The sequence below is a fragment of the Coloeus monedula genome (genome assembly GCF_965178545.1).
Source record: "Coloeus monedula genome assembly, chromosome: 17".
NCBI classification, from domain to species: Eukaryota; Metazoa; Chordata; class Aves; order Passeriformes; family Corvidae; genus Coloeus; species Coloeus monedula.
The window spans coordinates 13,730,461-13,802,549 of record NC_138797.1 but is presented as its reverse complement, the minus strand read 5'-3'; the positions used below and the strand labels follow the sequence as shown (position 1 = coordinate 13,802,549).

The 72,089-nt window shown below is 45.8% G+C and overlaps 1 protein-coding gene across 1 annotated transcript; it reads right to left on the bottom strand.

Annotated features, from left to right (window-relative positions):
• Positions 1-28,324: 28,324 nt before the first annotated feature.
• BMP7 (bone morphogenetic protein 7) lies at positions 28,325-71,185 on the bottom strand (the record flags this gene model as incomplete). The annotated part of the gene is made up of 7 exons (XM_082292936.1): positions 28,325-30,963; positions 31,492-31,602; positions 32,246-32,322; positions 33,544-33,741; positions 36,912-37,060; positions 47,170-47,362; positions 70,672-71,185. The coding sequence occupies 7 exons, from the start codon at positions 71,183-71,185 to the stop codon at positions 30,814-30,816; spliced, it is 1,392 nt and encodes a 463-aa protein (XP_082149062.1). The 3' UTR covers positions 28,325-30,813.
• Between the last annotated feature and the right edge of the window lie 904 nt (positions 71,186-72,089).

The window sequence follows — 72,089 nt, the reverse complement described above, 5'->3', positions numbered from 1 at the left end:
TCTATAAAGTGAAAAATTTGACAATTTTTGATGTGCTGAATGGGATGGGGAGAAGGACTGATCCAGAGGAAAAGCCAGCCCTGCACACGAACCTGCCTCACTGATGGTTTTGGTGCAGTCAATAATTTCCCTCGGATGCGCTGCAGAAGTTGAGTCAATACTGATTTGTTCAGGCCAGATGCACAAGGCAGTGGTGCTGCTGCAGCATCCAGCTGGCAGAGCTCCTGACTGCTCTGTGCTGCTGAGCACAGAAGTGCACACATCCCTGACTGTCAGAGGTGAAGGTTTAACCATCACACAGCTCAACTTCAGCTTTGCTGGGATGGTTTGGTTCTCCCTCGTGCCCAGGGAAAAGATCACACTAATGTGGATTTTCGTTTTGCTTTTTTTCTCTCTTCTAAATTAATAGAATGTTTAAATGTGCTGTCAGGTTTGATTTCAGTTGCTGTGAAAGTTGAAGTCATTTCTTGTCTTGTCCCAAATGGTGCATCCTGTCTCTGCCTTATTGCACAAAGAGCCTCTTTTGGATGTGTCAGACCGAGCCCCCGAACTCGTGAGTGACTTTTGTTAAAACTGGGCAGCACAAACACCCTGTGCCTCATTCCAGCAACCTCCCTCTGCTTTCCCATCTTCTCTCCCCATCCTTCAAGCACAGAAGATGCCAGAGAGCAGCAGCAAAAAGCAGGGAAGAATTTCCCATGAAAAAAACACCACTGCAAGAGGTGTGCAGACCAACCCATCCCAGAATGTTGGATGAAATAATCTGTTCTTCTTTCAGGTTTATCAGACAGATAAACCATTACTTCCTGGATCTCAGGGATGTAAGGACAAGTTCAACTTGCATCATCCTTCTCAATTTCATTAGCTGGCGTTTAACTTCCAGTTGGATGCATCATGTAAGTAGACAAAAAACTGTGCAAGAGACTTCCTACAAAGTCCTTATGAATTCCTGTGGGCATTCTAACATATAAGGAACTATTGCTTCAGTTTTATAATGTTTTATTCAGGTTACAAGCAGCAATTAAAATCTGTGGGAGAACAAGGGAGAAAGAAGGGTTTTTCAGATAAAACCAGGGTAAACACATTTATTTTCTCACTGGAACCAGGAATTTGATATTTCTGTTCTTGCTGAAATTTGTTAGCACTTTGAGACAAGATTTTTCATGCAGAATCTTATAATAAGAAAAGAAATGTAAGCCCAGCATCAGGAATCGCTAACCCACAGCTGGAGGTGTCAATGTGTTCTTGTCTGCTCCAAAATTCAGGGTAAGAGAGATGTTGGAAAGCTGCAATCAGCTCTATCTCTGCTGTTCTCTTCTGAAAACAAATTAATGAGAAAACAAAATGCTGGACCTCTGAAATCACCTCTATCATCAGATTATTTCTGTCTTTTCCAGGAGTCCCAACAGCTCCTGTTGGAACTCTTCCACTAAATCACTTCCTTAAATGGTCACTGAATCAGGGGGAGACAATAAAAGATGGGTTTCAACATCCCCCCCAGCACTCCGAGGCTGGATCTGCCCCCTGCCTTGTGCCTGCTCCAACCACTGACCTCCAGGAAAAGGGAATCATCTCCCTGGGTGGGGGACACACATCTTGGAAAGACTTCTTCTGTTTGAAATTGCAGAAATGGCATTTTTAGTGAAAAAAGGGGGGGTTTGCCTGGATCTAGTTCTTAGCACATCAAATCAGCTGCCGGGTTTGGTGTCAGGGTTGAAGAAAAGTCCAGACCACAGCTCTTGCACTGCAGACAGACTCCCACACTGAGAGGTCTCCCATCACCACCAGTAACGGATGGTGAGGGTGGGATGTGTTTTGCCCACCTTGTCTCTCTCAGGACATGGTTCCGGGTTGAATTTTCTGTCTTTGCCCTTCGTGCTGGTCCATTTGTGGCTGGAGAAGTTCACAGTGTGGCTGTGCTGCCACACTCACGCCGTCATTTCAACTCCTCTGGCTGTCAGGGAGGCTGATGAGGTTTGTTGGGCTCTGTTAACTCCATTATCTCTTAGCCTGGGCAGGGAGCACTGCAGGCCACGCACTGAGGGGCTTCCAAAACTAAGCCTCAAATCAAACACAGCAAATTAAGCCACGGCATATGCAACACATCATTTCAGTATTTATGTTTGCAGCCTCCAGCTCCGGTATCGGAAAGCCTAGGAGATGAGTGCAATAAATAGCCCGTTCACAGAGGAGCTGGCAAGCTTTATTATGTTTATGGTTCTGCACAAATAGTGTTGACAGAGTTCTTTTGGTACAGAGATAGCTTGTGTGCTCAGATCACTGAGGAGAGCTGCACTTGGGAGGATTTGTCCCCAGCTGAGTCTGGATCTTTAGGTGCCTCTAACTCCTTGTGTGCTGTGTTTTAAACCCTGCCCTGTGGAGGGGCTTTATATAAATCAGTTTATAGTGATTTTGTGCTGCTCCTCTGATATGGCAAACCCAGCCATACCTCTTTGCCTGGCATTAAATCACTACAGTTAAGTGATAATCATTGCTGACTATTCTGAATCCTAAATGTGCCCGGTGTGCTGCAGGAAGTAAAACACGAGGAAAGCGTCCCATGGAATCTCCGATCTGAGGCTTTGGTACAAGAGCCATGGAATCAATGGGAATTTTTTCCTTAATTTCAGTAGGAGCTGGATCTTGCCCAAATCGCACAAAGCAGCCTCCCACGCTCCAGAACAAATCCAGAGGCATATGGTTACTGTCAGGAGGACAGGTGGATGTTCATATGGTTTGTAAAGGAGCTGGAGACTGCTTGTTGCATTCTGATAAGAAGGTTATTCCAGGCAACTGGAATAGAGTAAAAACAGGGAGAAGTGCAGCATGGGCAGCAGAGGCAGCAGCAGCAGGCACAGATGAGACTGGGATATGAGGGAGAGGAGAAGCCTGGCATGAAGTTATGCAGAGCTTTGTAAACAAGGAGGAAAAGCTCAGCTAAATATGAGCAAGATTTGGAGGGAAAACTCAGCACCTTTGAGAGCAAAGGGGTTTGTGGTGCTATTTTGACAGGGATGGAAGTATTTGTGGGGGATGGAGAGACCAGGATGGTCCACAGCTGAGGGCATGTTGTCATGCACTAGATAAGAGATCTATCCAAAGGCTCTCCCAAAATATTCAGTGCAGCAAACTCCAGTGCATAACTTCATAATGGGAGCCATTGTCTTCTTGCCATTTGCAAAATGAAGGCAATAAAATACAATTTTAAAAAATGAAGAATCCTGTGAGTATGAGATAATTTTTTAACTGGAACTCATTGTTTATGCATGCTCAGCAATTAAGGTTCTGTGCTGCTAAAATAGAAATGGTAATAATTTGGGAATGCTAAATCAGCACCACAGCAGTTACTCTCCGAAAGGATGTGTTTGGGAAGGTATCAGGAGAGATAACCGAGTCTTGTTGCTGTTATTTTATTAACTCAGCAGTAGTTTGAAGAGTCCTCTGAAGTATTTATCTGATAGAATTGCCAACCCCAAGGAATGATTTCTGCGTGAGCAAGGCCGTGTTTCTCCCACAGAAGGTGCTAACCAGCCACTCTTGTTAAAAACTCAGAGAGAAAACCCAGCAAAGAATCCTTTCACAGTGGTGCTGAGATGGCTCAGACGTCACTGTGTGGATATTCTTCTGTGCCCCAAGAAAAGTCTGGGATGCTTGTCTTTGAAACTAAATTTTCATTTCATTCCGGAACTGAAAGCTGCGAGCGAAGTGCAAAAGCGGATCAGCCACGGGACTTCTCGCTGGAAGGGAACCCTGGGCTGGGCTGTCGGGGTTTGCGGGTCCCGTTCTCTCGGGGTTTGCGGGTCCCGTTCTCTCGGGGTTTGCGGGTCCCGTTCTCTCGGGGTTTGTGCATCCCGTTCTCTCGGGGTGTGCGGGTCCCGTTCTCTCGGGGTTTGTGCATCCCGTTCTCTCGGGGTTTGCACATCCCGTTCTCTCGGGTTTGTGCATCCCGTTCTCTCGGGGTTTGTGCATCCCGTTCTCTCGGGGTTTGTGCATCCCGTTCTCTCGGGGTTTGCGGGTCCCGTTCTCTCGGGGTTTGCGGGTCCCGTTCTCTCGGGGTTTGCGCATCCCGTTCTCTCGGGGTTTGCGGGTCCCGTTCTCTCGGGGTTTGTGCATCCCGTTCTCTCGGGCTTTGCGGGTGTCGCGGGTGGCGGGGCAGCGGCGCTGGGGACCGGGATCCGCATCCCAGCGCCATTCCCGGCTCCCGGCGCGGCGCCAGCGCCCCCTCCCGGCATCCCGCGGCACCCCCTGCCCGCCCCCGGGGAGCCTCGGGAAAACCCCGGGTGTTGGAGCCTTTCTTAGGTCCAGCGAGCGCAGATCGCTCCGAGGAGGGGACAGGTGGGGGAGGACAATCCTTTCCGAGTGCCCACAGCACAGCGGTGCCTCCCGAAGCCACTTCTGCCCCTCGCTCCCTCGCCAGCAATGACGCCATCAGAAAGAGAGCTGGGCAGCTGGAGCATCTTGCATGATAGACACAGAAAACACACACCCATGGACGGCATTTCAGTGAGGGGAAAGGTTTATGGGTTCCCACGGGAAAGGGGCTGAGGACAAAGCCACAGCTCAGGAGTGGCTCGGGGATCCTCTTGCGGGGACGTGAGGAGGGGGCTGACAGCATATTCTCAACAGAAAAATCGTATCTATAAATATTGAGATGTATATATATATAGGTACATGGAAACGTAATGTACCTGGAATGACAAGCAGCCTAAAGGAAAGGACCTATGGACCAGAGTGGTGTCCTGAGCGATGTGAAATACTGTGTTGGATGGCAAGGTGAAAGAAATTCAGCACCCACATAAAACATGACTAAATATGTATTTTTAAATTAAAGCACGACCATTTATGGTGAGGATAGCTAAGTTTTTGGCTCTGTAATTCTTTCAGGCCATCCTCTGTCAGTGCAGGAGCATTTCCATGGGGTACAACCGGCAAGTGCTGCTCCCATCCAGTTTAGGAGCACAGCCATAGTTTGCACTCCAGTGTTGTGTGCAATACAGAAATGTCACAGAACTGAACTCGGGCTGACAAAGTGGAGTAGTTGGGAAATGTTCTTGTAAGGAAAGTAATAAACACACCTGGCTCAAAGCTGCCAGTGTGGCAGCGCTGGTGCAGGTTCCCCCCCCCGGCAATTCTGGGCATTGCTTTGTGTGCACCGAAGCAGAGAGCAGCGATCCCACGCTCAGGCCCGGTGCAGAGGGTGTGCAAAGGCCATTTTCAGTGCCTGCACCTTGTGTGTTCACAGAGATTTGTCTTCTAGGAGCGGGGCTGATCCTGCACAGCTGATCCATGCTCACCCACACAGCGCTGGGGTCTGTACCCACCCAAGATTCATCTCCTTGAGTGGCCTCAGTCCACACCAGACACAGCATGTTTTGGGGTGACTTTATACTTGTAGGGTGACTTACAGAGACCTGCTGGTGCACACAGACCCAGCCTGATGCCACAGAGGAGCTCGGTGAGCACTTGTTACAGGAATCCAGACCTTTGCTTTTTCACAAAGCCTTTCCGAGAGCAGCGTGAGACGGCTGAGCCGGGTGGGACGGAGGAGTCCGGAGCCCGGCAGTGCCGCAGGAGAGGTCGGTGTGGCAGGCACCGGAGAGGTGCCTCGATTTGCCGGTGCTTCTGAGCCCTGCGTTTGTCACACCTCCTGTTAACACCTATTCCTGCCACCTTGCTTGTTCTCCCTAAGATCTGTCGGCTTTGCAGCTGCTCCCGCAGAGCAGGAACAAGGAGCCGAGCAGCCCCACCTCGATGTGGTCCCTTTCGGAGCCGTTTCCCACTGTCCGTCTCACCGGCTCTCGGGAACGGCATTTTCCACCCCGGGAATGCGGCGGTGCTGCTGTTCCGCTGCTCTGCCGCCAGAGGGCGGGCGGGGACTTCCAGCGCCGCCGGGGCCCCCGTGACATCCCGGTACCGTCCGGGACATCCCGGTACCGTCCGTGACATCCCGGTACCGTCCTGGACATCCCGGTACCGTCCGTGACATCCCGGTACCGTCCGTGACATTTCGGTACCGTCCGTGACATCCCGGTACCTTGTGGGACATCCCGGTACCGTCCGTGACATCCCGGTACCGTCCGTGACATCCCGGTACCTTGTGGGACATCCCGGTACCGTCCGTGACATCCCGGTACCGTCCGTGACATCCCGGTACCTTGTGGGACATCCCGGTACCGTCCGTGACATCCCGGTACCGTCCGTGACATCCCGGTACCTTGTGGGACATCCCGGTACCGTCCGTGACATCCCGGTACCGTCCGTGACATCCCGGTACCTTGTGGAACATCCCGGTACCGTCCGTGACATCCCGGTACCTTGTGGAACATCCCGGTACCTTGTGGGACATCCCGGTACCGTCCGTGACATCCCGGTACCTTGTGGAACATCCCGGTACCTTGTGGAACATCCCGGTACCTTGTGGGACATCCCGGTACCGTCCGTGACATCCCGGTACCTTGTGGGACATCCCGGTACCGTCCGTGACATCCCGGTACCGTCCGTGACATCCCGGTACCTTGTGGGACATCCCGGTACCTTGTGGGACATCCCGGTACCGTCCGTGACATCCCGGCACCTTGTGGAACATCCCGGTACCTTGTGGGACATCCCGGTACCGTCCGTGACATCCCGGTACCGTCCGTGACATCCCGGTACCTTGTGGGACATCCCGGTACCGTCCGTGACATCCCGGCACCTTGTGGGACATCCCGGTACCTTGTGGGACATCCCGGTACCGTCCGTGACATCCCGGTACCTTGTGGAACATCCCGGTACCGTCCGTGACATCCCGGTACCTTGTGGGACATCCCGGTACCGTCCGTGACATGCCGGTACCGTCCTGGACATCCCGGTACCGTCCGTGACATCCCGGTACCTTGTGGGACATCCCGGTACCGTCCGGGACATCCCGGTACCTTCTGTGACATCCCGGTACCTTGTGGGACATCCCGGTACCTTGTGGGACATCCCAGTACCTTGTGGGACATCCCCATACCGCCGGGACCCCCGAGGACCCCTCTTGGCACATCCCCGGAACTACCGGGAACCCCCCGGTACCGTTCCTTCTAGAGCATATGTAATGTCCTCTTCCTCTTGCTCTACATTTAATTTATTGTTTTTACCCGACATAAAATTCTCATCCGTTCCAGAGGAGTTTATTCCTGTCCATAGGAGACAAATTCTTCTCATCAGGACTTCAATTGTTTATCAATATAGATAATTTTAAAGTTACTTAAAATTCGATTAATATTATGTATCTTTAATTCCTGCAGCCTCACTCTGTGAGCAATGTGAAATGATTCCACTGCAGTCACATGTCCAGGCAGTAAGAACACTTCGGCTCAATTCAATTTGTTAAGACAATCTGTAAAAACCTGCTTAGCCTAATGGGTGAGATGATTTTACCTCAGCAGAACAACGACTTCTGGCATTACCCAGTGAGATGGTGCATGCGAGTGGCAGAAAGAGCAGATTTTCCCTCCTTTCACCCACAATGATTCCTTAGTGAAGAGAGGAATGCTCATGCTGATGCCCCAAGTTTGCTCCGTCTCTAATTTAGGTCTAACCCTGGCAATCAGAATAAGCAATTTTGGTTTGGAAATGTTCAACAGAGATAAAGACTTTTACTACGGGGAAGAAATTTATATCACAAAAACAAGGGGGTCTGAACACTTACTCCTCCTTGATTTCTGAAATGAAAGGTGACATAAGGAGGAGCAGGAGTGGGAGCTGTGTGAGGTTCTCCTCAGCCCTCTGGGACGCTGCTCACCAGCCACTCCCTTTGGAATAACAAATAACAGCATCCCTTGATTCTCCTCCAAGAGTTTTGGACTGATTGCAGCGGGATTACCCATCATCCCTGGGTTACAAGCATCCCCACAGAAAAACAGGATTATGTGGTACTCTCACTTTAACCCATGGGGAAGGACTGGCCCATAAGATGAAAGAGACTTTTATTCCTGGAAATCAGGATTTCCCCAGGCCAGGGCTTAGCAGAGCTCTTGCAGTGGCGCTGGTGTAAGCTGTCCCCGGCCTGCCCCCCTGGCACAGGGCTGTGCTGGCCACGAGGGCATTCCACAGCCTGTTCCCTGCTCCCAGCCATAAAGAATATCCACGGGAGTCCTTCCCTCATGTGCAGTGGGGTGCAGGTGTGGTGGGCTTTGCACCAGACCCCAGCTGGTCCCACAGCTCCTGCCCGGACAGGGCTGTGTATGAGGGGCACGAGGCTGTGTGTTGGCACCTGTATGGAGGCAAGGCTGATGCCTTCAGAGAAATTGAAGCCACATTTACAAATTAATGATTTTCTCTTCTCAAGCCACGTGTGCTGCTGCGTCTCTCCTGGCCCCAGGGCAGGAACAGGCATTGCCCATCTCCAGGCAAAGTGAGGAAACACCATGTGATGGATAAATCACAAAAGCAGCACTGAGCATCTTTTCCGGTTTCCTCCCTGTCCTGTAACATTGGCCAAGTGTTTCAATCAATGCTCATTCTCAAGGGATATGAGCCCAGCTCAGCTGCCTCCTGGGTAAGGTATTTATTTCCTGGGAATCTGGTACTGTGTCTTAGGTCCTTTTTTTTAGCAGGGGATACAATTACTTTTTGTGGAAGGATATTGAAATGTATTATTTTTGTTACTAATTTAATATTATCCAATTATAAGATACTATAAAATTTGCAGATTCTGCCTTAAAGGTTTTAATCTCAGATTTGTGTATTACTTTGATACATTTAGATAAATATTGTAACAAAACACTCATTTACTCTCTTAGAAATGCTTTTATAATGGCTGTAGCTCTGTGTCGCGTGTTAGTATTTTAAATTCTGTGTTAAAGAGTTTGTCATAACTAGAGTAGGGAATATATTTTTCATTTGTAACTTAGGTTCTTTGCATTGCAAGCGACCAATTAGACTCAGCATACCAAAAATAGCACGGGCAAAGACAGTTGGGCTACTTAAAAATGCCGTGAGAGATTAACAAAGTATACCTAGACACAAACCATATGCAGACAAGAAAGAACCAGGACAAATCAAAACAGTTTCAGCAGGTAAGCAGCCACACAGCAGCTTGTGTCATATATCAAAGAGGCACAGACAGTAAAACAGCATCCTGCAGCTGGCAGCGGGTAGAAAGCCCCCCAATAAAAGCTGGATCGTCCCTCTTTGGTTTCACAAGCTGTCCTGGGTAGTGACTGCAAAATTGAGTTGTAAGCATCAAAAGGAGACTGGAGTCATCCTAAACCACGTCTGTGAGGGTCCCTGGGATCCAGGAGGCTGGGAGTGAGGAGTGCTTGGCAAAGGAGGGATTCCTGCTCTCCTGGGAAGTCTCGCTGTGCTTCCCATCCAGAGCTCATATACACACTGCAAGGTAAAGCCAGACAGCACCAGGGCAGTTCTGCTTTCTTCTCAGCATCCATAACATGGGAGACACTCCTAATTCCCTAAATAATACTAATTCCCAAAATAATACCAAAAAAATAAGCCAATTGCTAACTGATTAACCCCCGAGAGGGAAAAAACTGTAAACCCCATTTTTGTTTATGTACACACACTGTAGTAAGATAACAGGAAAGAAAAACGCTATTTATTGTTGATGTATTTATCTAGCTTTCAGTTGTTTTGACTTGTTTTCAGGATCCTGCACAGTTTAATTCCTGATGTAGGTGAGCAGCAATGCTGGGAGACAATTCCATACAGGCAGGAAGAACATGCAGTGTGTCTGTTATGGAGACATCCCTTGCTTGGTGGATTTCCCAAACTGGAATGGAGGTCTCTGACTGTCCATGTGCAGGATGGTCTCCGTTTAGGGAGGGCAGGGTTTTCGTTACTGTGTGAAATTCAGTGGAGGTTACAGAGTTATTTTTTAAGGTCAAATTTATTCCTCTGCCTCCCAGTATCTGTGGGAATCCATGGGTGCCTGAGGGCAGCATTTCTGTGTTTAGGAAAGGCAGAGCAGGAAAAAGTCAGGTGACTTTCAAGGTACTTGGAGTAACTCTGCTGACCCTGGTGGAAAGACCAGGGCCAAAAGGTGGAAGAACCTGATGCACCTCAGGCTACTCTGACAAAGAGCTGGATCACAGCCTGCATAAATTAAGGTCAGCACAGCTGGAAATTCTGCAAAGGGTTGAGCAGCTTGGGCTGATGTTGCTCCAGCTCCGAGAGAGGAGCAGGTCCCCAGTGCCTGTGGAGATGGGGGACAGCCAGGACCGCTCAGCTTCCCAAGGAATATCCAAACCCAGCACCTCCCTGGAGACAAGAAGAGCTCCTTAAATGCAATTAGGACTTGGGTTAGAGGCTGGCTTTGCTGTGTAATTATCAGCATTACCTCAGCATTATCAGTCCAGGATTTCACTGCTGATCCCGTGGATAATCCTTACCTGTGTGCAAGCAAAGGCTGCTGCTCCTCCCCGACCCCAGCCATCCCCTCCCACCCCTGCAGAGCACAGCACCTCCCACCCCACTGGTGCTGGCACTATCTGCTGTTTGCTGAATTATCTGCTCTGGTGAGCACAGGGTGTGAGAATGGGCAAAGGAGGAGCCTCTTAGTTCAGCCCCAAACCAGGGTAGAAGAATACCAGCAAAAATTAGCCAAAAATGTTTGTCTTCCCTGCCAATCCCTCTCAGTGATTTATTTCTTTTCCCTTCTTTTTTTCCCTCCAAGTTTCACACAAAGCTCTGTCTTTAGGATTAGCTGTCTACAGGCAGCTCTTTGTATTCAGCTGAATTTAAGATTATGGCTGAGCCATAAAAGGGGAGAAAGGTGACACTGGAGAGTTTCTGCAGCTGTAAATCCTGAAATATTCAGGCCCATGACATTTTTGTAGCTGGCAAACGCTGAGTGAGGCATATCTGGTCAACACTGGGGCCCAAAGCTGGTTGGATTTCACAGAAGAACCTGCTGTGAGTCTCAGGTTTGGGTGGCATCTGATGCATTTAAAGAGATCTTTCAGGTCAGATGCTGAAACGCTGTTTTTATGTGCTGCTGTCTGCAGTGATTGCCAAGAGGTTTCATACTGGTCTCCAGTCCTGAGCTGGTGATGGCTCTGGAGTACTCGGGTGTGCTTTGACCGAGCTGTGAGGACGTGTGTGGTGAGTTAAATCTGTCTGAAAAGGTCAGTGGGTCAGGGCTATGCAAACCCAAGCAGCCTGATTCAAGTTCCAGTTCACCACTGGATTGGTATTAAATCAAACATGTCTGTCTATTTACAGACACATGTCCAAGTCACTGAGTTGTGGTTAACAGACCTTGAGGTGAAGGGGATCTTAGGGATTATTACCCTACCACAGGCTTCCCCCCTGGAATTTTGCACTGGAAATCATATTCATGCATGTGAGTCTCATACAGGCGATGAATTTTAACTCCAAAGTTCGTGTCTTTAGTGTTCAGAGACAGGAAGGCAACTTGAGGTGTGGTTTCTCCCCATATCTAATGAGTGTTATTACGAGGAAATCTTCTACTGGATCAGATGCTTCCAATGAGTCTTTAAAAGGCTTTGAAAGTATTTAACAGGGTACCAGAGCTCACCACAAACGGGAAGAGGAAAAAATTTATGAAGTCTGAGGCTTTGTCACCATGGTGACATCTATTTGAGTTTGGAAGTTGCATTAGTTTGAGCTCACAGATTTTTCTTTTCCTGTCATTAAAGGCACGCCTCTTATCCTCTCTCAGTTCCCTCCTCCTTCTCTTCTTACCCCACAATGACTGCATTTAAAAACTAAATTTCCTTTCAGGGGAAAAAAACCACACAGGATAAATTAGCTCCATCCATTACTGCCTCCAGCAAGCTGCAGCTGCTGAGGTCCATTTCCAAGTGGACCTTATGTATAAAATGAGAGAAAAAAACCCTCTTTTCTGTGACATGCAGTTGAACAGCTGTGATCAGATATGTCCAAGTGGGAGAGGCCTTTAATGATCACAAGGATGACCACATTCACCCCTCCAGTCACTCCCCAGGCTTAGGTGGAGTTCACAGCAGAGATGGATTTGACCCAGTGAAGAACATCAGTGGTCTTCTGGGTTTGCTTTGCAGAGCACGCAAAGAAGCTCTTCAAAGCTTTGTGGTACAACATAACCTTGACTTCAACTCTGGTATTAATGGCTACTTGGAAGATGACAAAGACCACACTCTTTGGGAATCTGTCATGGGGTGAGAAGCCTCAAAACCTCAGGGCCAAATCTAAGCAGAGATGAAATCTCTGCAGCCCACACAACTGCAGTGGCAGCTGTCAGAAGGATGCCAGAGCAAGCCCTGCTCCTGGGCTGACAACTGCAGGACAGAGAGGCTGAAGCACAACTTAAAGGAGAAATGCTCCTTTGATGGATATCCAGAACGGGTGACTGCTTCCCTTCAGGATGAGCAAGCTGTGCCTGGGAGATGCTGATCAGCTCTCACAACAGCCCTGCCATGGATGGATGGCATGGCAGGAGCCCTGATCCACAGGCAATGGCACTTAGAGAACTTGGAATAGATGAATTTGGGCATTTGTTTGACTTGTCAGAGGGAGAAGCCAAGCTGTGGTTGATGGGTAGAGCAGGACTGGGCTTATTCATAGTCATGGGCTAATGGTTTTCTGGCCACTGGGAATCTTGGTCTTAAACAGCAGGAATTCTGTCCTAGCACTTAGTTTTAGGAGGAGTTTTCTCCCCTGCACTGACCAGCATCACACATCATCCCTCCCCGCCTCCATCTGTGCTCACAGTCTAGTTCACTCTCAGTAACACATATTTTATTAAATTTGGCTGAGAGAATGTCACCAATTATGACGGGGAAAGCAAGAGTGAAGGTTAGGGGGGAAAGGTGAAGGTTAAATTCAGACATTCATGAGTTTATGGGGCAGTTTGTCCTCAAATCAAAGCCAGGCATTCATGTTGAGCTACGTAAACAGGAACAAACACTCATGTGAAAGTCACTTAAGAAGCAAAAACCCATAAGAATGTTTGCTGCAAAATATGTGCTTTCTTCTGCCTCCCTTCCCCTCCTCTTGGCCCCACTGAAGGAGATTGCTCAGAGTGTGTTTCCAGCCTGGACAATGTGATGCCTCCAAAGATAAAGACAAAACCATCCCTGCCCACAGACACATTTCATGCTCTGAAGGCTGAGCCACTGCTGCCAGCACAGCCTCAAAAAACAGCACAGGATTCCAGAGCCCTGGGGTTAGGACACATCCCAGTCCTTCTTGAGGTGCCCAGTGGTGTTTTTCCTCAATGCCACACTCTGTTAAGGTTTAGCTCAAAGTATAATTTTGGGAAGAAACAAGAAAACTGGTGAGAACATTTTTTTAAAAAGCAAATTAACCTCAGATCCTCAGTTACCTTTTATTTACCAAACAGAAGAAGTTTCTCTGTGTGATACATTTCTTAAATTATAGGTTTCCCATTTCCTGGCATCCTAATAAAGTCTAGATGAATGATGAGAGAGTCTGCTGGGAGAATGAGTAAACATCTCCTACTGTCTGGAATGCAAGACGACTACTGTCTTATCCTTTGTTACAGGTTGTTAAGATAAAATTGCCCTATATATCAACAGCACAGTCAATGAAATTAGAAAGGGCATTCTACCTCCACACTGCCCCCGAGGGTTTGAGGAGGGAAGGCATTGTTTCTTTGTTTATTTGGGGTTTTCTTTTGCCATGAAAGAAAAGAAGAAAATGGGTTTGTTTTGGGTTGGGGGAGAAGCTTTGTTTTGTTTCTTTTTAATGCAAATGAAAAAGAGGAGAAAAGCCAAGGAGGATGTTCGAGGCAGGTTTGGATATTTCACCAGCTGTGCAAGCAGGAGAGGCAAAAAATTATGGCTTGATGAGAATCCCAGGAAAGGCTGAACTGCAGCGGCAGCAAAGCTTGAGTGCAAGGAGACCCTGAAGCTGTAGATGTTGGCTCCAAGCAGGGCAGAGGCTGAGTCCCTGAGCTAAGGGCACCCCATGGCTTTTGTCCCCCATCAAGTGTGTGCTCTGAGCAAGGGCTGCCCTTTATCTGCTGCTGCAAACTTGTCAGCTGCAGTTTGGGGAGAGCCCTCTTGTACACCCCTGTAATCTGCTAAAGTATCTCTGGTGTGTCTTTTATCAAATCTTGATGCTGTTGCAGTTTTCCTGGTCTTTAGAGAGAAGAGCTACTTCTCCTGGAAAGTATTTTCTGGAAATGTGAGTCTCATGAGTGTGCCCTTGATTGCCAAAACACTAGGAAGCAGTCCATATGATCTGCCTGTGCTCAGAAGAAACCCAGTGCTGACCTGTTTTCCTTGCAATTAGGCTGTATCACCAAAGTAATTGCCTGGATTAGATTTGTTATGTTAATTGAGTCTTCAGCTGTCACTGCCCTTGAACCCCAGAGCCATGACAGCAGGATCCAAAACTTAAATCCCATTGCCTCTTTCCCACAAAAAAATTGATTCTCTGTTCTAGACACATCTCCCAGATGATCCCTAAGCTGCAGGACATGCTGGGCTGTGGTGGAGCTCAAGGGTTTCTTGTGGAGGGACAGGGCTCTAGCACAAGTCAAAGCCTCATCACTTCCATGTCCTCTCTTGTATCCATGTCAGCTTCTGTTACAGTCTCATTCCTTTGCCTTTTCATTTGTTTTTCCTGAGCATTTTGGTTTGCTTCTTTTTTTTTATTTTTAAACAAAGTTGTTTATTCATTTTTGAAACTCAAACATTTCACACTTAAAATATTTTTGTTTTGAAATCAGAAGAAAACTTAACTGAAAACAATGCTGGAGAAAAGCTGGCCATAAAGTGCCGAACTTGGGTGAGAAATGCTCTTGGATTCACAGAGCATTCCTGAGTTCCCCAGCCCATCTGGTAGCATGTCAGAAACTTTACATGTCACTCTCCTGCACTTACGTGTGTGTGTGCACACACATACACAGGAGAATTTTCTCTGACAAGCTGTAGGGCTTTACTACAGATTTTCCATCCCTTACCATGTCAAGAAGAAAATATCTTAATGCTCTATTCACAAAACACTTTTGGCCTGTTTCCATTTGAATGCTATGCTTGTTTGCATAGGCAATTCAGAGGGGAGTTCATAAAACCTTGTTTTGCCTGAATTTGTGAATGTCTGCCCACTGCATGGTCTTAAAATGAAATTATGTTGGAAAAGGGGCTGTTTTGGGATGCATACGTTTTGCACGTATCCTTTAAATAACTCAGATATGTTTTCTAAGGAGGATGTTTTTCCTACGGGCTGAAGGACACGTTTGTACCACCTACGAATTTCTTCAGCTCCAAAACAGCACTGAGTAAACAGCTGAGGGTTTTGCCAACTCAGTGTTTCCAGCACTTGGATGTGCCCATTGGAGGGATCCCTCAGCAAAGGACAACCTCTTGCTCTAATTCTTGCTGCTTAGCTCCAGCAGAAAATCTTTCTCCTGCCTCCGTTCCCAGCCTAAATCTGCGATAATGGGGACAAAGCCTCTTCTCTGCCCAGCCCTGCCAGGAGCAGCCAGCCCAAAACGGATGTTTGTCTGTATTAATCAAACACACAGAATCTGCAACCTGAACTGTGTACAGAAATGAGTGGAAAAAGCGCAACCTGACCGCAAAAGTATTATTTTATAAATAAGGTCCTTTAGTAGTAGTTAATTGGATACACATTTTGCTGGATTCATGGAACATTAAAAACTATCATATCCAAATTGACTGACTGAGTTCATGTTACATCTCCAAATTGCCGGTGACCATTCTGCCTCGCAACATCAGACCCTGGGTTCAGCAATCTCGCTCGAGGGCCTTTTTTAAGCACATGGCGCTTTTTTTCCCCCTAATAGAGATTGATTTAGTGTATGTTTAATGGCCCCATAAATCACTCAACATGCCCAACTCACATACAAATTCTGCCAAAAAAAAAGTTTTCAAGGAAGCAGACGCCTTGTTCTTGGAACCAATTTGCCTTGCTCCCTGCGTGTGCACGAACCCACCATTTCGAGATCCTCCTTATAAAAATGTCCTGCTCTCCCAGGCCTGCACGTTGGTCATTTTCTCTGGGGTTGCTTTCTTACCATGCCAAGTTAAACTCGGGCGATTCCCCCGCTGTGCCCGTTCTGTTCGAGTGCCTTTGAGATCGGCAATAAATAAATTCATTGTGCATTTCAACGAGGAGAAGGAGCCGGGGCTGGAGCCGCATTGTGCCTGCCCTTGTGAAGATCTATTGTGTGCAAAGTAGTGCGCTATCGGATGGCGTGGGTCATTTTTCATTACCCCACTGAGGATGCAGCTCAAAGCAGAGGATTATAGAAACTCATTTCCTTTGGTTAAGGGAAAAAAAAAAAGAGTTAACATTCAATAAACTCGAGGGCTATGACGCAATGTGGCCCTCAGAACCTTCCGAGCAGAGCTGTTAATAGCTTCCTTTCCCAGGACGCAGGTTTGCCCCGCTCACTTATCGACTTTGATGCATTAGTAAAAGAAAATATCAACCCCTCATAACTCTCAGAAATGATACAATACATCACTTAAAAGTAAGCTAGGATCAACACATTGTTAACTGTTTGATCTCTCGAGTCAAAATTAATGATAGGTGTTTTGCACACAAAAAAATGAATGTTAAGAGCCTATTTAAGCTAACTAAAGACATCCCTACAACATCAGGGTTGAATTGGAGGTGATTTCCTGCAATGCAGCTGTTATAAGTTTATCAGTCTGCGGGTGGCAGTAACCAGTAATCATAACCAGATTGCAGAGGGGTGGGATGGAACTTATCTTTAAATAGAAGATCTATCTAACTAACTACAGAAAGCTGGTTGGGAACTAAGTCCACGGTATTATTCACCAGAACACCCAAGGGTCTGGGAGAAGCCAGTTTTCTGTATATTTTAAAGAAATGAAATGATTCTGAAGGTTTAACTGCTAGGCAGGGAGAAACCAAGGTTCATAATGATTAACAGCAGACCTCCTGCGCTCTTGTACTCGCAGCATTTACACAATGATGATAGCTAATAAGAAATGGCATTAAGAAATGACTTCAACTTTCTCCACTGAGATGTTGCCATAGGCTGTTGATGAACTTTTAGCTCATTCTCTTGTGACACGGAAAGGAAAGATCTGAAATGCAGCATATACTTCAAGCAGAAAAGCAATTGAAAAAATTCCAAGAAATCTCTGTGAAGAGCCAAAGAGAAGTGTTGCACTGCAAGACAATGCCTCTGGACAATTACAGCCTGTTAGTTTTAATGCAGCTCCAATTGCTTCCGTCTGCAGCTAATCTGACCACTGGAAACAGGCACTTTTGCAATGGCCCTTAATTTTTCTGATTTGTGTGTGGGCGGTATCTGTTGGTATTAATATGGCTGTTTTCCGGATTGAATTAGGGAAAACAAGATGAGCTTTCAAAGGAGCCTCAACTTCTCTTTGAGAAATGTGAACTGCAGAGCACGGAATCCATGCAGATGGGGTAGGTCTGTCCCAAGCCCCTGGTGTGTGAACACAGAAAGGAGGGACAGTGATCCCCAGATGATCCCCAGGGATCCCCAGATGTCCCCAGCAGGACCCTACAATCTTTTTAGCCAACCTTGTTCCTGATTTTGTCAGATACTCCAGGTACTCCAGCTCCATCTTTAGAGCTGTGCCCACAGCCAGCAGGGATCCCCACCATCTCCAGCTTCCTGAGCCATGCAGATCCACTGGTTTCTGTGGATGAATGGATGCCTTAAACAGCTCATGAGTGAGCCAGAATCTTCTTCCATCCCCAAAGTCAGACACATCTTGATTTTAAACTGACCCTAGTTTGCAAGAGGTGCTGTGTGAACCTTTCCCAGGTCCAGCTCCTTCCCCTTGTAGGTACTGTCTCGTGCCTACACTTAATCCTGGCTTATGGAAACCACAGTTCTAGAGAGATCCAAATTTGCTTTTTTTAAGAGGAACAGACTGAAAAATGGCAAACATAAAGTTTTAATAAAAATGAGTGTGTTTTCAAAAACTCTTCACACAGCTTTCCTTCAAATTGTGCTGCAAGTTTAAACCTAAAACAATTTTTCCCCATGTCTGATATCTGTACATTATTTATACAACACCTTTTTTCATGGAGGTTTTTTAATTATTATTCCAGAGGTGTTTTTCAGTGGAGAAAAAGGAAATTATTGATAAAACTCTAAATTTGAAATACATTTCAATTGAGACCCTTAGTCATTTCCAGATTTTTTTGTTTTCCAAGCCTTACTCAACAAAACCTCTTAATTATTTCTCCATGGCGATGGGATCAGCTCACTCTGTTCCTCTCCCTGCGGGGCCTATAAAACCCTCAGCTGGCAGATCTGCCTGTGCACCAGGCTGAGAGATGTGACAGATCACAAATATCTGGAGAGGATAAATTTTCCATTGAACAAAGTATCAGAGAGGCCCCTGCATTGCCTGCATGAGGACAGGTGGATGGGGGCCAAACACTTCCTGATTTCTTGACTTGCTGTGTGATTTCCCAGTTACTGCTTTGGAAGTGGCCCATTCCAGGCAGTCTGGTTACTGGGCTGGGCTGGGCAAGACCTGTGGCCACTCAGTGCTTGGCCTCATTCCTGTCTGCTCACTGTGGTCACTCCAGACTCCTTGCCACAACCTCTGCCCCCTGCATGCAGAACTTTGTGTGCTTTACAGCCCATCCCACCATAGCCATGCCTTCAAAAATTCTGCAAAACTGAAATTTTACAGGTGGGGAAACTGAGGCACTGATGGGTGATGCGTCCTGCCCAAAGTTATGCAGTGGATGATATGAAACAGAAATCAAGACTCCAGGTCCAGCTTCTTCTCTATCATACTGAGCTATGTCTTGTTAAAGGACAGCAGTGAGTGTTGAACTATCAGCCTTCAGTATAGGAACTTTTGCCAGAGTAGGCTCTGAAATTCTCTGATGTGTAAATCACTTAAGTTATAGGAAGGGCTGTGTTAAGACATTGTGTGGTTTGCTGCAATCCTTAGATTCACAAAACCCCTGTTAAAACACAGCCCTGTGCAAGTGTGGGAAGTGCTGCCTGTCCATCTGAACCGGAGGAAGATCTCTCTGCAGAGAATGGTGGGACTGGTACACAACCAGTTAAGTGTTTGGGGCAGTGTCACTCAATCCCTGCTGCACTGCAAAGTGCTGGATTCCTAAATGTGGGACCCAGATGCAAAAAGAACAAAGACCACATGAAAGTGGTGCTGATCATCCGAGCTGTGGCTCTGAGGAGGATGTGGAAGTGCTTGGGAGGCTGATACAGGGCTGGGGACAGACAACACAGCCAGCAGTCACTTTTGCAAGGCACATGTGAGGGGGAAAAGGCTTCTGTGCCTCCACCAAACCTCCTCGTGTGCAGCCTTGGGCATCTGAGACCATGCCTGTACACCCACACATGTGGGCAGGGCTCCAACCCCTCTGCAGATATGGGCCTCCCAACCTTCTAGACAGAGTTGGGAGAGGACTGTTTTGGGAGCAATCCTTGCTAAAATGAGCCATGAGATGTGATAAATCTCCCTTTTTTTCACCAGGCTTTCCAGGGAACCAGTGATTTCAGTCAGAACTCCCCACTGCCCAGCTGGACTTGTAAAACAGCCCAAAACATGCTTGGACATCCCAATTCTGTGGGCCAGCCTGGCTGTGGGAGCCCCAGGGAGAGGGAGACAAGACAGAGGCAGGTTCTTCCCAGTCCCCACAGTGATGTTAGGCAGAAAGTCCCTTTGCAGAGGGGCCAGGTATGTGGGTGGCTTCTTGTGGCCAGCAGAGGACTCTGAAAGGCTGTGTGAGAACACAATCAATGGGGTGAACATCAGCATTCCATGAGCAGTGGGTGACTGCCTAATTAGTGAGCTCTTTGGGGTTGGAGCCTGGGAGAAGGGCAGAGAGAGGCTTAAGCCATATCACCTGGGGGAGAGGGAACAGTGCCTCCTGACTGAGAAAACTTGGTGTGTAAAGTATCACCAAATGAGGTGAAAATCAGGAGTTCCCAGGAAGGACTGAGTTATAGGATTTTGTACCAGTCACTGAGAAGTTGAGCTGGGAGCTTGGTCCTGGGGTTTGGTTTGCGAGGCCAGAGTTTGCCCTAAGGAGGGAAGAAGCCTTGTGGCCTTTGGTGTTTTGATGACTTCAGAAAGATGAGAGGTCTCCTTTCCCTGGAAGGACAAAATGCTGGTGCTACCTTGATGTCACAGCCTGCTTCTCTTGAGAAGAGTGTGTGGAGGAAATGAGAAAGGTGATCTCTGGTACTGGAGAGGTAAGTTTCATCTTTTCAGTCCTAAATAAAATGATGTAGTAGTTTGCAGTGACTGAGAAACAGGTGTTGGGACTGATCACTGAACAGGCTGCAGCTTGAAGTAGTGTGTGAATCCGGGCAGAGCAGTTTCTGTGTAGTGTTTTTAGAGTAATATTATTTTAATTATTATTCAAATGCTTTCTTTTCTCTGGTTTCACCTTCCTTTTGGTCTTACCAGGACTGGGGCTTGTTGTGTACAGAAACAATTTAGGCAGTGGCCTCGCTTGTTGTAGCTGGCAAAATTTGTCTGCTGGCTCTGTGGGTTGTGCCCTGTTCTGCTGCTACCTACTCTACTCCACTCACTGACAGGGTTGAGTACAGCACGGAGCTGGGAGGAGGTTCCTAAAAGTTCTTCACACTCTGCAGACAAAATAATCTTGAAATGTTGTGAATTTTGCTGCTGTAGCTCAAGCTTGACCTGTAGGGAAGAGTGGATGTCCTCTATCCATGTAGGGGACCAAAAGCATTGCTTGGAACTGGGCATGCAGAAACAAAGGTAGAAAGAGATGCTCTACCTTAGAAAGCTCGTTTGCTCTTGTCCTCAGGACAGCAGAGATCAGCCTGCAGCTCTGGCTGGAGTGATCCTGCTGCTCTGCACGCAACCCTGGGCGGGCCAGGGTGAGCTCCATCCCAGAGAGGGCTGACTCCAGCTTTCTGAGTAATGCTGGCTGATTGGAATGAGCTCTCCTTTGATCTGGCGCACAGAAGCCCACAAGAGCTGCTCTGCAGTAGATAAGGACAGGTACTCTCCAGGCTGATGGTGTTTGGAGATTAGTCCCTTGGATGTTGTGCAACAGCCGAGGTCACCCTGTTGGGGAGAGCACCTGCAGCTGGGACAGTGTGTTGGGGAAGGGATCTGCTGGGTGCCAGGGCTCAGGTGTGATGTAAATGGATGAGCTCCTGCTTCGTCCTTCTCTGCTGTCCACCCACAACTCCTTCCTTGTGCAGAGGCTGGGGAGAAAACCTGTTCTTGCCAGTAAAATCTGTGTGCTGAACCTGGAAGTGTCTGTAAAGATTTTTTTTGTTGGTTGGTTGGTTTTTCCCCCCCTTTAGTGGAAATTGCTTGGTTACAAACTCCTCTCTCACAGTTTTTTCGTAAGAAGTTCCTAACATTTATTGTTCCAAATAGACTCAATAAATGCTTCTTTGTGTATTACTTGACTGAAATGTTGCCTCGATCTTGCAAGGAGGCTAATGTGGCTTGTGCAGCCCTTTGGCCTTTGTGTGTCACACTTTTCTTGACACTTGGGGATGTTGTGAGCTGACAGCTCACTCCCTAACTGTGATGCCAGCTCTGTGTGAGGAGCAGCCCTTGGATCTGGGGGCTGCCAGCAGTGTGGGTGAGACTGGAAATAACCTTTGCCTGTAGTCAAAGGTAGTCAGGAGTGGTGGTGGACATGACTTCACCGTGCCCACTGCTCAGCATGAGTAACCAGTTCCATGCATTTCCATGCCAACCATTAATTTCCAGATGCAATGACTAGCACGGTATTTTCCATTTCCAGATTGTGTTTGTACTGGCATGATTTAAAATACTTTGTAATTACAGTGGTTCCTATAGTTGAGCTGCTAGAGCGATGCAGGGTGCTCAGAAGTTCTGCTTTAACCAGCAATTTTGGTAATGACAGTAATTCACATAATCTATCTTTGTGGCCTTGTGGCTTTCAGAAGTATAGGCCTTTTTTTTTAATTCTTCAGAGATGTAGCCCTTTCTCTATATATAGCTCGGTAGATATCTGGTGTTCTGGATGTGTTAAAATAAACTCCACTGAGGAATTCCAGTCCCATCGCCACAAACTTTCTGATGTTGCTGCTGCTGTTAATGCAATTGAGTAAATGGTGGAAGAAGAGGGAGTGGGGAGGGGGATATGGCAGCTTCCTCTCAAATCTGAAGAGGCCTCAACAAATACAATTTCAGGCAGCAGTGGAGCTTCATTTTGGCTGACAACTCACAGCACAATAAGCAGTTTTGGCAGCCAAATGTGACAACATCCTACTGAACAGGGAAAATCCTTTCGTTTGGGGAAGATGGCTGAATCCCAAAGCTGCTCTCGTTTACTGGTTTAGTCTACTACCAACAGAGATGCTTCTAAATTACTTGAGGGAGAAACTGTTCAGACAGATCAGAGGCAGACATCTCCCTCCATGTGCAATTAGATGTGCTGCTTCCTTTGAGAAGGGGCCAAAGCAAATGGGAAACAGCAATTAAGGTAGACACCAGCAATGAGGACCTAAAGTACAGGGCACAGTTTTTATCAGCTCTTGCTGCACAGAAAAGGTCTTTAATTTGACTGGGGAGAGAAGAGCTGTAGCTCAATATTTTCATGGATTGATTAACTGCTATTTTTCCCTGAAGATCCTCATATGTACAGGGTGGGAGGGAGAGATGTTGATTAAATGTAAACTTCTCTGCAAGTGGGTGTGTGACCTCTGGTAAGTTGTTCCTTTACACTCCCTTCAGAGGCAGGGAATAGAGCTGGGCAGGGTTTGCCATGCCTCTGTCCAATTAACCTGTGTATTTTCAACCAGAGGCTGGCAAAACTGGGGGATCCTAAGCCTAGAACAAGCCCTTGAGGTCACTACTGTCATACTGACAATAAATAGCCCCAAATCACTGCTTTTTCAAGCTGTATGAGCAGTAAATGTAGTCTTTGGTATGCCAGGGTCTGACCTAGACAGTGACAATCCTTGTGATCTGTCCCACCTCTCCATTTGCTGAGAATATTTCAAGAGGAGGCAGGTGAATCACAGACTTGATGCATCCCATGTCTTCTACCTCTGTTCATAGAGGGAAAGAGGACACCTGAGGAGACACCAGGGTATGTCTGACACATGGTCTGGAAATGAAGCAAAAGCCACTCCAGGATCCTGCAGTGCCAGCAGAGATGTTTTTCTTTTCATTTTCTGAGAGGTGCTGCAGCAGAAAACCAGATCTGCTTCCTCAAAGACTGTCACTCCCATCTGGAGAACATAATATTTGACCCGTGGGCTTAACTTGCTGTCAATCTCCCACAACTCCCAGGAAGGAGCCTCCATCTCTTTTTAACTTGAGGCTGTTACCTCTTGCCCAAAAAACAGGTTTCTCAGGGCCTGTTCTTGAGCCGGATGAGAAACATGAAATAAATGAATGCAAAATCCAAGCATCTTCCTTTTTAACTGACATCAATAAAAACTCTTTGAAGAGGGAATGCTTAGCAAGTGTTAATTAATAGGGCTGTCATTGCAACTCCACACTGCCACTGCAAAGTGCAGTGAGTCACTGAAGACACACGTCCCTTTTTGGCTGCGACATTCTTTTATTGAGCATCTTGTTCTCAGCTGCTACTAGAAGCAGGAAATCTCTCAAAGCTGTGAAGAGCTGATCCAGTTTGTGCCTTGAACTGGTTATGCTTTTCCACCTACTCCCATGAAGAAGTGCCTCCAGCAGCTCTCAGAGGTAGCTGCTGCCATTCCTGGCCCAGGACTGAAGCGGCTGCAGGGTTGAGGTTTCCTCCAGCCCAGGCTCCACCACCTCAGTCGCTCAGTCACAACCTCCAGCCTAGGCTTCAGCCCCAAGCACACCAACCTCATGGAAGGGCTTTACTGCCTTGTCTCATCCTTTTCTGTGGCCCCTGTGGAGGAAATTTCAGGGCTTTAGGACCCCCTGTCTCTATCAAATGTGGTCTAAGCACATCCCCACTACTGTAGACTATGAGGAGCTTTGTTTTTTCCTGCAAACCAAAAATACCAACGTTTTTTAAATATCTGGAAATAAACAGTTACATGATCCACTGAAATTCATAACAAAGGACAAATTGAATCCTTCATGCTGTGTAACAGCCATAAATAAAGGCTTTATGGCTGAGAACTTGTAGGCAAAGCTCCAGCAAAATCGGATTTATTCCCTCCCCACCCCCTGCACTATAAGTCTCTGGAAATGGGGGTTCCAAGGGCTGTTCTGACACAACATTAACTGCAGCTTCTTAAACCAGACTCCCTGCCAGTATTTACAGTTCACATTCTGTGCATGGTATGTGTGTATATAACTGCACCGGCCTTTACAGTTGATTTCTCAGTAGTCATGTGAAACCAAAACAACTGATGGGCTGCACTTGGAATCACTTGTGCATTTTTCTGATTTAGAATAAAAAAAGTGTGACTTGGTGTTAGGAAAAAGATCTCTTGATTGAAGTTACTCCAAGCTGATGGTGGCCCAATCTCTGTGAGTGTCATGTTCCTTCTCCCCAAAACCACCAGCTGGGTTTCCAGGGGAACCCTGTAAGATGGATTTTGGAACTTGGTTGTACAATTGCAAAGGCAGTAGCTGCATTCTTTCTTCTCACAAATGCCTGGCCCTACCTCTACTTGCTGTCTCCTCCAAAACTTAACTCTGAGGTGTCATGAAATATGTCTGTGGAGTGAGTAATTAACCAACTCCTAAAACTGTGGTCCAGCCAGGTCGTTCAGAACAGTTGTTCAGGAAGAACAACTCATTTCAGTGGATTTAAGAGCTAGTTTCTCACTTCAGGAGCCAAATATAGGTCAGTAGTGGCAGTAGATCACTGAGGAAAATGTATAAACAAATCAGAAGCAAAACTCCTCCCATGTCAGTTTTGGATCTGAGTATGTTTTTTTGTGCTCCTGTGTGCCTAGTATGCAGCCTAAGATAGAGGCTAAAATGAGGAATTTATTCTCATTAAGCAATTGCCCAAATCTCTCTTTTTAAGGAGGTTGAGTAGTGCTTCTGCCTGAGGCAGAGAGACATAGAGCCACTGACTGCTCTGCTCTTGTCTACAGCTTGTTTTAAACACTGAACAAAATGGCTTGAACTGTTGGGACCTGAGAAACGATATCTTTGAGCTCTGACCCTTCATAACTGAATCCAGACACTCAATGTCTCTGCTTCCACGTATTTTATAAGGAGCACCTGACACAGCAGCAACAAATAGCATGGGAATAAATCCAGCAGCCTGCAACAGTTCTCCTTCATTAGCCAAGCTGAAAGTCACCTTGCTGGTGTCACCATCAGTGTCTGGCCACTGCTGGGGCTATTGTCCACTCTGGACCTTAGTGGAGAGATCATGCAATGGGAGAGAAGGTGGGGAGCCAGGGCAAAAACGCCTCTGTGACCCTTTTTGCACTCCACAACCACAGTGACATCCCAAACCTGTAGTGCTGCTCTGGAAATTTAGCACAACCCTAACGTCCTGTGCTGGAGCCCCAGGTGCTGACACAGTAAAGCACAACAGATCCACTGAGGGCCTGGCATCCCCTCCTTTCTTCTTAAGAGCTTCTTAAAATAAGACCATTAGCCCCAAGTTATCAGCAGCACAGAGCTGCTCACTCAGGAGTCACCTCAGCTCCCGGGGAAAGGGTACGGGCATGGTTTTAATTACGGGCACGGAGGTTGCAGTGGATACAGCCACTCACCCCCTCCCAGGCCCAGACACAAACGCTCCATTCCCCAAATTACTGCTGACTGGCCTGGGACTGGGTTTTATTGCAGACAAGCAAGCCAATTCTCTGAGGGTGAGGTTAATTCAAGCAGCCCCATGTAGAGCTTTAGTCTGCAAATGGTTAAATGCTTAACCATGCCTGCAAAAACTGGTCAAGTGCAAAGCTGCCTTTCCAAGGGTTTGTAGGCCTGAGGCTGAGCCCCCTTTTTTTCCCCAACTTTCTCCAGTACCTTTCCCTGGTGAAAAAAAGTGTGAAGTTGATGAATCTCTCTATGGCTTTTCCTGTTTTCCTTTTAAATACAAAGCCAAATTTAAGCTGTTTTAATATTGTGCTGTCTTCATTTGTGGCGTGAATTCATACATGAGGATTCTATTGGAGAAAACAGCAGATTTATCTCAATGTGGTAAACCTCACAATACCAAGAAACAACTTTCCAAATATTAAAATTAAAAAGTCTGCTCCTACTGCCTGGTAAACAGACCCTTGGAAAACCAGCTAGGAAACAAATCAGTGCATTAAACCTGTTGTCCTAAACTTCTGGTCTTTCCTGGCTGCTGATTTAGGAATACAAATTCCACAGCATTAAGTAGAAAAAGGGAATAGACATTTTTATTTAAAACAGAGTAACTCAAAGTGGCCATAATAACCCATTTGTTGCTTTTGTACTCGGGTAATGAATGACTGCAGTATAAAGTGCTCCTAGTTTTTGCCTCGAGGTCTTGTCAATCATTACCTGATAAATAAAAACTTCAAACAGGCTCCTTTTAGCTTAATTGGGCAGAATTTCTCTCCGAAGGAAGGTTGAATACAGAGAATAATATGTTTGTGGCAGCAGTGGAAGTCAGCAAGCAGGGTATTGGGATGGAAGCATACAGAGGATGTGAATTCTGAACTCAAAAGATGAGTCTTTGGGGTTTTTTCATCCACAAGTATCTGTTCCCATTGCAGGCAGAGCTGAGGGACTGAATCCAGCAGCCCTTGGCTGTGCCCTGAGCTGCACTTGTGCAAGTTCTGCTGTCCCTCTCTGGTTTTAGGCTTCACAGCTGACACTTCCATAACAATCAGGAATCTTAAAATTGCACTGAGGCTTATTTTAAATCATTATTTTTTATTATGTGAACACTGGCAGCAACAGAGGCAGTTTCCTGCATAGGGACAAAACGATCTTATTGTCGGTGCTGGAACAGATCTGAAACAGCTCAATTAAGCAAACATAACATCCTCAAAGTTTGGCCTGGAAGGAAGTTAAAATAACTGTTCTATAAAATGTTTTAAATGTGCTTTAAAATGTCATTACTCAGATAAATCTAGCTGTTTGGAAGCTTGTTCACTAGGGTTTTATGGCCCTGCCAGTTTATGGCAGTGTATGTATTCACGTCAAGAATTCCTCTTCCAGAACAGTAGATGAGGAGACAAAGCCACAGGAGTGCTGCAGACCAAGGGGAGGCTGCAACCAGCTTGGGAATGGAGTTTTGGCTCCTAGGCTGGGAAAGCTGCTCCAAAGCACATCCAGCAAGTTGTGTGTATTTGGCAGAGCTGGAGACCAACAGATATTTCATGATATAAGGCTGGACGTGTTGAAGTCAGCAGTGAAGCTGCTGTTGGCTGCAAGACTGGCCCTGCAAAGCAAAAATATTTATTTTATTCTTTCTCCTCTTGCTGGCACCACCCCTCTCTTCACCAAAACGCAGAGAATTGGGACCATAATGAGAAATACCAGAGAATCCTCCTTCTAAAATTAGTCCAGGCCTACAGAAGCTGAGTAGGTATCACTTTACATCAATAAAGGTCTTTCCACGGATGCTTTGCTGGACTCTCAGAGCAGTGCATGAAGCAAATTTAATTATGAATTTGTAATTGCTCGTGGAAGATGGCAGATTAACTCCCAACTGCTGATGACTTAATCCTCTGGCCCAGCAAATATATGTATGTAAACTGGCAAAACTCTGCTCACCATTCAAAGTAAACAAGAACACCAAAATTGCTGTTATGCCCTGAAGATATGCTCAGTTAATAGAGGGATTTAGACCATTATTTTTTTCAGCTGCCTCCATAGCAATGCAGTGTGGTATCCACAGTAGGAAACCTCATGCCAGCAGCATCTCTCAAATATGCTAAAACAATCTAAATTAGAAAATGTCAGCTTCTTGGCTGATGTTTCTTTGGAGTTTCTTTCTTCCTTTCTTGTGCCTCTATAATTTTATTGGGATGACTAAATCTCTGAACTATGTTAGCAGTAAACAGAACTAATTTACCCCCTGCTTCTTTCAAACAGCTGCTGACAGCTGCACTATAATTCAATCATGGATCTTTGCAGCACTGACTGCAAAACACATCCATATTTTTGCTATTCTTCCCTCCCTGTTGTATTTGGACCAAAGGAGCTGCACCAAATAATGACATGTGACAGTTTTGCCCGTACATAGAGATTGAGCTGCACAAAAACAGAGGCTCAAGATGAAATATTGCCCAGCCAAAAAGGTTCTTTGAATAAAAGGAGAATAACCACACAGATACACAATGTCGTCGGGACGTCTTTTGTAAAGTTGCAATGATTTATTTTACTAGTTTGTACAAAAAGGCTTCTGACAACTGCTCTATGAAAAGAACCAGAAATGTGTATGCATTTTTGCCAACTGTTAATAAATATCTTCTTAAATAAGGAAACAAATGTGTTTAGGAACCGAGAATCATTTTTCCTGCATGTGATTGAAAAGGAATTCAGAGATGGAAATAAATAATTCTTCTTCCGCTTGTGACAACTATTTACATAAAAATGTACAAACAGTGAAGCTGATGTTGAGCCTAGCAACAGAAATCCTGTTATTATGCTTAAAAACAACAACAAAAAACCAAAACAGAAACAATCCCCACATAATATTTAATATATGAGTCCTATACAGCAAGATACCGTGGCCCAAGGTAAAAATGCAATACACCAACGCAGCGACCACCAACACTGAAACACCCGCAAGAGAAAACTAATCCTTGACTACTAAATAGTGGAAGTTCAGGCATGATTAGCTTTTAACTTTCTAGGCAGCACCTTCACTTCCTTTAGGAGGTTTACAGAAGCACTGCTGTATATATGTATACAATGTCAAAAGATGTTTCCCATCTGTGTGATTTCAGTTCCTCACTCTAAACCAGGGGTGCACTGAGGGCACTTTTGGCTGCTGATGGTGGATGGTGCTGGCTGCAGGCCCTGTGAGAGGTGGACTTTTGGCTTCAGCTGTTGTCCTGCCATGTGGCTGGCTGCGTTTGCCCAAAGTCTCCCCGTGGGGAGTTTGCTGGAGCCCTGCCTGTGGAGTGTGCCTGCTGCAGCCAGGCTGCTCCTGCAGATGTTGGAGTGGCCTGGGTGGGATGCCAGGCACATCTGGCAACGTGGCAGCTGCTCACCAAGGCCTCCATCCAAAACCTACCAATGTTGTTGATGGACTTCCCCTTTCCCATCAGCCTAATCCTGCTACTGAGAAAACTGCTGAGAAAACACCAATTTACTTAAATGAGATGAGAATTAGGCCATCAGAAACAAGTTTCCAATTTATTTCATAGACAGTTGGGGTTTTTTTCTTCCTTTGCTTATTCTTTTTAAAGTGAGGTATCTGGTCTGGATTTGATCTGTGACTTAAAGGGAGAAGAGTAGTGAGTGAAGTCCAGAATTTCATTTATCTTCTTTCTCTGAACCCTCCTTTAAGGCAAGACAGGGAGCCAAGACGCCACTGTGGCTGCATCTCCCCATCTCCTCACTGAGCAGAGACCCATCTCCAGGGATTGGCGATGTCCTGGACCCATCTGTTGGAGGTTTAGCTTTTTGGAGTTTGGAGATTTAGAGCTGGGTGTGCTGGACATGGTGTTTTACTGGGCATTATTTTCTTTTTATCTCCGTGGTGGAATTTAAGCCAATCCTACTTTGATGCGTGCCAAAGTGGGGGATTTGTTTATGATTGGTTACTGCAACTCTGCATTCTTCTTTGCAACAACTTTAATTGAGCCTTAATTACTTAAGTGTGATGTTTGTGTAACCTGTGACTTTAAAAGAAGGAAAAATACAAGCCTTGAGGGGACATTTTCTTGCTTCTTGTTCCAGCTTCTTGGTGGCCCTTGAAAGGGATTGTTTTGGGGTTTTTTTGAGGTGAAGCCAACAGAGCAGGAGGTTTATCAGAAGCACTGACCCCAGGAAGGAAGGTTTCCTAGCTGGTTCCCAGTCTGTGTGGGACATCCCAGCTCACAGCACCTTCTGTGCTTGAGCCTCTGTGTTCTCAGGAAGGTGTTGGAACTTGTTCCCTCAGGGAAGTCGGTGGACATTTTCCACACAGCAGCAGGATCTTTAGTTACAGCTCTGTAGCTGCTTAGGATACCCCAGCTAAACATTAGGTTTAATCCCTGCTTCTCAGCATTTTGCTGCTTTCCTGTTTCAAGTTCAATGCAAATTCAAATACTTTCTGGCTGCAAGAGGAAATTTCCTTCCTTGTTGATAGAAAAAAGTACACCCCAAAATTCTTGCTCTTTGAAGAACTTTTCTTCAGTCTTTTGCTTGCCACTTGATTTTTTTTCTTAGCCTAATCTGTCCTTTGAATTTGTGTCAATCCACATCCAGCTTTTGCTACTGTAGTTTGAAACTGGAAGTTGCATGTAATTCATCCTTCGTTTTGCTTATGAAACTGAAGCAGAGGGGTGGAAGCAATGATTCTCTAACAAAATACCTGTTCACTCCAGGTATATTTTGTTCACTTATTTTATTGCAAACCGTGTTACAGGAACTACACACACTTATTAGTCACAGCACAGTCTCACCTTGGATAGATTATTACTGTTTTACTCACAATCAACACTGGTGAGTTTGCAATCTCCAGAAAGACTCGTTTGCAAAAGTATGTACTGTAGGAGCCAATTTTGTAAGCAGATTTGGTTTTAAACGGTTTCTCTGGCTTGTTTCAGTTTACAAGCTCATTGTCTGTTATAAACTAAAACAAAATGTGTTCAAATGTCTCTTTAGATTCAGAAACTGTTCCATTGTCTGAACTTCCAGAGGCCTGGTCCTAAAATGGTTTGGGATTTTTTTAAACCCATGGCTGGAGCACCAACCTTTCCCCCTCCCCCACACAGCCATACAAACTCACTCTTTACAAATAACTTCTTTTTCTTTCGTCTTTCTCTTTCCTACAAATCTAGTGGCAGCCACATGCTCGTACCACCATGTTCCTGTATTTTTTTAAGATAACATTGGAGCTGTCATCAAAATAGAGCACTGAGATGGCATTGAGTTGTGTAGGAGCACAGCAGGGTTTCGGCACAGTCTCTGGGTTTATAAAGTGAACCTGGGGAATGAAAGTAAAGGCACGTTAAGATTTACTTTTCCCCTCTCCTCCCCCATATTCTTCTTTCCTGGGCAACCTTCTGCCTGTCCCATACCCTCCCTCAGACAGCAGCTGAGCTGTGTAACTTTGGGATACACAGACCCCTTCCTCAGCCTGACCCCAAATCCACTTTTGGTGGCAGCACAGAGTGGATCCTTACAGAGTTTTCCCAGGAGAGATGCTGATAGTGGGGCTCATGTCCTGTTCCTTCCTTCCCATGCAGTGGGACTAAACCCCCATTACACTATCACAGGGCTCTTGCAAACCAGAAAGAGCCTGCCAATGCCTGCAGCAAAGGCAGGGTCATTTCTGGCCAGCTACTGCTTCAGGCCACTCAGCCAGACATGTGGAGCCAGATGCTGCAGGCACTTTATGAGCTAAGGCAGACCTTCCCTCCCTTGTTAGCTAGGAGACCCTTCTGTGTGTAAATTTATTTCTGAGTAGCACCTGTCAGATGTTACCCCAGGTCAGGAGACAGGCTGCACCTACCAGTGTCTGTACAATGGCATGGTTTGTAGCATTCATGTAGGAGTTCAAGGGGAAAGCACATTCTCCTTCACAGTAATAGGCAGCGTAGCCCTCCGGAGCAATGATCCAGTCCTGATTAAATTGAAGCCATTAGATTGTGGAGAAAGAAATGCAGTGAAACAAAAAGCCAACCAGCACATAAATCTATCCATTCACACATCCATGCACAGTTACAGTGGCCTGCAAAATAAAAATCGGCCCCCCCGGCCTTTCTAAAGCTCTCTTACAGGCCTCCAAAGTGCCTGCTCTTCCCGGAGGGACACATCCCACATTGCAAATGTGTCCACAGAGTAGCTGAACATTTGGGTTTGGCTGTTTATCCATTCAGCAGTGTCCTCCTGGCTGTCCACAAGGATCACTTCAACCAGAAACACAGTGCAGACACAAGCTTTCAGAAAGGAAAATGTCTTTAACCAGGTCTAAAAGAATGGGCAGATGAAAATGGAGAGTTGTGTGTGCCTTCAGCACTGCCAGAGGACCTGCAGGGCCACAGCTCCTCAAAAGGACCTGAGTGTGTTGAGCTTCCAGCCAGTCTCACACTAAATATTTGTACATCCAACTTAGCAGAAGCACTTAAGCATGCTAAAGGCTGTAGACAATATTTTTCCTCTCAGGATCTAAGATAAAAAATCCAGTTAGTGGCTTGATCTCACTGCTGCAGATAAGTGAGAAGCCAAGGCAACCCTGTCACAGCCCGGTCACGCCCAGCCCTTACCTGCCACCCCAGGTCCCTGAAGCTGACGTAGAGTTCATGTTTCTTGCAGGCCTGTCGCTGGTCACTGCTGCTGTTCTCTGTCAGGGGACAATGGTGGCCATGAGGCTGGGCTGCCCCAGCACCCAGAGCCCTCAGCAGGGAGCGAGGCACCACTGCTCATCTGGTGCACTTACAGCGGTTTTTTTAGCTGTTTTGGTCATATAATAGTGGCTGGGTTCATTGATGAAATGCACTTCTGGCTTTTTTGTGCAAAACCAAAAAAGGTCTGGGAAAGTAGTTTTTTCATCTTTGTTTTTTTTCCCCTGGGCTTCTTCTGCCATCCTAATAGCAACATGCAGATCTGTTTTATTACTGCCTACACACAAAAGGAGAATCAGTGCAGTTTTGATGTTGTGTCTATCCTGGCCATGTAGCCTGAGCTGAAGACCCAAGTAGAGGAATGGCTCAGGAAGAATTTCTTCACTGAAAGGGTGGTCAGGCATTGGAAGGAGCTGCCAGGGATGTGGTGGAGTCCCCATCCCTATAAGTGTTTCAGAAACAACTGGTCATGGCACTCAGTGCTCTGGGCTGGTTGAAAAGGTGGGAATTGGTCAAATGTTGGACTTGATGATCTTGGAGGTCTTTTCCAACCTTAATGATTCTATAGAAATATGATTGGAAGCTGTGTTTTTCTTCTCCTTCTGCCTCTCACAACCTCCCCTTCCATTCAGTGAGACACTCCCAGAAGCAGCTGGAATTTGCTGCTGCCTCAGCAGAGCCAGCCCTGATGCTGGGACCATCACCAAGGGCCCATTACTCTGAGGTATCACATAATTAAGCCACATTTCTATTTCAAATGCCTGATGGAGTTTTCTTCCAAATTAGGAAGCACAGCTCCCCCCAGAATAGCCGTGGTTATCCTGAGAATGAATGGGTTTTCTTCTTCTGTGCAAGAATTTTGGGACTACTACACTATTTAGGGGCTAAACTTAAAATCCCAAGCCCTGAAAATGGACAGCATTTGGATTCAGATCCGCTGATCACTTGCTCATTGCTGTAATGTAACGATCTTCCATTTCAAAAAGAGAATTTATTTCACACAAGAGAAAAGGAGTTTTTCTGGTTAGGTGCTTGGGGTTTTTTTAAAATTTGGATTAAGAAATCCCTCAATTTCACTTTGCTTCTAAGAAACATTCTTTTTCTTGGCATTTTGGAATAATCTCAAACGGGTGGTGGACCAAAGTGACAGCAAAGAGATCATGTAGGAGAAGAAGTTCCCATGTCATCCCACACCCAGAAACACGGAGCCTGTGCTGTACCTGCAATGTTGGACACCCGGAAAGCTTCCTGGTTCTTTGGTGTTTTGGATCGGTTCTGGCTCCTCTGCTTCCCCCCCGTGGAGCGGATGCTGCGCAGATGCACCTCGGTGGCTTTGAAGAAGGCGACGGTGAAGGGCTGCTTGTTCTGCGGGCCGTGCCTGCCGATGAGCCCCACCAGCTTGGGGTTGATGCTCTGTCCTGGGAACACAACAGGCTGATGAGAGAGCCTGCAGCAGCTCTGCCAGCAGCCAGGAGAACACAGGGCAGAGCTGCTGCCTGGGGAGGGTCACTCCTGAGCATGGCATCGACTCACAGGGACCTGGACTTAATGGGTAAAGCTGCGTCTGACAAGAGCAGCTCACCACAGCTAAATTCATTTCATATCTGTGTGTAAAAGTCACGTAAAATAGTCCTACATATAATTATTTTACCCAAATCCGCTCAGCATTAACTTTTCCTGCATTCTTTAGAGGGGTTTCTTTAAGTTCACCAACCTATAATTTGAAGTGATCCTATAAAAGGAACCATAAAACTCAGCCCATAGGAACATTAAATTCCCACTGGAAGGTTATTAGCTTAAAATAAAAATGCCTTGTATGAAATGCTGACAGAGTTCCAGATAAACTTCAGCTGAGAGAAACAAATGTTTAAAGACATTTTGCTTATTGCTGCTTCTTGCCACCACCATACCCGATAACTTTATACAAAACCTTGATTATCATCCATATGTCCTTCATCTTGGGCTTTAGAATTATTTGATTTTTGCTAAAAGACAATTAGTTGGTTTGTCTGTAGAATTAAATCAATTATTTACAAAAAAAGCAAGGCAGTGGGAAATTTAATGTTTCTCCCTGTTGCTGTCTGGGTGCTGCTGTGAGATGCAGAGGTGATATCCAGGATTATACTGTCCCAAGCTACTGAGTGCTGCTGCTAGGTCCAAGTTATGTTAACAGCTTTGTGATCCTTTTGCTAAGGACAGAGCTGCACCTTGTCACCCACAAATCAAACGTGCAAAGGAGAGCTGACACTTTCTTGGAGAAGCCCTGCAAGGCAGCCTGGCCAGGAAGAGCAGGGCAAGGGGCTCTCAGGTCACTTATTTTGTATGACTTTTTAAAAGTAGACTGTATTTGCTTTATGATTACAGATTATGTAACAGCAAATACAAAGAAGGGTTGGGGGTTGATTTATTTTGGTTTTTTACTTCACCTAAAGCCTTGAGGATTGCCCAAGCATACAACGCTGCATCAAAATCCTGCTGTGCTTACAGCACATGATTTTCATATGAAGTTCAAGTGTAAAAGCAGCTGTTAGTGCACACAGTTGATCTAAATCCAAAATGAAACTTGGGGAGCAAGGAAGGACATGTCTTTGCCATTCAAAATAAAATGAAAAATTCATGTGTACGGTGGAAAAATGTGAGTGCAAATGTTTGCTGCCAGGGAAATTGGTTACAGAAGACAAGCAGACAATCAGCCCCTGTATCGCTGTATTTACTTTTTAAACACTGCAGTTGGCTTTTCTAACTTTTAATGACAGGCTGATCAACGTATTTTGTTAATCCATTTGGAGAAAGCAGCAAGTTACTTTGCAAAGGGGTGAAATCAGAAATTCCCAGTGATAAGTGCATTCTCATCTGTTATTTGACTCAAGTTAGGAATATGGTTTCTTTATGCAGTCCTGAGAAGTCTAGCTGAGTTTGTTTATATCTTTGAAAGCTCTGTCTGTGATAGGTCTGGTTGTGTTTGCAAGGGTCCACCTCTAATTGCTGCAGCAGAGCAGACAGGATGACCCTAAGTGCGTACAAGGCTGCAGCACTTCCCTGCTTGTAGGATCCTGAAAAGCCTGCACTGAAATCTGTAACACATTTATAAATCAGCTTCCTTTTCCTACTTATGCTCAAAACCAAGATTGACTCTTGCTGTAAAATCACGAGGTGAGGCTGGGGGAGGACAGAGAAATAAGGCTTCATCAGCAGAAGAGTATGAGTGTGAGACTGTAGAATCCATAGTGCTCAGAGATACTCAGCCTACTTCCAGCTAGCACTTTTCTGTGGACTCTGGGCTGGGTCTCGATGGTGTTTTTGTATTTGAACCACAGTTGAACAAATGTGCCATGATCAGGAACACAAATCCTGTGCTCCCAGGTGTTTCATTTAGGAGGCAAACCGGAAACTAAAAACAAGGACAATTGTAAGAAAAGGGGTTAAACCAGTCTTGGCTGTCCTTTAAGAGTTAAGATTAACTTGTAAATCAGGTTGAATTTGAATCTTTGTCCAAAGATGGCAAAAGGTGTCTGGTTTTGGGGTGGGCACTAGTAACTTCCACGGTGAAGCTGCTTCCTTGCATCTGTGTTCGGGTTTCTGCATTCACTGATCCCTCAGAAAGGGCAGGTTAAAACAAACCCTGTGCACCTCTCTGTGCAGTCTCACATGAGTTAAATCACCTTTTCATGTAAATGACTCTCTAGGTTGCCTGCTCCAAAACCACTTTGCAGAGTCTTTATGCAAAATGCTGCTTACTGGAAATCTGCAAGTGTTGCATGAAAACCAAGAGCAAGTAGTATCACAGATGCATATCTGGAGAATGAAAGCATATCCTTAGATAACTACATTCAGAATATTTATAGTAGTTTTTAGGTGGTTTTTGCTTAAACTACTCCTGTGGGGCAGTCAGGCAGTTCTAGATGGTCCCAGGTCCTGGGAACCCCTAGAAAATCCAGGATATTTGCACAAATCTCCAAGTGAGCATTGGGAGTCCTAATTTTGAGACAAAGCAGCATGACTTTTTAGCTAAGGTCTGATTAGAAAAACTCCCTGCCTGATTCCTTTCTGGACATGTTTCAGAGCCAGCTCTTCCCACCCACTCCCAAACCTCACAGGTTTGTACCATACACTGCAGACTGCGGAGTCCAGACCGAGTATGACTTTATCAACCATTTTTACTGACACAAAGGAAGTTCAAGTAGTTCCTGGCTGTTTTCTGAATTGGAAAGGACTTCTGTGCCAATGGACAGCAGCCCCCTACATCACTCAGCTGTGCCTTTTTGCACACAGCAAAGTTTATTCTTCTTTTCTTGACTGGATTGTATTATCTGCAGATTAGCCAGCAGTGTATACACTAATTGATGGGGATGTGTGCTCAGCTAATACTGGAATGACTGCAGGCAGCTCACCAGCCTGCTACAGCATCTGAGTACATCCTTAACATCCTATATGTCTATGGGCTGTTTTCTTAGGCAAAACCAGGAAAAACGTGCTTAAGAAATCCTATTCGAAGGAAAGAGCGCTGAATGCTTAGGGGTTTCCCCTGGCTGAGACTCATGTACCTGAAACAGAGACTCCCTGGTTGCTGCTGGTGTGTGACACTCACCATCAATCCCTTCCACGGAGAGCTGCAGGCCCAGGTTGTGCTGGGGATTCACCACCCAGTGGTTACTGGTTGCGGTTATGTCGAACACCAGCCACCCTTCCTCTGCAGCCCAGATCGTTCTGGAGTCGAGCAGGAACAAATCTGAATCCCTGAAACAAAGAAGCAGAATTCCCAATTAGCCAGGATTTCCACTGGAGTCTCCACAGGCACCCATAGGCATCCTTTAGGCAGCGCACGGGGTTGGGCTTTCAGCGACGGGTGGAGCTGGGCTGGTGTGTGCTCCCCTCTACTCACCCCCAGATGAAGCTTCTCTTCTCTTCACAAAAAGGAGGATGGGTTGAAGCAGAGTTGAGGTGGTTTGGGGTTACTTTGCTGTTACAGTTAACCTTGAGCTCCTGATGCACCTTCAAAAAACGCTTGCCAGGCTCAGATCTGCAGAATTACTGTTTGCATATGCAAACCTGGTAATTGGGCAGACAGTGGTGCTCGTTAGCCTTTCCATACATAATTTCCTGACTTTTATGCGTAATTGTAGCGTTGGTGCAAGCCAGCTGGAACACTGGTGTGCATATATTAACATATGTAATTGGTTTTTTTTAATTTGCTCATCTGAGGTTACAGGTAACTGATTGAGGCAATCACCCTCTGCACAGTCATCGTCTGCACTATTGTGGGTCACAATCTTTTTCCAATTCATTCCTTGGGGTTTTTTTTTTAAAGGCTGCTGCTGGGTTACTCGAGCTGAAGAAATAATATCAGAAAATGAAAAAGATCCTAAATAGAGAGGATTCTGTCCTTTTGAAAAAGGTGAAATTATTTCAGATTTACAAGATGTTTCCTGGCAAATTTCTGAAGAATTAAAATTTGAGAAAACACAGGTTCTGTAGAGGAAGGAATCTTCTCTTATCAGAAAAGAAGGAGATAAAACTCAGATTTAAAAAAACTGATACTGTTGCAGTTCTTTAATAAAAAATTACTTTAAAAGAAGAACAAAGACACATGGTGGAAGTGTCTGGACAAGTCCTGTAAGAGCTGCTTTTGTACCTACAGTGAACAAACATGATAACTTGTTCAACTGTAATTATATCCTTCTGAATGAAGAACTATCCTTGAAAAACCCTTTAATCACATCCTCAAAGCTTTAAAGAAGGTCTTATGAACTTTGTCACTATGGATTTGTCAGTGCAAATATATATATTTAGCTTAGCTTACACAGTGCCTCTTGTTGGAACGAAACATCAAGTGATCAGAACTGAATCTGAGGAGAGCTGTTGGCACAAAGGCTTTTGACTCACAGCTTTGAATGATTCTTTTCCCTGTGAGATACCAAGAAATTAGAAGCTTTTGTCCCACACAGAACAGGAAGGGTTTTTGCAATGCTTTTACTATTTAGCTTTCCTTTCAACCTTTGTGTGTAAGAGATGATGGCTTTCCTCTGTGAGCTAAGGGATGTCAGCACCCACCTCTGACTCTGTGCTGCCTTACATGAAATTAAATTTCTGAAATGAGTTCCTGCAGAGCACGTGAGCACACATCCCAGGGTGTGCAAGAGGAGGATTCTGTGTTTCCTCCCTAAAGCAGGATAGCTTTGGATACCCCATGGCTGAATACGCAGCTGGTGCTGCTCAGGGTGCAAGCAGTGCTTGCTTTTAAGCAAAGTTCTGGTTTGTGGAAGAAGCCCTACATCAGAACTGGACTTGCTGCACCACTTCCTTGCTGAGGCAGAGGGGATCCTGTGGGAGGGTTTCAGTGGTTGTTTGGAAGCCAAAGTGGGTGGCTCAGGAAGGGGCTGTGGTGCAGCACTGCAGAGGCTCAATGCAGGTGCTGGGAGCTCAGTCAGCTTTGCCGAGTGCTCCCAGGAAAGCTGAAGTTAAAGAGGACGGATAACCCCTCTCACATTAGTTACAGGAATGCAAGATGCTTGAACTCTAACCAGGGGACAAATTTCCTGGGGTTTCATCCCCACCCAGGAGCAATGGCCCTGTTCCCACAGCACAGGACACCTCCCACCCTTCCCTGTTTACAACACACTGAACCAAACACATCCCAGAGGAGCCAGGGATGAGGGAGTTGCATGGATTGGCCTGTTCCAGTGGCTGAGGCCAAGTTTCCAGGAGTAAAGGGTTTTCATTCTCACGTACTACATTATTTAAGCATGGCCCCTGACTGGAACTCATGATTCACACAAGGTTTAGTTAACAGGGACTTGGCTTGCTTGGTTTTTCCCCCCTTGTAGTTTGCAGGTTGATGATAGTAGCAATAATGGTAATTTTTTTTTTAATTTTAGCTACTGCTCAACTGCAGTATTATTACTCAGAAAAACCAGCCTTTAAGCTTCCCATGCTGACATGATGCAATCGGGGTAACCAGACAACATGAGGCATCAAGTACCAGGGTGAGTCAGTCTGGGAAATTGTATAATGCGTTTGTTTTCCTGTAGTTACAGCAATGTGCAAACAATAGGCCTGGAGGGGAAGCCCGAAGTGAGAGAGATCAAAGGGACCCACTAAAGGGAAATGTCCTTCCCACACACACTTGGAACATTTGGACCCCAAAAAAGCCCCATGTCAGATGCTCTTTGGAGGAGTCCAAGCCCTCCTGGATTAGCATTTTCCGCCCTGGCCCACCAGCAGTGGCCAGGGAGGGGATGCAAAACCTCACTGGTGTTGCAAGCAGAGGCTCCTGAGATTGTGGCTCCTGTTCCAGTGAAAAGAAACCTCTTGTTCTTTTCAAAAAGAACAACCTCCTTTAAGTAGAATGTCCTGCTCTCCAAAGACAGGGCAAACAGCACTAAATCACCAGCTAATAGACAGCCAGCCCTTGAGATATCCTTGTTGGACAAGACATAGTAAACACAGCAAAGAAATGTTATTCTGCTAAGACTTAAACAACATTTGCTCTGAGGGCTCCCATCTAATGACTTGCCACAGAAGATAGTGCTGGTTTAGTCTAACTAAAGTGGCTGGTTTGGGTTTCAGGTGTGAGATAAAGATCTGAGCACAAAGAGAAAAGGTTTCTAGTGCACATCTCACTCTTGTGCCTCACCTACCAACTCTGTACTCACAGAGGGTGTTCTTGGAGCAATGTGAATGATGGCACTGCAACGAGGAGGCAAAAAAACCCTTTGGTTCCTTGGCCCTGCATTCAGCCCCTTCATTTCAGGACTTCAGTTCATGCAAGAAACTGTACTGAGCCTTTTACCAGAGCAAGAGATAGGAAAGGCACATGATCCTCCTTTTACAAAAAATTAAGCTGGGACATGGAAATGTTAATGTCTAGATTAGAGTTACATAAAGTACGAAGTCTGGATCCAGACCACAAGTATGTTTTGTGGAGACCACATCAAAATGGCTCAGCGTTCAAAGAACTGACATCAGCGGGAGTGTCAGAGCTCTTAGCAATGATAAAATTTGGGGCTTTCTGCTCGGTTTTCTCAAGTATCAGGCTTGCAGTGGAGCCTGAGATGACGACAGGAGGTTGACATTTGCCTGCTAATGTCTTTGGTAGTGTCTGGCCCTGGATGCCAGACAGGAGAGTCACCTCCCATTAGAAAGAACTCCCAAAAATTTGTGTACAGGTCATATAACTGCTGTGTGGTCTGTGAGACTTCCTCAGTGAACTTGTTTTCTGGGCTCAGGGGTGAGTAACAAGAACTGCAGCGTGAGGGTGGCTGGGCAGGATGCATGTGAGATCGTGTCTGGGAAGCAGCTGGAGCTATGGAGGTGGAAGGGCTGAGCTGCCAAAGGGCTGATGGCGGTAAGGAAAGGGATTGCAAATGTTTAGTGAAAGAGAAAAGGGCTGGAAGAAGTGAGGACTGTGGAGACGAGCACAGAAATAAGAGAACACAAGTACAGAAAAGGCAGGGAAGAGTATCCTGAAAGGAAATTGTAAGGGAGTTACCATGTTGCAACACAGCAATGCTAAAATAAGAGAAAGGATTAACAACCATGAAGCTTCATGAAAATAGTACGTATGGCTTCTTTGCTTTTTGCTGGGGAACTTTTTCAGTCTCTAGGATGCAGTTTGGTTTGAAGCCATAAACACTAGAAACATATGCAAAAATGAGAAGTGCAGCACCTGCCCTAATTGCCTGCCTTGGTGAGCTGGGGCACAAGGAGAACATGGACAAGAGAGAGAAAGACTCAGTGAAAACATGAGAGCTAGAAATTCTATCATATCTCTCTATTTCATTAGCAAGAGAACGGGAGATGAAACTCTACATTTATAGACTATAATGTTGTAAGGTCTACACTATTTTAGGACAGTCCTCTTGCCAAACAGTCCCTGCTTTTATGTCTGTTTTCTTCACTCACTGTCCCCATCCCCCTCGTCAGCCCTGTTATTTCAAGCTGCTGCTTGACAAGCAGTAGTAAACACTAATGAGCACTTCCAAGTGGGATAAAAATAGGGGAAAAGGACAGGCAGCAGCAGTGAAGGTGACTCTTGGCAATTTCCATTACACTGCAAGACAAGGTGATTTCTGTGACCAGCAAGCACCCTGTGCTGGGAGCAGCCCCAGAGCCCCGGCTCTCCTGGCCCTGCCCTGGCAGCAGCACTGCTGTCCCCTGCCTGCATCAGGTAATCCCCCAGCCCAAAGAGCCCACCTGGCTCTTGTGCTGCCCTGACCCCTCCCTGCTACCCGCAGGAATTACCAGCCTATCAGTAACCATACAGTTACACCTTGCAACAGCCTTTGAATGGCTTTACAAATGTGGGTTAACCCTCCTGCTTCTGTTTTAAAGTAGGAAACACTTGAGGCATGGATATGTTGAATTCTCATTGATTCAGCATGTAAACCACAGCGTCTAAGTCAGGAGCACAATCCTCTCCTCCTGACTCATATTCTAACCCTAGAGCGGCTGTTTGGGTCACAGGCACCGTGCAAGTTTTCCAGCAGGCAGCCCAAGGACAGAGCTGGCATGGAGGGAAGGGGGTTATTCACATCCAGGTTTGAGCAGGTGGAGAAGGAGGGAGGAGAAGGCAAAAAGTGCATCCTGGGAGGGTGAGAGGAGATGTGGGGTTAGAAGACATCTGTTTGGATTAAAAACCTGCCCATATCCAGATTCCAGTTTGCTTGGTGTCATTGCTTAAAGTCAGCTGCAGCTGTCCAAAGACAAGCTTTGGAAAATATTTTTCAGACTTTCCTACTTTGAGAGGGCCCCAGGATCTCCCTGGGCCTCTCCCTGGCACGTTTGCAACACCCTCTTTACACAGACCTGATGCAGCCCTCCTCCCACACCTTCCCTTCCCTGTGCCTGGGATCCCTCTCTCTCCCCACTGACAAAAGCTCTCCCCACTGACAAAAGCTCTCCCCACTGATAAAAGCTCTCCCCACTGATAAAAGCTCCCCCCACTGATAAAAGCTCCCCCCACTGATAAAAGCTCTCCCCACTGACAAAAGCCCTCCCCATGGCCCGGGCAGGAGCCACCAACCAAACATAGCCCGGGGGCTCTGCCAGGTGAATGGATGTCCAGAGCAGGAATACATTTTGGTGGAGGTGTTTTCCAAGGACTGGTCTGAAAACTGGGTGTGTTGGTAGTGAGACAGATCTGTGTAAATTCTGTTGAATCTAGGGAAAAATTAAATTCACTTTAAAATTTCAGCAGATTCTTCTAGTGCTTCTAGTAGCCATGCTGCCTTTCCTACAGTGTAGGAGAAGGATAAGATCTAGGTCTCAAAGGCTGATTAAAAGTGGCAATGGGAGTTTGTTAGTGAGATGCAACATGTTTCCTAAACATGAAGCCTCTTGTACAAACAGTGCTGAGAGAAATGAGTTTATACACACATCTCTGACACTTTCTATACAGCTGCTTCTGTTCAGCACTGAAGGGCTGTTCATTAGCGCATCACTTACCCCAGCAAGGACCCACTGGGGTGTGCAAAATGCCTCCTGCAGCTCCTCAAGTGCCTGTGAAGGGTTGTGCCTTGCTAAGTTCAAGATTTGTCAGAGGTTTTGCAGTGGCTTTTAGGAATGGTCTGAAGGGGAAAACCAGATACAGCTCTGTTCTTGGAGAGCTGCAGGATTTCCAGGCTGAAGTTCCCTTGCTACTTGCTGAGAGATGAATGTAGTTGTCAACTGGCTTGCAGATAAGTCATCAAAAAACTATAATCAAAATAATTGTCAGTATTTGCAGATACTGTCAGGGTGTTGGGGCACATCATTAAGTCAAACTGCTGTGCTGCACCATCCCCAGAACAATCACACTGGTACTTAAAAAAGCTCCAAAAAGAAGGCACATCTGCTTTATGGGTTGGGTGGGCCTTAGCCTTTCATAGGTACTAGAATTACAAGTTTCAACCCACAACACGGAACCAGACTCCAATGAGCAGCAGAAAGGGGTCTGGAGAGGGGCTCAGGTTTGATCTGGTGCAGCAGTGGTGTAGTTTGAAGCTCAAGCTAAAGCGTTCCAGCTGCAAGTCAGACCCAGGAATGCATCCTGCAAGATTTGATTTTTCTGTAGGGCTGGTAACATGAGCATTCAAATCACTGCCTTTGAAGCCTGTGAAATCCATAATGGCCACAAAGTGAACGTGTAACAACTACATTTCAATTACCAAAGGCTGGTCAAGTACCTGGTTTTATTCTCTCCAGTAACAAAACTCCCATTGACTTCAAAGGGATTGGGATTCACTCTGCAGTGCAAGTGCTGGATCCAACGAAATAGGAGATGCAACTCTGGGATGAGGTATTTCAGCGTCGAAAGGTGCAGACAGAAAAGCAGGATCCAGCTCTGAGGTTTAGGGCAGCTCTACAGTCTGCATTTTTTCTGCAGCTTCAAGTTAATAAACTGAGGGTGGTGCCCTGACTGAGCACTGGGATCTGCTTTGCTTTCCCTCCTTTTTCCAGGAGGGAGGAGACTTGAGCAGCACCTGGCTCCCCAAAGGCCATCTTCAGCCCCCACTGAGAAGGGTTCATCACCACAAACAGGGACTGGATGCCCTGCTGCTCTCACCCTTCTCAAGCCACTCACTGGCTCTGTAAAACCCCTTCATGCTCTTGGGTGAGCGAGCCATGAAGCCCAAACAGAAGTTGGACATGAGTCACTGGACTTTGAGCTATGCACTTGAAAGCTTTTAGACATGTTATACCAGTTAAAACGTCAACTGTTTTCATGTTTATGATATTTGGGACATTTTTGTTCATGAATGTACTTGTTTGCCTAAAGTGAATAACTGATGCCCTGTGCCTAAAGAATGCTGTGCATGCCTTTTCATCAAGGAGATGTTGCCACTTTGAAGAGCTTGCCTTGCAATGATAAGTCAGGATATTTGATCATTTAGCCTGATTTCCTACAAAGACCTGTAACAATATCTTCAGTCTGACAGAGATATAATTTCTAGTAGTTAAAGTCCAAGTGGCATCTCCTCTGCTGCAAAGGACAGGGCTGGGCTCCCATTTTTACTGCCAGGGTTGTTAGGTTGAGCAGGTGGATGGGGGAGAGCTTCTACCCTGCAAACATTTGTGCTGTTGAGGGGCAGGATTTCAGGAAGAGTCTGTGGGGGTGCAGCTGTTGCTCTGGAAACACCTAAGCCTGTATTTTTCACTGACAATGAAGAGCACACAAGAGATGTTGGAGGTTAGATACCTCCAACCTGTCTGAACTCGTGAAGTCATTAACTGCTGAACTGCTCATACCTCTGGTTCATGTGAACCGAGGGCACCATCACCCCCTCCAAACTGGAGGCTCATCTGTGGTTTAACTGCAAATCCTGCCTTCAGCATATCCCCTGGCCTCCTCACAGAGGAAAATCTCCCCAGTCACCCTCAGCCTGGGCTTTCCAGCTCGCCCTGTGCTGTTCTGGGGCTCTGGATGTTGTCCTGCTCTCTGCTGTGCGGGAGATGATGCTGAGCTGCCCCGGGAGCCTGGCAGGAGCTGCTGCGCCTCCGGCACTGCACAGGAGCAGCACCAGCCTGGAGAATCCCTCGTGTTCCAGGTCTCCAAAGGCAATTCCCGCAGTGCTCTTGTGTCAGCAGAAGAGCCCTGGGAGAAGGAAACCCAAAGGCAGCAGAGGTTTCCCTGCCTGCGTGGGGGGGAGGGTTTGGCTTTGTTTTGCTCTTGTTGCTAACAACGTCAGATGGGGCTGACTTTCCAGCGGCTCAGGATGAGACAAACAGCCAAGGAAGCATCAAAGTGAACGGGTGGTTTTTGATCAACACTGGAGAGAGTTTGTTTTCTTTCTCCACTTGCCCAATGACACACTGACTTGGATGACTGGGCTGTGACAGAGCCGGGTGGAAAATGTCAGTGGAAAAATGCAGAAAAAGAGCAAATATTTTTACAAATGTTAGTGACAATATTTTTACCTTGGGTCAATCCAAACCAACAGTAATATTTTTTCAGGACAAACTGTTCAAAACTCGCCATAGTCTGTGCCAAAATGTATGCAAAAGGAGGATATGCATGAACACTCATTAAAAATAGTGTTCCTGTGGTGAATATGATGCAGTAAAATTGCACCTAATCTTGTAGCTGGAACATCTGTATAATTAGCAAGATTCCTCACCTCTTCCAGACAGTGGTTCATGTATATGCCTGCCTTTTGCATACATTTTTTTTCCTTTAAGAATAGGAATTAGTGGAGGAGACAGTTTGCAGAAGCTTTTGTTTCTCCACACACAACTCTCTCCAGTAGCAACTTGCCACGCTCTCTAAACAAAGTTGTAACAAACCTGTGGATGCACCAGTGTAAAATTAAGATATCAGATCTCATTCTGACTCTGTCAGTAAGATTCCTAGTGGGCACCTCACTCATCAGGACCTGAGGGAGAACTTCCCTGGCACCTGATGAGGAAGGTCATTTACTCCTGGTTTCTGGCAATTCCCCAGTGCCCTGGCACACAGCTTGGTGCCTCTTCCTCTGCCAACACATCTACAGTTTCTGCTCTTCCCAAGAGCGGAAAGTCATCCCTGCAGGCTTGTACCTAAACAATCTATTCAAGAAATACATCAAAGGGAGGCTGCCGCCTCTGGAACAAGAGAATAAACTGAAATGTTTATGGCAAGCAGGATAGGTAAGGGGTCCTGTGCACAGTTCTGGCTTGCTGCCTTCCCATTTAAAGAAGACCTGGTTAAAATGCATAGTTTGAACTATTACTGTTTGATAAAAATAGATTAATTTTAGCACAGTCTCCAAACACTGCAAATAATTGCATCATTAGGAATGCCAGGAGAACTGCAAGTTTTAAGCTATAAAATCAGAATTTCAGATGTGGAAGAAAACACACCAGCAGTTAAACATTTTTACCATCCAGCAAAACCAGTAGAAATCCTCACCATTAAAAAAAGTTGACAAGGTTTCCTGACATATTTCAATTTTTTTGCATTTTTATTAGCTCTTATAAAACTATAAAGCCAGAGTCCTGATTATATTTTTTTTTTCTTACCCTTTTGGACTTTTCACTTTTTAAATCCCTAGTGTTTCTCTTTTCATAAACCTAAATTAGAACTGTAGTATTATTAGCCCATATTTAGTAGTCCTAAAGAGTAACTTCTGACTAGAATGTGACTGTAAATACTTTTCGCAAAAATAAATGCAATCTCACTTTTGGTAGGACTTGTACGTGAAAGAAGTATGTGCAAGTGAAACTAAGTGCCTTTGATAAGTGGTTTGGGACTGCTGATTAATTGGAACTAAAACCAGATGAGAAAATTGAACATATGTTCTTATTCAAGTTCCCTGGAGGATTTGTCAGGGAGCTTGGCATACATTAATAATTGCTTGGAAGGGATTTAATAGCTCATCTTGTAGTTTTGCACATGCAACACAATCAGTCAATATAAAAAGCATGGTGTTGTCTGTCTTTGTTAATTAGGGAGCTCGGATGCCTATGATAATAAGGGCTAGTAATTAAGCTACAGTTCCAAAGGAAGCATTTGGGTTTGCCACCTCAGGATCCATCGGAGGCAGGAGGAAGGGGGGAGTAGTTCCAGAAATCTTGAAATATTCCTGGTTTATGATAGTTTTCCTGCACTAGCACGCAGCCAAGGCACTGAGTGCTCCCAGACCCAGAGCAGGAGTGCTGGGGGTGCTCCCTGGGGCACGGGCAGGCTCACAGGGCACCTGTCCCTGTGTCACCACACACAGGAGCTGTGTGGCTGCTGCAGCAGCATTGGCTGGGATCCCCTGCACAGCCCTGGTATCAAACCCAGCCGCTCCTGCTGATGGCACCAAGACTTCTAAAAGCACTGGATGTGACTCCCTGGAGGAACAAACTGTGCTTGTGCTTTCACCAGGGTCCCTCTGTGGGTCGCTCACCTTCCCGGGTGCTCCTGCAGGACCTGGTAGATGCTGATCTGGAAGGTTTCGTTGTCGAAGCGCTCGCGGATGTAATCCTTGTAAATCCTGAACTCTGCCGCCGTCACCGCCTCTCCCTCCGGGATTCGGGAGAGATCAAACCTGAACTCTCGGTAGTGGCAGCGCTGATGGTGAAACTCTCTGTCATGCTCCACTGAAACAGAAAACAGCCCATTAGCCACCTGCTTTGTTCCCCTTCCCCTCGCCATCAAACACGCTCGCAAGTTGCCACAACAGAAAAGGGCAGGAATATCTGATTGCAGCATCTCACGGGCTGCTCAGTTCATTAAAGCACGTAGGAAATACCTGCCCATATCTGGGCTATTACAGGCATATATGTGTTTATCAGACTCTCTTTGGAACTGTTTTATGGTTGGCTGGTTCAGGGGGCCATTGTGTTTCAAGGATTTTTGGCAGCTTTGTGCGTGACAAGTGACTCTGGACATTTGCCACCGATAACGACCAAGCTGCTGTGGGAAGGAGCTGAGACAAACAGATGGGGCTTTTCAGGAGTGCTGGTTCTTGGCCTGGCTCTGCTTCTGACAATCACACACATATCCACACGCTATAGACACAAATTCCAGCCCTTGAAGCTCTTCATGCCAGTGTCCCACATTTGGTGCCAGCTGAACTCCCCACAAGCCCACAGCTCCTCTCTGTAGGGTCAAAGCTTTCATTTTAAAGGATCTTTAGTGATCAGGGCTGTGAAGAAACTGCTCAAATTGAGGACCTTCTTCTACCTCCCAGCCCTGACTGTGAAATAACAAGTGCCAGATCCTCCCAGGCCAGTGTTGGGATGTGTGTTATCCCACGGGGTGACAGGTCTGCCTGTCCCCTGATGGACAGCTGATGGTCTCGTGTAGCCCTGCTCGTGGGTACGGAAGCAGGGGGTTGCTGTTTGGAGGAAACAAAGACTTCAAGCCAGTCCTCCAGCAAAGGGGAGGTGAGGTGTCACTGCCCCAGCCCGGCACATGAGGCAAGGCACCGTTCTTGGAACAAATTCCAAATTAAACAGACAAGTCAGACAAAGGAAAAGGGGGAAACGGAGGTAATAAGGGGATGAACTGACTCGCCCAAGGTCACAATGCATGACATTTTAAGAGCTGAGGTTTGAACCAGGAACTTCCTATATGTCCCAGCCCTGTCGTCTGTCCACTTGACCTCCCTGCAGCTTGACTGCACAATTCAAGTAGTTAGCTCTGAGATTTCCTTGGCAAAGAATGTGTGTCTTTCTACAGGCCTGATTTTCTTCTGGCAGCAGCAAATCCATTGTGTAAATCCATTGACTTAGAGGGAATTACTCCTGAAAAAGAGGAGTTTCAAGCCTGAGTCTGGAAAGTGCTGTTTAAATTTACAGTGCTGCATGGTACAACTGCAGATCAGTGCTGGCCAGGGTGTCCCTGTGGCAGGGACAGAGCGTGGGGAGGCTCTGGGAGTGGGGCTGTGTCCAAGCACAGAGCAGGTTCAGCGCTGCTTTGCTGGCCGAGGCTCAGCCGTTGGCCATGGACTCTTCCTCCTCTCTCACATCCCTTCTGTGAGGAGTCCAGTTTGCCACTGTGTGATTGCTGCTCAGGGAGATGCTTCAGAGCTCTTACTCACAGCTGGGATTCATCTTAGAGGAGTTTTTAGGTATGAAACCTCCAAACTTTCCAAGACAAAGGTGATTAAGTTCAGCAAATGGTTTTATAGGTTGAGCAGTCTCTGTTGCACCTCTACTAAAACATCTCAGGGACAACATTCAGTGTCTCATACCCTGATGTGGGGGAATATTGTGAGTATTCACCCATGCTTGTAGAAGACTTGGCAGGCTACAACTGCCCTGGACGTGCTAGCAACACTATTAAATGTGCCTCAATCCCTTTCCTCCAAAGTACTCCTAATAGAATAAGATATAAAGAGCATGATTTCAGTTTTAAAGGAATTTGTCTGCACCTAAATTAAAAGGGAATGAAAAAATACTTTAATATGGAATCACTCCTTTAACCACAACTGTAGAAGAATGAGTATAAAACTGTGTGGTTTTAGTTGCAGCTGTTAGCAGTAGGATGTACAAACATGATTTGCTTCCAAAGACACTGGAAGGCTGAATTTCCAGAGGAAGGTGGGTGCAGTTTTTCAGTATGTGTGTGATGACAACTGCATCAACCAACACTGGCCTTTAGCTGCACTTTATGCACAAGGTCTGACAACAAGCACATGAAGATGAAACTTTTTGGGGTGCTGCTAAAGTTCACAGCAATTCCCACTGCTGAGCCCTAGAAAAAATGTGTCGTGTTAGTATGAAAAATTAACAGCCAGGGTCATAAAATAAAGAGCCCCAAAGTTTGAACTTTCCCATGCTTTGCAGATGTTTGGATATAGGGTTTTGGCCTGAGCCATCTTTAGTGTTAAAGCAAACATTCCTGTGGCTATAGTCATTAAGATCATGAAAATATGTGGATATGTAACTGAAGAAAGAATCCCAAGAAACCCTTCAACTCAGTGTTTATTGTTTTTCCCCTTTTTCTTTGCACTCTGGACCTATCTGCTGACCCAGAAGTAACAAATCCTTTCAGAACTAATTTATGAGAAACACTGACCCTGAATCAACATCTGTTAGATGACTGCAGTAAATCTTATTACATAATTAAACACCAAAATCTATGTTAAAATAACGTTAAGGGTCTGACTCGAACTCATAAAAGTAAGACTCTTCATTATGAAGGCTGAAATCCTATCCCTAAGTCATGCTGCTGTGTGTTGGTATGTGGGAACATATGGTACAGTATATCTGATCAAGCACTTTTTGTAGACCCCTGGAATACCTTAAGCACAACAGCACAGGGTAAGCAGGGGAGCATTCAAGGAGCCTGAGTTTCCTGGGTTTGATGGGTGTTAGACCTTTGACAGTGCTGCAACTGGGTCATTTCCAGTTAATTACCTGAGGAGTTGGAAGGGGGAGAGTGGGGGGAGTGCTAAAAAAAAAAGGCAGGGGGGAACAGTGGTATTTTACATGTTCACTGAAACAGTCAGGAGAATTGCTGCAGCTCTTTGAATGTGACTGCAGTTCCTCCATTAGGTTTATAAAATCCACGATCCCTATTGACACAATGACACAAGAACCTTTTGGTCATTCTTGAAGGACTAAGTCTCAGCTGTTTGTCAGCCATTAATGTTAAATCAGTGTTAAATTCTCCCTTAAAAGACATCAAGCATTTTGACTATTTGCTGGATATGCTTCATAGCCCTTCTGCCCACAGAACTTCAACTCATCTTCATCCCGGGCCCAGAATTCTCACAAATCTGCTACCCAAAGGCTTTGGTGAATGGTTTTAGCCCAGATGCTAATTTCAAACATTGGAAATTCCAGCTCACAATTCAAATGCCTTGGCAAGGCAGCTGCTTGGAGAGGAAGCCAAAGCTCTGGATGTGCAATCAAAGGTTGTAAAATAGGAAAAGGAAGAACACCCTTGAAATATAATTCTGCTATGAAACAGACTGTGTGCCTTAACTGTGGGAAAACAGTGGATTTCCTCTCCTTAAAAAACAATCCAAAGTCACTCACAGGTGATATGTGTAAACATGAGGCTCTCCTCACTCTTAGAAGCAGTATTGCATTTTGGAGGCACAACCACTGCAGACAAATTCTGGCCTAATTTAACACAGGGTTCAAAACTTGCTGGTGTAAAATAACTCTTGGCATGGGGAGTGGGGCAGTCAGCCGGAGCTATGGTGGATGAGGATCATCAGACACTCCCTCTGGCACAGTCCTTTGGGAAGGGAAAGGTGGAGACAATGGGAGTTGAGAGCTGTGGGATGGAGGAGGACATCAGATGCATGAGAAAACAAGCAAGACACCAAAAATCCTGAGGGACAATTAAGGTGATGCAGCCAAAACAAGGAATATCTCAGGCTGGTGGTTATCAGTAACTTGGCCACACCTGTCACAAATATGCAAGTCAGATCAGCACCTTTGAAAGTCTGGCCTTGCCTATCTGTGCAGGATCTGAGTGCTGCTCTATCTGATACAGAGAGGGCTCCCAGCTCTCTGAAGTCCTTTGTCTCTCCAAGCCTCTGTTGTGGCCTGATGGTGATGCAAGAGGGGGCAGGACATGGTTGTGCAACGACAGGGATGGTTAAAAGAAAACAGGATGGATACATGTGCTCAGGTGTGAAGCAGCCAGGTATCAGATGCAAAAATATGGGAAAGCTAGAGATAAAATGTCAACAAATACTGGGTGCTTGTTCTGACATGTGCTGAAGATACAGCACTTAAAAACATTAGGATACAGGGATAAAAAAGTGTAGCTGTTGATATTTAGAACTTGGAGCAACAGAGATGAAGCCAGTACCAAAAAATAATGTTGGACAGAAAACCTTGTGGTCCTGATTTATCACCCCCTGTGCCCAAACTTCCAAAGCAAATGACAAATCAGCATAAAGCTGGGAAACTTAAACGGATCCCACGTTTGGTCACTTTCACAGCAAAAGTATGTTGAGATTAGAAACAAGTGCCCCCACTGTCTTCAGCTCCTTTGTAAATCACTGCTGGCAAGTGCAAAGCCAACCTGAGCTAGTTCTGCAAACACTGGTTGGACCTCTGGGTTTGTCTCAGGGATTGCTGGTAGGCAAGGCCTGCCATGTGGCAGTGAGGATTATGTTAAGGCATAGCTTGCAGTGTTGTTACTTCTCCCGACCCTTCCCAGCTCAGCCCTGGAACCCAGCAGAGCAGCACGGTGTCGAGCACCAGCCCCACATGCTGAGCAAAGGACCAGGGAATCACAGCAAGATTTTTTTTTTTCCCAAGAATGACAGTGTTAAAAAGTAATTATTGCCGAAATATTAAAGAGCTAATCTAAACTCCAGGGAAGTCAATAGAAGTATTTTCACTAATTTCAATGGATTTTATGGGAGGCCAGTCTACGTGCTTAGGTATTTTTATGCTCTGGTTTTCTGAAGATGCAAAAAACTCTTTTGCAGAATGAAAGTCAACATCAGATGAATAGACTCTGTTCTCAGGTTGCCAGACTGGGAAAGCTTTGGTAATTCCATACCTCTTCCTCCTTGGCACATTCGGGTGATGCACTTAAGAATATATTTTAATATATAAACAAGTAAAAACTTAAATTTTCTTGTTAACGCTTTCACCTGATAATATGTTAATTGTTTTTATGAGGCACTTTGAGAGCAGTTGTCTCATTTATTGTAGTGCTTACAACAATTAGAGCTACTTGTTTCTCATTTACAATGGAAAAAGGCACCAGAAGGAATGTGCAGTAGGGTGTCTGTAACTTCTTCACTCCCAAAAAAGGCCAGAAGGGATTTGTAAAGGACTTTAATCTCAAATAGATTAAAGGTCCTGAATTCCTGAGACTGAAAGATAAGTCAAAGGAAAATAGATTCCAAAAGACAACACCCCCTCCCTTAGCTTCTCAGCCAGGCTGCTGCTGAGCCATCAGCAATTGCCTGAGAAACCCCTCAGAGATTTGGATGCCAAAAAAAATCTGCCACACTCTGGCATTAAGATCTAACAGATTTTCAGAGTCTACCTGTGTGGTGAGTTTAGAGAGTAGGAAAGCCTTTATCTGCCTTCCCTCCGACAGCTGCAGAGCTACAGAAAGTGGGCACTGTTTCTTCAGAGGTGGCTGAGGGCTGCCAGGTTTGTGCTGAGACCCCGTGGATTGACCTCAGCCTCAGTGTTTCCATGAAAGAGCAAACTAAACTCTGACTTACACATTTGCACCCAGCAGTGCAAAATCTTCTTCGAATTTTCCAAGAAAATTTACCTTTATTTCCCTCCATCGCCACCCCCCGAGATCGAAGCCAAAACTTCAGAAACTCTGTTGCATCATTTCAGTGCAGAGCCCAAGATTCCCAGAAATCAGCTGCCCTGGGACCAGCTCCACCTGGGCCCCACCAGCCCTTCCAGCCTGTGTCTCTTACTGCTTTTAAAGGGAAGCTCCTCTCCTATCTCCTGCCTCACCCTTCTCTCTCCCTTGGGAAGTGTATTCAAGTGCAAAAAAATTTTCCCTTCCCCAGATGAGCTTTTGGGTGGATCCTGTCCTCTCGCAGCTCCCCACAGTGCCCGAGAGCAGCGGTGGCAGGAGGACCAGGGACCTCCCAGCACGGCGGGAGGGAGGCCAGGGCCACCCCTTGGGCTCGGGGCTTGTGGTGGTTGTGAAACTGCGCTGTAAATTTTCGGGATGTCAAATGCTAGACCTCTTGATGGGATCCTAATTAACAGGCATTAAATGTTCCCTCTATAAATTGCGCTTCTTTGTCTCTAAATTGGTGGATAAAACCATGGCACTTATGAAATATAGGCCTTTTCTCCTTATGTTGCTGAGGTTCAAGAAGGAGGAAACCAATTAGGGGAAGGATCCAGCGGTCTCTGCAGCTGAAAGAGCCTACTGGGCTCAGCAGGATGCCTGACTGAGCAAGAAATGCAAGGTCAGTCCTTATATTTTTCTGAGGAAAAGGGGGACTATAATAAAGATTATTGCAATAATGTCATGCCAGGCCATAGTCTGCGAAGGCACATGTTTCCCTCCTCAGTGTGCTCGACAGCAAGAGTTACAGGGGCAGTGGCAGGAAATTTATAATGGCAAGAATTTAGGAATGTGAAGTTCTGTGATTGGTCTTCATTTGTTTCATTCTCTCGGCTTCATGATTTACATGCTGACACTAGGCAGCTAAAGCAGCAGTTACAGAAAAATTTGAAGAAATAGTTGAATATAAATTGGGAGTTCTATAAATGGAGTAGAGCAAATGTCCTGGGGTGTGTGATGGGATTTTTTTTTTTTTTCAGAGTGGTAAAAACAGTATTTGGAGGACCTTTTACATGGAATAGTTGCAGCTCTCCAAGTCATCTAAAAGCTATTGCAGGTTTTTGGAGATACATAAGGAAAAACAAATACAGCTAGATTTTGGTCTGTGAGATAAGTTTACTAGAAAAATAGCCTGTGGTTTTCCCATAACTCATTAATGCACCCCATCACCAGGGATTGCTGCCATCCTGCCACTTCTAAAAACACAGCCTGTCCTTGAGCCACAGGCTCAGCACCCCCAGATATTTGGGGGGTTCTGGGCTCATCTGCCCAAGCCCCATGTGCCCTTTGCAGAAGGCAAGGGAAGAGCATAGCCCAGCAGAAGGGACCCTGCACCCAGCTGCTCCCTGCTCATGAATCCATTTTACAGCCAGGTAGAGGGAGGAGAAGGTGATAAACTTTCTTGCATGGTAAACTCACTGTGTGCCAGGGCAAAGTCCTGCCCCATCTGTGGGTGGAGAGTGGGACTAACGGACTAATTTCAAGTAAGATGAAAACCAGGCTCCATAAACCCCTATCCTCAACCCCAGAGGCTGGAAATTCTTTAGTGCTCACTCTGCAAAGTGATCTGGGGTAAGCATTTTTCCTTCGAAAGGGGAAAAAAAACCCCTCTGGAGTTAATATTCTCCCTTTAGCCATCACTTCATTTTTTCAGCTTTCAGCATGGAGGTGGTGTTGCCAGCAAGACCACCTAGCCACAAACCCAGCAGGGAGCTTCCAAAATTCTTCTAAACACTGACTCCTTGTTATAAATTGAAAAGTGGTAATAGCAGCAGTGCATATCACATCTGTGCCAGGCTTCAGGCCTGGGAAGCAGCAGCCTCCCTACTGCAGAACACAACTTGGAAAGATCCTTTCAGTCCACACATGTATCAGCATTAGCCATTTCTTTGTCAACAAATCCCTTAATACGTACCCTTTCTATCATGTACAGATGTCCAAAAAATAATGGAATACTGTACTACAAGATTAAACACTTTAATGTCAGCATATGTGTTGCATGACTCGGAACAATGGTATCATTGTGCGTGTGCAAACAGCCGGGCGAGGGAAGATGGGTTTAATTATCTCCGAAGCAGCAGCAAGTTCTTCCTGACTAAGTCAAACTTCAGCTAGCAAGGGCTGCTCAGAGCAGAAATTGGTGTTTCTCCCTTCCTGGTGTTCTTCCAATGCTGGGGTCAGCGCTGTACCCATGTCAGGCAGGGCTTCGAAGCGCAGTGCGGGAGCCACCTGCTCCCCTGGGAGCCACGTGCAGCCGCGGAATGTGGTGTGGGGACCAGAGGATGCTGTGAGTCACCACATCCTCTCGCCCCATGTGTCACCCAGGAGTCTTTTAAGTTAACATTCCTAAGTATGGTAGATGGCAAAGGGGGAAACAGTCATTGGGAAGGAAAGGACAGAGAGAATCGTGCATGCTGCCTTCTGAATTCGGAGACATTTTCTGCCGGGATTTCTCTGCAGACACTTGAGGGAATGCTGGCTGGTAAAACCATTTCTTTTTAAAGAACATCCATGAAGTATCTGGGCAGGTTATGCACAGGTAATCCATTTTCCTTCCCGAGTGTGCCCTGATGGGTACCCGCTTACGCTGTGGTTTCTCTGCTGAAAGCAGAGCCAGACGAGATGAAAGGTATTGTGAAAAATTTACACGTGGGACTGCTCTGCGAACACAAAACTCTCCTAATAGTAAACAGACCGATGGTGGTGTGACTCCTGGTGCTGTTTGCTGTGTCTGCATGTGTATCTGGGGAAAGCAAAGTTAAATAAGCAGGGAAGAGTTGTGTTTCTCCAGAATACCTTATTCACAGCCCTGTCACGTGAAACACGGCAGCACATGGAGCTGCAATCCATCTGCAGCTGCTGTAACACACTGAGCATTGCTGTGGGATTTGAGTGGTGTGAGGGAATGGAGAATTGGGGGTGTGACAGGGGAAAGAAATAAATGGGAGTTCATGCAGTTGTTCCTTTTGACAGACTCCCTCTAATTCTACCTTCATCTTCCAGGAATCCACCATAAGGAAATCTCCTGCCAGGCCTCCCTCACCAGGCTCTCAAATCTTGTTTCTCTTCCTCCTTTCACAGCGAAGGGGGAATCCAGGACAGTGCTGACCTGGGGATTAGCCTCACCAGCTCTCCCATTCCAAAAACCTTGTGGGTGGCTCATTTCCAGAGAGGCAAGCTGGGGACTGTGGTGATGCTGCAAATCATGGCTCCTCCTGTGTCCTCCCAACCAACCACTGCTGTGGCCATCACAAGCTCTCATTCTGGCACAGGGAGCAGGGTTAACTGAGGCTGGTATTTACCCCAGACAGACCAGGGCTGTTGTGTCTCTCTGTGTATCTGAAAGATGGGATGCACCTGGACAGCAGCTCCAAGCCAGGGGCTCTCACAGTCCCCTGCAGGGACCGTGGGTGCACAGGGCAGGCTGAGGTGGGTGCACAGCCCCACAAAGGCAGCCTCAGCTCTACACCCCATTCTAGAATTGTCCCTGCAGTCAAACTGAGCAAAATGACAGGCAGAAGCTCATCATTGCTCCTGCTTTCTTTTCTCTGTCTGCACAGCATGGAATAACACAGCCTGAGAGCAGAGGCATGCAGCTGTCTAACACATCCCCTAAACCCTAAATCCTACGGATGCAGCTGTGGGAGGTATGTGAAGATGCAGGAGTACATTTTTCTTTTCCCCCTCTGAGCAGAGACAACTACTCTGCACTGCTCACTGGCTCTTTGTAATTCAGGGGACAGCAAGGCTGCTTCCCTGGTGCTGTGGAATCAGGGAGCTCTATCTGGCCAGGCCAGCTTCCCTGCCAGAGTTAGGTGTGAATTCCAAGTCACACATTTTGCCAGTGCATCCAAGGGTCAAGAGATAGTGGCAGTCTGGGGAGGAATCATGATGAGGATCAGGCTGAGGTGGCAGCCACAGCACAGAAAAAGGCAGGTCTGGAGGAGGAGAAAGCAGGGTGATGGGTGTCTCAAATAGGAAGAGGTTGCAGAGCACGAAGAGGGAGAAAAGTTAAGTGGCCATAAGGTTTATTGAGAGAAATAATCCCCCAGCCCAGCCACTCAACAGATGGGGCCCAAGGTGCTTCCTGCAACCCGCTCTGAGACTGAGCAGGTCTCAAAAAATCACTGATGCAAAAACCAGCAGCCTGCCCTGACTGTGTGTACACACAGCATTGAGCAAATGCAAACACATCCCCAGGCCGTCGGAGGGAGAGACAAGTGGCTGAACAGATCTGGTCAGAAATAAAGTGTATTCATCCAGGGGAGATAAGAGGCAGTGTGAGAGACTGCTACAGGCAAACCTAAAATGGGGAAAAAAGCCCACAAGGGAAGGACTGAGCATCTCTGCAGGAAGATGGGAGCCTGCTGGGAGGACAGGCACCGCGAGCTGCAATTGGCATGTGCAGAGGACATTAAATAAAAAATTTAAAAATTTTTGCTGCAAATTAAAACCAAAATATGTTGTAGTAGCTGTTCAACGTAATGATTTGACCATGCAGAGATGCAATAGGATCAAATTTTTCCCTTGCATTCCAGTATCTACACTGGGGCAAAGTAATAAGTCTTCAAATGTATTTGATAAATCAGATATTGTTCATAATAAACAGCCTGAGTCAGTAATTTTGGGAAGGTGACTGCCTGAGCATCTGTGATGTGCTTATACAAAACAGACAGAAATGGCTAAAGGTATCTCTGCTGCCTGGAGAGTGAGTTCCAAATCTTCCTTCCAGGGCTAAAAGAACTTCATGAAAGTTGTGCTCATAATCTGATGCTTTTGAGCTTATATGCTAATTATCTTCTATGACATGATTTTTTTCAAGCTGCTCTTTGTTTCTTATTACTATTGCAGTATCATTACATAGAAAAAAGTTACTTAAGACAGCAAAAGATTCAACAACACTTGCAAAACTGATAGAGAAAGGAGGACTGGATTCTGGACTAGTACAGCTGGTTTAAGGTATTTTAGAAGTAAATGAAATCAAATGAGAATTTATAATCCTTGCTGAGGTCTGGATTCCATCAGACTAAACTCATTAGGCATTTAGGTGCAGGTGCAGCTAAATAAAGGATCGTTCTGCTTTTCTTAATGCCATAGATTCACATCTTGAGTTCAAAATAAAAGTCTTTAAAAAGCACATGTATATATTGTGCATCTACTGGCAACACTTGAAAGAGAAAGTTCAGCTGATGGAATCTTCAAATGCCTCATTTTTGCCAAAGGAATGTGCCCATTTCTGCACCAGCTGTGCTGAGCGGCACGAGTGGAGAAGTGACTGGACATTGGCCTCTAAAGGCTTATTCATTTCATTTGCACCAGACTTCCTTTCATCTACTGAGCAGCTGCCCAAATAAATAGCATAAATCTAATTAATCCTCCTTTAATATTGTATTGCCACAACAATTCCAGCATCCCCCCCAAATACTGCAGGAGTGTGGGCCTACACCTGCACAAGCTCCCTGCGAGGAGCACAGCAGGAGTCGCAGGGAATCCAGCCTTTCTTGTGGTTTACTGGGATAAAAGGAAAATAATTAAAAACCAGTTTCCCAGGTTTGAACCCATACGACTTGCTGGATTTCTCAGCTGAAATCCCAGATTCTGCTTTTGTTGAGAGAGCAGTTTGTGGCATATTACAAAATAAGCAGCTGATATCAGGCACACAGCCATCAGATAAGGATCTCAGCCTTTGATTGTGATCAGCAAAATCTCAACTTGGAATGTATACACTGAGCTGTGCCCCAAAACCACGACCAGCTGGGCCTTTCAAGCTTGTCTGTGCACTAGCAAACATCTGCAGCTCTGGGCCAGGCAAGAGCTGGGAGATTAGGGGACAACAAACTATTGAGGGGAAAGGTCCTGCTGCCCCAGAGGGGAAATCCCTGCACCCAGGCTGCTACAACCATTGCCTATTTCTCAGGTGTTCTGTATGTGGGAGGTCCAGGGGTATTAGCAGTTTATAAGTATTATACAGAAGTGAAGTATTTGGGGGGATGTTTTGGAAAATAACCATTAGAAACCTCAGTTGCTGCTTACAAAGATATTGTGGAGTGCCCTTCCTTATGCAAGTGTGACTTCATGACCCAGTTCACATTTTTCTTTGAGATCATCATGTTTCCTCTGTGCTGCCAAGAGAGCCGAGCTCAGGTGGGGCACTGGGTTTGGGACACGGGACCTGGAGAGGAGGTCACTGCCTGGAATGACCCTCCCTGCCAGCATTTTAGCCTGTGATGGGACTCATAGCTTATGCATAGGAGCCTGCTGCTTTCTAGGAATATTTGCTGTGCAACACATTTATTTTATTGAGAAATAGGCAGCTGTTTATTCTTTTGTTAACTCTATACAGCCCTGAGAGCTATGAATATTAAAGACCTGTGAGTTGCTGGCATCCACATATATTCCTGTTTGCAGAGGGAAAATGTTAGCATCTCAAAATGATGGCAAGTTTAAACTGTTATTTCAGGAATGTCCTCCGAAGATAAAGATGTACATATTCATGTATAGAGCATGTGCACGTGTCTGTCCCCTTTACACTTTAAACGTTGGTGGCCCATGCCCCAGGCACAACGGCATCTGAAGGTGAGGCAAAGATTTATTTGCAGTTTAATTCCCACCCACGATCCCTATTATACAAGAGGAATTTTCTTTTGGTACGAGATAAGCCCATCAGTGACATCAGCAGCACCTAGCCCTGCATACCATAGCCCTGCTGGATTCCTGACACTGAGCCTCTCACTAGGGCTGGGCCATCCAGGCCTCCTGAGTCAGCCCCTAACAACAGCATTTTCTGTTTTGTTTTGGTTTTTGTGTGTCTTCAAACGCAATTTTGCAATTGCAGTTCTGGGGTGAAAGATCAGCTGTTGAAATACGCCCTGGTGTGAATGGAGGGAGCCCAGCTCGGGTCCTGTTGCGTGCAACTGGTGAAAATAGCACAGAAATGAGGGTGTGGGGCTTGTGAAAGCATCTCTGAAGGAGCAGGAGCACAGAGCACTCTTCTCCAGCTTGGTCTCCTGCCTACCAGTCAGTGCTCACTTGTTGGATTACAGCTGCCAACCCGGGGAGGAAAGACTTGCAGCGTACCAGACACACAGGCTTAGATTTCTCCCCCTCCTCTGCAGCATTTCCAGTGAAGCAGCTCTCATCTCACAGCTGTGGACTAATGAGCAAAATGACAGTTACTGTTTGCTAAAGAAATATTTGGGGTTGGCTTCAATGCATTTCTGCATCGTTCTGGATTCTTTTGTGTATTTCTGTACTCCCTGTGTCAGGCTTTAATGCAGCGGAACGGTCAGAGATTTCCAGGGATATGGACTCAAATATTCCGGTAATTTGATTACAGCACATGCCATGGATTGCAGGAACTATTGTATTCAGAGGTCAAAGTTGTGTCCACACCAATGAGGGAAGTTTTACACCACGTGTCTGATTTTCTTCTCCTTTTCACCTGTCTCAGGAGACAAATGTTTCATCACATAGTGCTGAAATATCTTCATCTTCTGATTTGGGCCAAGATTTAAGAGTGGTTACCCAAAAATTTCTTATTGAGCTGAGGAGAAAGATCTGTGCTGAATGATTCTTTTTCAGTTCTTCTCTTCTGCAGTTTATTACAAGTATATTTGTTTAATTAGGGGGCCCAGTAGTAATGTTGTTAAAATACAAGTGGGCACATTTATTGTTTCCTCCAAAAGGAAACAACCAGTCTCTAGCAGTTCTGGTTTTTCCCTGCCTCAACTGAACATTTACTGCTTTATGTAGCTAGCAGATTGTGAGGCTAAAGTTACTTCTCTTTTTTTCCTCCTTTTATTTCTTTTTGTTAAAAAGAAAAGAAAAAAAAATCCCCTCCATTCTCTTAACAAGTGCTGGATTTTTTAAGGATATGGTCAGAAAGGGGAACTTAAACTCAGCATGATGTTTATAGTGCCACACAAGCTTCAGGAAAAGTGATGTACAGTACTCTTTATTAACATCTAAAAAGTCCCTGTGGGATTATAAGGACTGCAGAGTAATAAACAAATAAAAGTAGCAAGATTAAATTGTTCAGAATATTTTTAGTGATGGAAGCAGCAATAAGTTTTAACCTTGAGAACCAGGGGAAGAGCAGCTTGTGGGTAGAACAAACACAATTAGGAATGGATTCCTCTTAGTGATGACTGGTTATCATTCATGGCATTACAGATAATTGTCTTGTGTAAATAAATTGCTAAAATATGGATACAAAAGAACAGTACTCAAATGTAAGCACCAGAATTCAAAATTTCTAAATTACAGTAATTTTTAATCTTCCATTTAAATGATGGACCTGAACTTGCTTTCCCCTGTGGTGCTAAAGGACTCACTACAGTCAAAGGCTGCTCCAGGTACCAACACAGGGAAATACAACCAGCCCTATTCCCAGTCCTCACCCAGGAAGAAACTCTTCATCGTAATTAAAACTCCCAACTACTGATACTGTATTATTTTATGAGCATTTTTTAGTACTTCTCCCAGAGCTCTTCTGGTCTCTTTTTAAAAGCTTTACAGCCACTGTGCTGTGGGAAGAACAATTGGTAAAGTCGAGGCAGCCCCGCCAGTGCCAAGGCAAGGCGGTGGCCAAGGGCAGGATTTGGCCCAGGGGCTCCAGTGACAGAGTCAAGAGCTCAGGTTGATTTACAGCCCCCCAGGCTGGGCACAGGACGCTGTGCCAGCTCCTCGGATGGTGTCAGGGGTGGTGACTTCACCGCCGGGGTGGCCTGGGGCCAGGCTGCTCCAGCTGAGGATATTGCGGGTGACATCAGTGGGGCTGTGTGGAGGTGTGATCCAGGCCAGCATCGCGCTGGGAGGCTGCAGCGCGGCGAGAGGAAACTCTGTGCTCATTTGAAAGGCACTTGTGTACAGCAGGGAAAACCTTACAGAGTGATGCTCTGCGAGATTATCGGCCCATCGTGCTCCCCCACCACTGAGAGAGCTCTTGCTCGCTTTAATTATCGCTTTGGGGGAAGCTGCGCCTTCCCTCTCCCCTCCTTTTCCTTGTTTTTTTTAAAGGAAGGTAGCTTTTAAGAGCTTGCCATGAAGATCTAAGCTAAAGGATTTTCTCTACTACAAAGCCTGCATAGTTTCCCAGGCCAGGTGGACCCGATAGCACTGACTGCATGCTGAAAAATCTCATCCCCACCCTTCAGGCACTTTAATTGTAAGCCTTTCCAGATACACTGGATAAACACTGTCAAAATGAACCTGAAAGGGTTGTTGTTGTTGGTTTAGCCCTTAAATAATTATGAGTTTGTCTGTCTAATTACAACATAATCTTGTTTAAACTTGGATGCCTATTTGCAGTATCTCTTAAATGAGGTGGAAGCAGAAACACTGAAAAAAAAAAAAAAGAAAATGCACAGTTCTTCCACTTTAAGAGAAGGAAAAAAGAGTTTTTACTCCTGTAAAATTTAATTCAACCTGACAACAAGAGACACTAACTTGGAAGCTACTGTGGTAGGATAAAGATGATAAAGAATAGTGTGGGACCTCCGAGATGCAACAGAAACTTAATCCTCTGTGGATAATATTTTTCAAACAGTTTAGAAATACTTTAAGGTAATTTACGGGAAGACTTGAGTGACAAAGCACATTACTTGAAGTGCCTTTCCTTCACTAGGCACTTTCTAAATTCTTTCTCTTTCATTTCTTTATTCTCAGGAGACTTTTAAATCCAGTGAACCAAAACAACACTTTGTTTGTTGGTATAGCACGGGGCTGGCACAGAGGGCAGACACTGCACCTGTTCCAATAAACTGGGGAAATGGAGAGATAAACCATAGCACTCATTAAGAGGAATCTACTGAAACATGAACAATTTGTATTTTGAATATCTTCCAGGAATAAAAGGAGAAATACATAAACAGACTTTGTTTTTACCATCATCAGTTTAAAATAAACTTTGTTTAAAGGAAACTTCACATTTGGTTTATGTACAAAGGCAGACATACCACTAAAGAAGCTGTGATAATGCTTGATTTTCTTTAAGAAAGGCAAATGATTTTATCTAGCTGCTCCTATTCTTCTAAAGAAAAATTACCTGTTGGCAGTTTAATCAAAATCAGTTAATTCCCCTGTTCCTTAGTTGTGGCAGCTTTTCTTGCTTTTGCATTTTCTCATGTTGAGTAATATCACATTCTTACAATCTAGTTCAGAATGATCAGAGGAACAACATAAACTAAAGTCCATCTGCTCATCTATTAATAAATAACTAAAATTATGGGGGGTGGGGGGGGAGGGAGAATTGTTTGGATCGTTAGCAACAAAGTTCCCTGCAAAATAACTTTTATCTAGGCACAAGGAATATGCTATGTAATATCTGACAGGCTATTAAAAAATCTTAAATGAGAAGAAACATTAAGTAACAGTTCCTCAAAGGATAAATTTTTTCAAACATTTCCCTTGATCATCAGAGCTTGTGCTGTTCAACATCCCATACATCTCCCTCAATTTCTCTCTCTCACACACACAGTATTAAATATAAAATGTCATGAAAATTCCTAAGTATCATTTAATGTTGGCAGCCCTGCACTGTAAAGCCATTTATATAAAACTGTGGTTGGCAGCTCTCACTCTTCCATGGGAACAAATTAACATTGGCATTCCAAACACAGGAAAGTAAGGAAATTAGAAACACAGTTTATATTTGGCCAGTGCTTTGAAACACTGTACCATGCTACTGATGTCAATTAATGAAAAGCAGAATTTTGCGGAGAGGGTCTGGTTTTGAAACACATTAACACACGTTAAAACATGTTTGCACAGGAACTGGATTGTAAGCATCTTGGTTCCAAAACAATAAAGCAATTACACTAAAACTTGTAGTTTTAAAGTTGCCATTAATTCAATCCACTCAGTCTGGATCACTGAAGGATTTTTCACTGACTCTGAGATGTGGACTGCACAAATGCTTAAAAGAAGGGGTAAGGCACAGTGTGTGGGGATTACACCCAGGTATATTTTTGTATAAATAATAGAATTGTAGAACATACACCCAAATAAAGGGGGGGGCTCAGCAAACTCTGTGGTCCTCATCAATAAAGCAAGGATTTCCGAAAGGACTTTTTGAATTAGTTCAAACTTTGCTACCTGCAACCTTTTTTGTAGCGAAGATTTTTACTGACAAAATCTTCAACACCAACAAAATCTAGATGGCAGTTTATCTCCTGGCACAATTCCACTGACTTCAATGGAATTACTCCAGCACGGAATTTGGCCCCGCAGCCTTTACAAGGCGCTGTTTATTTGTACTATGATTCAGATATTTTGATACCACGAATCTTTCAGCACTGAAGTTTCTCCATATGAAATATGTCTTGTATTAAGAAATATCAGTTTCACATTTTTGTCAAACATTATTTGCTAAATTCTGTTTGTTGCAGGGATGGGAATTCAGCTGTAGTTCAACAACATGGGCTAATAATGATAAGCAGTGACTAATAGGAGCTGGTCCATGTTTTGATTGTTTGCAGCAAAGGAAACTTCCCTCAGAAACAATTTCGAGATTAGGAGAGAAAACTCTGTGAAGCTCTAGCAGAAACTACTGCATGCTCGTTATTTCAACACAGGGGCACTTCTTTGGCCCAATTCTGCTCTCAGTGGTGCTCATGTAAATCAAGAGGGAGTTTATGGGAATTACTTTGGACGTAGAGTTGTATAAATGAGACCACAGGGCCAGCTTCAGTAGAAATTTGACAATTTACACCAAAGAAGACCTAGCCAAGAATTTTCTCTTGGGCTTCCATTTTTCCAAACTCAAGCATGTGCAGAACTTTATCCATGTGATTAGTCCTCATGTGTAGTCTCGTTTATTTTTTATTTCAAACAGTTGTGAAGGAAAATCTTCATCCTGAAACTAATTTAAACAGCTCTCTCATTTCTTTAGAAGTTTCTTCCATTTAGAGAAGACATATACATATATAAAATAGCATATTTTATTTATATATAGTAAAGGTATATATTTTTTGATATATATGCAATTAATTCATGAAAGTACTTTTATGTAGGCCCTAGAGAGGAGTACTAGAAACGGTTTAAAATATCATGGTCTCTTAATGCTGTATATCAACAGGTAGTCTCTTTATCTGGCATGCTGTCAAAATTTGCTTACTTGTGTTCTTGCTCAGATGACTTCATCCATCATTGCAACTTCTCACTGGTATTCATCCAGTTAGGACAATTTAGAGGCATAAAACTAAATGTGTTATCATTTTAACCACAAATTAACAGTTTCCATATAAATGTTAGCATTTCCTCACTTGGTTCAAGGATAGCAGCCTTAATGGCACTAACCGTATATTTGATTTAAACTAATTAAAAACAGGGGCTCTTGCAATTTAATATATTGATTTTACCAGTGGGACTTACATCTTTTATAATAAGTGTACACAGCTGCAGCACTCACCCACCGCCACTCTCAGACCTAATCCCTGCATTCCTCCTGACAATAACATGACAGGATCCACACATCCCAGTATTAGCCTTAACCCCGGTGACACTGCCAGAATGTATTAAACTAAAACATCACAGTGTCCTATTTAAAAGGAGCCTGTCAACAGCTCTGACTGGGCTTTAATAGTTATAATCTTTTTTATAATTAATGTTTCCAACCACTTGTGTAACCTTCTCTCACACATCTCTCCCCGCCGACCCGAAAATGTGTTTCAGGCTTATTTCCAGGGAATGTAGCGCCTGGTTTTGTGCTGCCTGAGCAGAGCCCATTAAAGCTCCTTTGCAGGGGGTGTGCTGGGACACACACACGTGCACACACACAGACCCAGGCATGGCACAGCTGGGGGCACTGGGAGCAGGTCCTGCACGCTCCACTGGTGCCCAGCTCCTGTTACCGGCATCACAAGACCTGGCCATCAAGGCTTGTCTCCTTCAAAGCCCTTTAAGAGCCGTTGTGTTTTGGCTTCTAAACTGCAGCTCACAGAGGGGGATTCACCCCCCCAGGACAGCCTGTGTGGGAACAGAGGAAAGACTCTGCTCTGGGATAAATCCGCTGGGTGCGAGCAGATGGGGACAATTTCAGGTCCTTTTTCTTTGTGTAAGGACATCTGTCCTTGGCTGCTCCTTTCCCTGCTACCAGCACACCCACGTGGCAGAGGTAAATAGTTCCGGTTCTGCTCTGCCATTTTACACCTGGGAATTTGAAAATTAATTAAGTTCTCTCTGGGATGGGTCTGTACATTCAAAGACTACCTGCTGGTCACTTGCTGCACAGTCAGTGTCCTTCATACCTTTGCTGAGAGCTTTCTGCCTTAGCCAGTGTTACACCACCAAGTGCTGCACATATCCACACTGCCCAAAACAATTATGGGATGTACCTGTTCAGGCTTGAGAGCTTTTAACAGTGTTAGGCAGAAGAGAAGGGAAAAAAAAAGCTGAGGGCTTGGCTTAATGTATGGACAAACCATGTGATCGGGACCAGGCATCCAGGGCTAACTTTTAATCTGCTTTGTTTCAAGTGGGAAATATGTGAAGATCAAATAAGTTCAAATCCAGGTCAAATATCCTTGAAAATCTTTGATTTATATAAGCAGGAAAATGAGGTTTAAAAGAAGTGATTATGAAAGGGTTACTAAAAACACAGCTGTACGCGCACTCTTATATCTGAGGCTCTCCAAAGAAAAACTGTGTGACATCTATATTAACCTTTGGCTGTACACCAATGAAGGCCTGTAGTGAGCTGGAATGCAAGGCAGCCCCTTCCAAATTTTAACACAAGCCAGGTTACAGCTGCAAATGCCTGCAGCCCGTGCTCACTTTATAAAGTATTCCCCGAAGGAAATTTTTTAACTGTTATAGAATCTTTTTCTAATACCCTACAGTGTTAAAGCCTGTTATTAAAGGGCAAAGAGATGGTTCTCTATGCCAAACACTTGTCAACAAAAAGGATAGCCAGATGGTATGAAATAAAAGGAAACTTGGGGGCTCTTCAGCTTCTTGATTTATATTAACAAAAGCCACTTTCAAGTGCTCCTTCCAAGAATGACTAATTCCCCCCCCCGTCCTTTTTTGCCAGGATTAAACAATGTTGTTCATTTTATAATCAACCACGAGACAAATTAACAAATTGCGTATCACTTGTGCCGACCCTTTTAAAAATATTCTGAGCAAGTCTGTTTACCAAGGCAAGTTTACCGGCATAAGGACAACGCAATTATTTTTAGAAGAGAAGGTCTAAGTCATCCAGAGGATGTTTACTCCTTAGTTGCTGTTTATAAATTTGAAATTAAACTTGTGCAAAAAATGCTTTGCGTTTTTTCAGCTCCTAAAATGGATCAGTTTATAAGCTGTACTTGGACAGGATCTGAAATGAAATTCCAAATGCTAAAATTATGGTAGTAAATTTTACAAAATTAGCCGGTAATTAACTGGCTAACTTAGTCAGACCACTGTAGCTAAATTCTCTTTTAATTTACATATAACTTCATTCTTGACACAAATCCATTCCCCATTCATCTTAGCACAGGTGTAAGCTAGGACAAAATGTAGCCTGTAAACGAACTGGTAATAAATCTAAATCTAATTAGTTGTCAGGATTTTACAGTAAGTAAAACTTTGCTTACTACAAAGCTCCCTAAAACCAAACACCTGTATTCTGGTTCCTCCCTACCAATACCCAGCATAAATTCTCTGGAGTGAATATACACAGTATCTCCATAGAAAGCAATGTGTGGGGTGTGTTGGTGGGGTTTTTACTATGTAGCCCAGTAAATCTTGCAATGTAATTTTTAAAAAAATATTATTCCCTCTAAAGTTGTACAACTAGATGGATGAAGAATACGAATAAGGCCAAAAAAAAGTGCTTTTGTAGATTAGCCTTTGCAAGCCTGGAATTAACATTTATTATTGATTGATATTTAAAAGTATTATTTCTTCACATGTTTTTACTTCCTCCATGCTAAAATGAGACTTTATTATGCTGTGACACTTCCTCATTGTGATGGCTCTGGTACAGTAATAAAAGCCTACCTGTGAAATGCAATGCTCACAGAGTATCTCTTACAAAAGTAGGACACAGTTTACGACAGTCTGCATCTAGGAATTCAGCTCTGCTTTAAAAGGGATCATTGTAGAAAGTCTCCAAAAAAAATCCGTTCTACAATAGATCTTCTAATTTTCCCTGAATGTCATAGAAAACTGTACGTCTCAGAGCAGGTGTTGTGTTTGATTATATACGGAGTGAGTGGCTGCTCTAATTCATTAAAACCTCCATAAACAAGCCTGCCTTTGTCCTATAAAGATGAAAGAGCCATGACTATAATGGGATGAAAGGTGTGCACAGCGATGAAGAAAGCTATTATAGATCTATGTCCTTTTTAAACTCGTCCTGGCATGCACTGTTGACAAGGGAACAAAACAGCACAGATAAACCTCCGAAATGTGCCTTGCTCATAGTAATTCCACCTGTCCTTAAAACTATTGGGTTTTGCTTGTACTCTTACTACTCCCTGAGCATGCTGACAGCAATGAAATAAAATGATCATTTAGGATTTTGCATAAAGAACACTCTTAGATTTCTAAGCTGACTACAAACCCTGGCAGGTTGAAATGAGTGAATGTATCCACTGCAGTCATCAAACTGCATGGGGATGTTGATTACCAGGGGTCATGGTTTATACAGGTGAAACTTGCTCCATACAAAGTTCTCACGCAGACACAGATATACCCAAAATACAACTTTTATTTCGCATTTCTGGATGGATTCCACTCCTTTGTATTCAAAATAGTCAATGGCCTGAACATAAATTCTTTCTTATAACTCTTACATGAGCTGACAAGGAGACTCTTCCTTACGTCGGAAATGTGGCACAAGAGCTCTGCAGTTTCACTGATGATTCAGGAAATTACTACACCTGAGGAGCAGAGCTAAACTCCCTCCCATTATGTACTTACATGTTTCACAAGGTTCTCTGTCCTCTACTGAAATGGAAAGCGAAGTGTGAATTTTGCTATTGCTACTTCAACATCTTTTGTCTTCTGTTCAGGACTTTCCTTGCACCCAGCTGCACACAGTGTAGGACCCAAGAACCACGGAGAAGTGTTAGCAAGGTCACCCTTATCTTTAAAGTCAAATATTTGAGTGCCATTGGTACTTTTGACTGCTCAAATATTTGATTTGAAATGTATCATTGCTCATCAGCTTAAGTATGCAGCAGTGACTAGACAAACACTGTAATTCCAAATGGAAAGCACCAGCCCTCATAGAGCACAGCCCCCAGGCCAGATGTAATTCCGAGCTTCCCACTGTGAAGCTTATGGCAGTTAATAAGGAGGTGCAGCTCATGCAAACTAGAGCTCTCCCACAGCGTCCCGTGGCTCCTTATCATGCAAGAATTGCGTCGGGATGGCTACCGTGTCTAATAATTATTAACGTGTGTCACAGAGCCTTTACAGCTGCTGATCTTTTCAAGTTAGTTAAAGTGCTGGGATTAGAGAGGTGGTGGTTTAGGTGGTGATTTAATCTTTGTTGCCTCTGAAGTTCCAGACAGTGGAAGTGTCCAGAACAGTGACATCCATAAAGGTGTTAATGGATTTATTGGAGATGCGGGTCTGCAATTCCTGGCAGGTTATGTGCCAGAGCTGTGCTCATCTTGTACTTGGTTGGGACAGAGTCTGATCTTGCTTTGGAAATACAATTCAGGTTCTGCCTTGAACTTGCAGGCACCCAATCTGTACGTGTGTGGTTTAAGAGCCGCACATGATGAGGTCTAAAAACGGATAGAGTGAGCCAGGTCTCTAATTATGTATTTAAAATAGAATGCACACCCTGACAATGTTTTACTCAAATCCGGCCAAGTCAGTCCACACGGGTGTGCGATCTACAGCGAACAAATAGAAATCAGATTGGGCCGTGGCATCCAATTAGAGAGGCCTAGTGAAGCGCATACAAAGCGTGCCAGCTCTCGTATCGTTTGCATAAACCCATCCACATGTGCTTGTGAAAAGAGGCGAGTTAGCGGCATAAACCGGGGTCAACAGGAAAAGCTACAGGAGTAAATAAGGATTTACTGTGGAATCCCTCCCAAACCATTAGGAAAACATGTGCGAGCAGCTCAGAGCGGGAGCGCGGCGCTGGGATGCCGCGGGGAACCATCCCAACCATCCGTGCGCCCAGCCCTGATGGCTCCGCATCCCGCACGAGCACCAGCCCGGCACCGGGAGCTGTGCGGGACCCGTGCCGTGCTCCTGCCTGGGTTTCGTGTCTTCCTTGGCAGTGTGGGATGCGGAGCAGACCTGCTAATCGTCCTGTTAAACTCCTACCTGCAAATCCAATTTCTGAAGTGCAGCGACTATCAAAGGGAGATGACGACAAAGACCTCAGTGTGTCGGCGTGTGTGGAGCGTGGGGAGAGCCCGTGGCTGTCCAAACGCTGTGATGGGAATTCCGAGCGCTCTCCCCGCCGGTGCCGCTCAATTACCGCCTGGCAAAGCAGCCATCCTTCCAAGGGCCGCTACCTGCCCTTCCTTGCCCAAGTGGGCTGTCACCCACCTGACCCGCTGGGAAACAGCTCCCAGCCGGGGCCACCTGCGCCACCAGCCCCTGTCCTCCCATCGGTGGCCAGGGCCCCGCTCCAGCCTCCCCCTGACACGGTTCCCTGCCCGGTTGCCCCGGACCCAGTCGCGCCGAGACCGGCACTCACCCAAGTTGACGAAGCTCATGACCATGTCAGCCTCGGTGAGGAAGTTGCTGTCCTGCAGGCTGGCCAGGGGCGGCCCCTGGGTGCTGAAGATGGGCTTGTAGGGGTAAGAGAAGCCCTCGCCGTCCTCGGCGGCGGCCCCCGCCGCCCCCTCCTCCACGGACATGGCATTGTAGAGGTCCAGCATGAACATGGGGGCCGAGTTGTGCTTGCCGTGGAGGTGCGGCCGCGGGCGGTGCGGCAGGCCGAGGATGGAGAGGATCTCCCGCTGCATCTCGCGGCGCTCGGGGCCGCGCAGCCGCCGGTGGATGAAGCTGGAGTGCACCTCGTTGTCCACCGTGAAGTCGGCGAGCACGCAGCGCAGCCAGAGGGCGGGCGCGGCGGCGCCCAGCACCAGCAGCCAGGAGGCGGGCTGCCCGCGCCCCGCCACCGGCATCGCGGCGCGGCGGCGGCGGCTGCGGGGCGGCGCGGGGGGCGCGGGGCTGCCCCGCCGCGGGACGCGCCCCGCCACCGGCATGCGCGGGGGGCGCGGACGGACGGCGCGGCCCCGCGCTCAGCCCCCGCGGAGGCGCCGCAGCCCGCTCATGGCCCGAGGCGGCGGCGGCGGCGGCGGGGGCTGCCTCAGCGGCACCGGCCCATGGACGGGGCGGCGGCGGCGGCGGCGGCCCGAGGCGCTTCCCCCGGCGGCGGCGGGAGCGGGAGCGGGAGCGGAGCGCTCTGCCCGCGTCCCGCACGCCGCGGCGGAGCCGTGTGAGCGGCGCGGCTCGGCGGGGAGCGGCGGGAGGGTGTCTCTGGTGGGAGGAGCAGGCAGCAAAACCCAAGCGCTCTCTCTCGCTCGCCCGTTCCAAACCGCTTGGGAGAGAAAATCCCTGGAACTGCCTCGAGGAGGGACGTCTGCTCAGGTTGCTTTTCAGGATGTTTGTGGAGGCTGCGGGCTCGGCGAGAGGCTGAGCCGGTCCCAAGCGCCTAAATTACCGTGAACGTCATTAAGGAGAAGACACCCCAGGAGGGAGGGCGGTTTATGTATAAAGAAGGGGCCCAAACTCCCGCAGAATTTATAGATGCGAGTACATCGGCTGTCTGCACAAGCACGCGTACACACTTTTTTCCCTGCCTACTCCTTTTTATTTTTTTTTAAGAAGTACGGATTAGAAGAGACTGTCCGTGACAAAACCAACACCATTAAATAATTTAAAACGTGATGATTATATATTCACGTACATAGACACGTATGTATATCCCTGTGCACAGAGCCCCGGGTCACTTTTTCCAGCTGACAGTGGGGAGAGTTAATGGAGGAGCGTTAGAAATCCGAAGGGGGAGATATTCTCCAAGAATGGCAAAACCAGGAACATTTACTTGAAATGAAGCTATCAACCTGTGCACACGGGTGGCTTCTGCCATTCCATTACCCTGCACCC